This window comes from Puma concolor, chromosome D4, assembly GCF_028749965.1.
Source record: "Puma concolor isolate L17-30 chromosome D4, mPumCon1.1.hap2, whole genome shotgun sequence".
Taxonomy (NCBI): Eukaryota; Metazoa; Chordata; class Mammalia; order Carnivora; family Felidae; genus Puma; species Puma concolor.
In genome coordinates, this window is record NC_141679.1 from 93,268,010 (window position 1) to 93,336,881 (window position 68,872).

Sequence of the window (68,872 nt, forward strand, 5' to 3'; positions counted from 1 at the left end):
GCCCGAGCAAGGCAGGCGAGGAACCCGGGCAGAGGCCAGGGGTCGAGCCCCAGGTCGGCGAGGGCCAGCGGGCAGCGTGGAAACCCATTTCCCCAGAGACCCTGGCGGACATTTTAGGGCCAAGAAAGGGAAGGATCTTAGAGGAGAAGGAAGAGGGAAAGGCAGTTCTCCGGTCAATGAACGAGTTAGCGACCTCGATTGCAAGCCACTCAGCCTGCACGCGCCTGGCCTACCTTTGCGAGCTGGCGGCTGTGTCCGGAACTCGTCAGCGCGGCCGGTGCCCGGCCTGCTCGCGGCCCGGGTCAGGGTGAGGTGTCGCTGGGGGGGGACCGTGGGACGTCTCCCGTCCCTGGAGCGGGGCGTGCCCCCAAGCCGTGTGCGTGCACCCCTGTGTCTGGGGGAGGCCAGCCCAGGAAGGAGCATTTGGGGCACACGCGTCGGGCGACCCGTCTTGGCCGAAATATTCATCACGGGAGCCTCAGCTGGCCAGGGACTTGCCAGGAGGGGGGCCGGTTTCCAGGGGAAGGACGGTGGGAGGGAACCTCTGTGGTCAAGAGCTTGGTTCACCCGTCCCGTGTGTCAGGCATTACCTGGGGGTCTGTCCCACCAACCTCGGGAAAGGATGGGGTGAGAGGGGCCAGAGGATCGCAAGCTGATCTCAGCGCCTGAGCCAACCGCCCCCCCCCCGGCTGCTCTGCCAGCAAGGCTTCGGGCCGGAGTGGCGTCCCACACCCTCCTGTCCCTGGGGAGACGCGCACTTACATATCCAGGCGTGTCCTTGCACACAGACACACACAGCCATCTTGAATCCCCTCCCTGGTTCCCAGTGGCACCTGCCTTCAAACCCTCAGGGATGACGGTCCTACGCCCTCTGAGGCCGGCCAGTCTTCGGCGGCCCAGACACATGACTGCCGCCTCCCCCGAAAAACAAGACCCCGCAAGGCTTCCCACCACGTCTTGTCGTGTCCGTGCGTGGACCCCTGGGTCCGGGAAGTGCTGCATCCCCTTCGGGGGAAGCCCACGGGGCGGGAGGCAGGACGCTGCGGACAGGGTTCTAGCCGCGGGGAGAAGGGGTCTGCTGACCAGCTTCCTCCCCGCCCCAGGCCACACTGCGCAGATGGCACCTGCTTGGGGTCCCAGGGGGCCCAGGCCGGGGAGGGGACGGGCGGGAGGCAGTCAGGGCTGCGCACGTGTGGCCCGGGCACCTGGTCTCTGCTACGGTCGCAGAGGGTAGTCCTCGGCGAGCCCGCCTCTGTGCCAGCAACGGCCCCAGGTGCTTTGTTAGCCTTAAGTCACCAAGAAGCTGGAGAGGAGCTCTCGACACTCAGGTGGTGTCGCCCCTCGAGGCCACGGAACGGTCAGTGGTCGGGATTTGGAGTCAGAGCCGCTGGACAGGGAAGGGGCCTCTGCTGTCCGCCGCGTTGGAGGGGGGACCCAGGACGGGCCAGCTCGCAGGGGCTCCGCGCACGGCCGGGCGTCCAACCCCCACGGCCATCTGACTGACAGTGCTCGCGTTGCCCGTGGTTCCTGAACCTTCTCTGCAACGCGTGCGCTTGAATTAGGCTCCAAAGCCCACACAGCTGCCACTTGTCGGCAGGTTTCCGGGGGCTCCTTCAGCCCACAGGAGTTCCAGGCGGACCGTTCGTGCCCCCCCACCCGATTCGTATGTTGAAGCCCCGGCCCCCCGACGTGATGGCGTTAGGAGGTGGGACCCTGGGAGGTGATTAGGGTTTGATGAGGTCCTGAGGGCGGGGCCCCCGTGACGGGATCCGTGCCCTCATGAGAAGAGACGCCAGAGAGCTCGCTCTCTCGCTCTCTTGCTCATTGTCCTCCAGGTGCGGACACGGGCCCGGAGGACGCACCAACGCTGCCGTTCAGGCCGCCCCTGGCCAGCGGGTGTCCCCGCCCCACGCCCGGTGGCATTCTCGCCTTTCTCTTGGGTCAGAGGAATGGGGTCTCTTGTCCCCTGGGGTCCCCCACGGTCCAGAGTGTGCCGACCACATCTTGGGCACCTCTGTCCCCGTCCTCCCTGTTACGTCCTCTGACCCGAGTCTTGACGAGAGCCCTTTGCCACGGCTGTCATCCTCCGGCGCCGTCCCCAGGAGGCTCCATCCCCACAGGAAAGGCCAGAGGGACGCGTGGCTCTCCCCGGTGCTCCCGCGTGTCCAGAAGGACCGGGATGGCCTTCCTGAGCTGAGTTCTGAGCTCATAGATGCCCACGTACTTGGTGTGTCTCGGTCTTACTACAGCTGTAATTTTGGGGCCCAAATGTCTCATCATCCACGTAGTGGGTGTACCTACAGGCTGTGTCCTTTTCAAAAAAGGTTTTCTTTGTTTAAAAAAAGCCCGTACCACTCTCTTACAAATGACTTTCCAGTTTGCACAAAGCCATGATCGAGGGGGACGCACGGCTCTCGATTCCCGAGGCCCCTCTGCCTCTTCCGCATCTCCAACCCGATCCGTGGACGCCGCGTCCCCCTGAACGTCTCCGGCTCCTCGGCGCTTCCCCCGTTTGCCGGGGACCCGGCCTTCACCACCTTCTCAAGGGCTGAGCTGAGGCGATCTGAGCCAGGCTGTCCCAGGAGCGGCTCTACGGTCCCCAGGACGTGGCCTCTGGGCGATATGCAAGGCCCAGCGGTTATGGTTAAGCCGGGTCTCACAAGAAGGCTATGACACAACCTCTCCTGGGGTTTCGTTAACAGAACAAGAAATGGGACATCTTCTCGGCCTTGTAAACACCTGCTCATATCAGGAGAGTCCCGGGTGTCCGTCCCCTTGCTGTCCTTTGTCCCCCTGAGGGGATTGGGGTCAACCTGTAGGGACTGTAGCTCTCTTGGGACAGGTCTTCGGAGGCTCCACAGCCCCACCTTCCTCTGGGACCCCCGGGCAGAGGAGGGGACGACGCAGACCTCCAGCGTGAACACAAGAATGTGCACAGGTGGGGTGGCCACACCACTGCCACCCCAAGGCCACGGCCCGGCAGCGTCCCCCCTGAGGCTTCCGGTTCCCACGGAGAACAGGAACGGCTGGGAGCTGACGCTGACTTCACTCCCCCTCAGACTCACAACCCGGAGCCAAGGTCGGAAGATTCTAGAAAAGCGGTCGAAGACATGGAGCTTCCCCACACACCCCGCAGCCCGTCCCGCTCTGCTTCCCCAGGTGGCAGCCGGAGGCCAAGGGCAGGGAGCTCGGGACAGCCGGTGCACAGGTGCACGTCTCAGGGCCAGCTGCGCCCCGGACACGCCCCCCGACGTGCCACAGGTCGGCGGGCAGCATATGGAAGCCGCCAGCCATGACTGAACGCCACGTGCCCGGGGACACACGCTCGGCCCGGGCGTGATCACTTTTCTTTTTAAATGTTTGCTTTTGTTTAGTTTTGGGAGACAGCGTGAGCACGCGAGCAGGGGGCGGGCAGAGAGCGGGAGAGAGACTCTCGAGCAGGCTCCGCGCGGTGAGCACAGAGCCCGACGTGGGGCTTGACCTCTCAAACTGAGATCATGACCTGAGCCGAAATCTAGAGTCCCGAACGCTTAACCGACTGAGCCCCCCGCACGCCCCCAGGCGTTGTCACTTTGACCCGGACCACCAGCCTCTAGGCCAAGCTGAGGGGTCCTCGACGGTCCCTGAGTTTGGTGGGGGGAGGGTCTCACCTTCCAGGCCCAGCCCTGCACGCCTTTGCCTTGAGGTCCCCCCCCCCCCCCGCCCACTCAGGCAGCCAGTTCCGCAGGGATCTGGAACCCACGCCAACCTCTTATTTAGAAAGCTGAGATCCCGTCTTCCACCCGCTCCCCCCGTCCCCGCCTCCCTTGATTGCATTTCTAGCAAAACTCCGATCAAAATAGCAGTGACAGGCTTGCTGGCCGGTGGTTTTCGGGGGCACCCATTCACCCATCACCCAAAATTCCACTCAGCACCTGCTCCGTGCAGAAGTCTGGGTCCTGAAGCCAGCAGGAGGGACATACACACACCAGTTAGCTTTCTTCCCTCGTAGATGAAAAGCACCGAGTTATTTCCTTTCATTTGCAGCACAGCATTTTATTTTAAGCGTGGTGAACAATATATCAAAAAGGGAACTACGAAGATGCCTATATTTTAAGTTCTGTAGCACATACCAAGATTATAAAAAGAGGAGAGACCAGAAAGTATTTTCATTACATAAAACTGAAGACCTCAGCATTAATCATTCAGAGGAACTTCCTGTCCCCCAAAACGTCTGCCTGTATGACACAGAGTCACAGAAACGTCAGGGTCGCGTTCTCCCGGCCCGTGCAGCGCAAGGTGGGGAGTGGGTTCCTGGTCGGTGTCCTCGCGTGCAGTGAAGGGAGAGGGAACCCGCTGGGGGCCTGGGCTCCCCCTTCGCTGGGGCTCCGTCCTGTCCCCTCCCCTTCACCACGTCGCTCCCGGCCCCCCGGATGGAGGGGCGCCAACGCCGAGCTGGTCCCTGGCAGCACGCCGGGAAATTGCATGGACTCCATGGACTCCTCCCTTGTCTATCTGGGCAGCCCCTTCTCTCCCAGCCCCTTCCCCTAAAGGCACAAGTCCGCGCTCCCTCAGGGTCGCATGCGCCTGTGGCTCCCCGACAGGATGGTGGGTCCACATGCTCCCCACAGAGCCTTCATCAAGAAAGGACACTTGCAGTTTTAAAATGTCCTCTTCTCTACGGGGCGCCTGGGTGGCGCAGTCGGTTAAGCGTCCGACTTCAGCCAGGTCACGATCTCGCGGTCTGTGAGTTCGAGCCCCGCGTCGGGCTCTGGGCTGATGGCTCGGAGCCTGGAGCCTGTTTCCGATTCTGTGTCTCCCTCTCTCTCTGCCCCTCCCCCGTTCATGCTCTGTCTCTCTCTGTCCCAAAAATAAATAAACGTTGAAAAAAATAAAAAATAAAAAATAAAAATAAATAAGCAGTAAAAAAAAAAAAAAAAAAGAAATTATAGGAAAAAATCATGAAAAATTTCAGAACTCCGGCCACAGAGCCTGAAGCCAAGTGCAGGGCCCGGGGACCCGCTCGCGAGGCCGTCCTGGGGAGTGGGCAGCGGTGGAAGAAGCCAGATGGACACACGTATTGTGCCGGGAGCATCACTGGGGTCTGCTCATGGATTGGATGTGGGAAGAGAAGCTTCTAGAACAACTCCAAGGTTTGCACTCAAACACCTGGAGGGGTGGAGCCAGTGCTCTCTGCAGGGCGTGGGGGGTGCGGCTGATTTGGACGTCCCGCTGGGAGGGGTCACCGTGCCGGCGGTGCTGGAGGCCTGGATCGGACGGGGTGGGGGATCAGGGGGAGGGGAAGGACAGGGAGGGGCAGGCCGGGGGTGCCCCTTGTTGGGGACGAGCCAGGGAGTTACGTCCCGAGGGGCCGCCTCAGTGACACTGGCAGGAGACTGACCAAAGCAAAGAGTCAGTGGGTGCAGGGTCTCGGAGGGGACCCGAGAGAAGAGAGAAGGGAGCGGAGCAAGTCTTTGGACTCGGTTTGGGATAGAAAAGGGGCAGAGGAATAGTCTGGAGGGACGGGCCGTGGGCGGTTCCGTTTGGGATTCTCCCGGCTGGCTTTGTGACCCGGGACACTCAGCATCCTTCCGGGGCTGTGGATGGAGTGGGGGCGGCCGGGAGGGGGCATTTGCCTGCAGCCGCCTGCCCTGCGCTGCCGTGAGGACCCAGGTACGTGCAGCATCGGGTGGCTGCCATCAAGGGCCGACGTAATGAGCCGATTGTCCTGTGATGTGGACGCATGGGGTCACCTGTGTGATTCTGCTCCCCGGCTCTCACAGAGCCGCTGCGGGCGGGACCCTCACCGCCAGAGTGCTGGTGACAACACACCCTCTTGGGCAGGACCCCGGCGGAAGGGCGCGGGCTGAGGGACCGTCCCTGCTGTCTCTCAGGAGTCCCCACCCGGGCGCTGGGCTGGCCGGCCGGACGTGCTGGAGACGAGCTGGTGCACCCGTGGCCACTCGGTCTCCAGCCGTCACTGCCTGCCGAGCGGTGACGGGCAGGAGCACACGGTCCCCACGCGTGCCCAGAGGCGCTCCTGTCCAAGCCAGACCCTCTGCTGCCTACAGGTCATCTCTGAGGAGTCAACACTCTCTTTTGAACGGAGATTTTCAGGTCACCCGAGGGCCTGGAATGTGGGACAGGCAGGTGTTGAGATGGATCAAGGGTCACACCTGAGCGGAGCGGGGGACCCCGTGCCAGGCCGGAGAGCCCAGGGGACCTCGCGTGCTGGAGCTCCTCGGCGCCCACCGAGGGGCTGTGGAGGCACCTGGCTGCCCGGGGCTGGTGCCCGAGCGCAGGCTGCACAGAGGGAGGGCGCCGAGGGCGGGGCACGGCATTGGGAAGTCCTCAAAGGCAGGGGACACTTGAGCCACAGACAACTGCCTCCTCTTTGCAGACTGATGCTGGACAGCCCAGGCAGGGGACAGAGGCGCGTCCCCTCACGCCGGGTGGACACACGGGCTGGGGATCGCACAGTCACCTCCAGGGCACAGCCACATCTGTGTCATGACCTTGAAGGGCAGACGCCCTGAAAACAGGAGCCTGAGAAGAAAAGACGCATAAACATGCTGTCCCCAGAATGTGGTCTTTTCACACATCAGGAAAGGTCCCACGGCACCTGGTAAACTGAGAACAATGTATCTTCAACACACGGCAAAGGGTTACTACCCGAGCATTCAAGGCCTCTTACAAATCCATTGGGGAAGGACCGAGAAGCCCACAGAAGAAATTGGAAAAGTGCACGAATAAAGACTCAACACAAAAGGACGCACAAATGGCGTTTCAATGCAAGAAAATGATCACGGATTATATCAGAAATGTACATCAGCTGCACCATGTGCTGGCCGGAGCCTCGCCCGTGGAACTTTGGAGCGGGTGTGGCCCGGACGGCATTGGGTGGCTGGACAGCGGCCCTCAGAATAAGGAGGCACGAGCTTGGGGGGGGCGTGACGGGTTGGGTCCCACGCTGACATTGGAGGTACCACGTCCCTCCCTTCCCTGCTTCCGGGTGCCTTTCTATCTCCATCAAGGCTGGGGGAACAGGGTGAGCACCTCTGAAGGCTGGGTGGAGGCCCCACTGGAGTTTGGAGGGGGGACAGTCAGCCCCGTGGAGAGGACCCGGCCCTGTGAGTGCTGTCCCAGCCCCGGATGGGCCGTGTGGCACGTCCGCAGCAAAGGGATTAACTCATGTGGGTCCCCAAAGCAGATGCCCCGGGAGTACCCCTGCTGGCCCGGGGAAGATGCCCCAACACGGGTCCTCCCTGAGAAGGGCCCTTGGCCCGGGACGCCAGCTTGGCCGAGGCCCTCGCATCCCTGACCCCGCATGACGGCTCCCGGCTCCGCGCTCCCCTCCGAAGACTCGATTTCAAGAGGAACTTGGCTGAGTGACGAACGTCTGTCTCCCTTCCTCTCTCCACACCCCCCAGTGTGCCCGGGTGGGCAGTTCACACATCAATTTTCTCCGCCGTTTGCAGGGCAGGGGGCTCCGAGAGGCAGGACAGGGAGGAGAGGCCTCCGACCTACAAACGCGGCGGCCGTTTAGACAGCGCCGTCCGCTGAGGGAATGAATCCTCCGTGTTGCAGAAAATGGGGGCTAGATTGAGCCGCACCTGCTGGGACGATTCAGCTGTTCAATCGATACGGCTCCTCCGTGACCGGACACAGTCTGTTGCAGAAGCCAGCCGTCCGCCGTGGACGTGGGCCCAGGAACGGTGGGGGGGGGGGGGGGGGGGGGCGGGAGGGGCTCTGGAAACAGTAAGGCGGCTGCTTGCAGAAGGGAGCCTGGACGGCCCCACCTCAGCTGCCCTCAGGCCTGGGCGGAATCACGGTGGGGGGATCCTGCTAATTCTGTCCCCTTTTCCAGGAATAAGTCAGTCCCCGCCCCAAACCCCGTCTCCACATCACGTCCGTAACAGATCGTCGGCACGACGCAATACTCAAGGGGCGCCACAGTCCGTCCACCGCGGTCCTTGCGGCCTCACTGCCCGGCACCGTGTGGCCCCGCCATCTGCAGTCCCCACCCCCCTACCTCCCGGCTCAGGCGCAAAGCCAAAAGCTGAGCGGGGGCCCCGAGACCAGAAAGCGGGAAGCCCTCCGTCCCGGATCAGCAGTCACGGTGCGGGGGGCGATGCGGGCGTGATGCGTGGAGGGGTGGCCGCCAGACCCCGTGGGACATCCTTCCGCAGGCACATTTGTTGACAGAGCCCTGACCACGGAGCCAATCCCTTTCCCGCGGAGGAAGGGGGTGTCTCTCATTCACTCCGGGACACCGGCCGCGATCAGGTCCGGGTGTGGAGGGTGACCCTGACCTCGGGCGCACGGAGCGCGGGACGGGGTTCTGAAGTAACGAGCAAGCTGTGCAAACCGGTGTGGAAGGAAGACCCCTTCCAGGCGGCCACACACCGGGGCGGGGGACAGAGAGGGGTGCAGGGCGCCACAGGGGCTCCAGTGACCGTGCCCGGTGACCGAGGACTCCGCCCGGGTCTTGGTCTCTGGACGGGCAGGATGAGAGAGACGGTGCTCCGGGTCGGCGCTGACCCGGCCCCTGCCGCGTGGGAGGAGCCTGTGAGACCATCACAGACGTCCCCCGACACATGCTTGGCGGTTCGGCACCTGCTCCGGACCCCAGGCACTGGCCCGGCGCTGCGCGCGTGGAAACAAGCTGCCCTCCCGTCGCAGCGGACACGAGAAGACCCAGGTCTCTCTGGTTCTGGTCCAGAGCGGGATATAGATCCAGAAAGAATCGTCCAGACACGTTCAGCTAAATGCCCCTCCCACCCGACTCCCCCGCTCTGCCTTCCCACGGACCCTGTTCCGCCCGCCCCGAGCCCTCGCCTCCCACGGCAGATTTAAGACAGGCCTTCCCTCGGACCGTCCCCGGCTCCGGCCGTGATCTGGGCCTGGCGTAGTGGGTCCTGCACACTTTGGGTCATCAGCTCGCCAGGGGTGCAGACCCTCAGGACCGCGAGGAAAAAGGAGTGTGGTGACCCAGACGCCGGGGCCGGGAGGAAGGATCCCTAGTGACGTGTGGTCGCCCATTGCCTGCCGCACGATGTGCAGACGTCACCCACGGAACGAGCGTGTGGTCCTCAGAAGGCACAGGACTAGATGAGGGAACACCCGTGAAACCCTCTCGAGGGGCCTGGCCCGCGAGGATCGCGATGCAAGCCCTGTGTCATGTAAGAACGGGTTGCTACTGGCCGTTGGAGACCAGGAACCTCGAGGGGCGCCTGGCGGACCCTGCAAATGGAAGACTCGTTCGGACAAACGAGTGTTTTTGCACAGTCCACCCCGAGCTCTTTAAAGCGGCAGACGGAAGAGCTCCTTATTCGTCAATAATTATTAACATTCCCTCACTCGTCAGAGAATCTCTGTGGCAGATGATCTGCCGGATGAGATCGCCTCCTACATCCCATCTCCTGTGCTCTTTCCAGACTGAGACGGCGGCCGTGCAATGGTCTCGCGGCCAGGCCGGTGTCCCCTCTCCTCAGACCCGGCTCGCGTCGCGCCACCTCAACCGAGAGGGCGCAGAGGACGCGAGGCCAGGCCACGAAGATGCCACGCCCTTCCTCCCACGTCTTCTCCGGGGTGGCCTCTCCTGGCACTTGCCGCCATACTGGGAGGAAGCAGCCACACGGGGAGGCCACGCGCGGGGGCTCCGGCAGACAGCCAGCATCAGTGGCCCGCGTGCGAGCAACGAGTCCGACCCCGGGGCTCGCGTCTTCCCCGGCCCTCAGGCCACCCCAGCCGACGCTCTCTGGGGCAGACACAAGCTGTCCCTCCGGAGCCTTGCTAAAATGGCAGCTGTGTGCGCAGGGTAAACGACGATGCTGTGCAAGCCCCGGGTTGGGGTGACGTCACGCACGGTAAGCGTGGGGCAGCGTGTGGCTCACGGACGGGGCGGCCAAAACTCAGACCTGACACATAGGAGGTCGGCTTTGGTACCAGGTGGCAAGAGGGGGCAGCAGGGGCGGGAAGCTCGCGAGGACCTCGTGGGCCATAGAGTGCCGGCGGCCAGGGCGTGGGAGGTCAGTGGATGCCACGCGGTCTTTGTGACGCCCGGGCAGAAGTCTGCTACCAGTGCAGTGCCCATGGTTCGGTGGAAAATCAGAAATACGCTCAACGACCTCCAGGAGTCTCCAGGCAGAATAATCCAAGTGCTACCTGGTCACCCATGCGGGCCAGCGACAAAATGCCAGAGGAGAGGGGAGAGGGGAGAGGCGAAGGTGGGCCCATTCCACATAAGGGCCCGGGACGAGCTATATCTAAGCACACGATGAACTCTCCTCCCTGCCCCTCTGGCTGGTAAACACGTTGACAAGTAAAAAGCGGCTTCCAGGGTTCCATTTCCGGTGTAGATTACCTAACAGGCCAATCTTCTCCCCCAAAGCTTCCGGGAACGCTGGCGCCCTGGGTGGGCCCCCGAAGCCACGTGCACCGGGCAGAGGGGAAGCTGACGGAGCCGAGATTTGCACCCCTGCCATTCGCAGGTGTGGCCGACCGTGCTGCCCGCGTCCGTCCAGGTAAGCTGGAGCGATGTCACAGAATCCAGAGTCCCGTAAGAAAGCAGTAGTTTCCAGAAGTGTTGCACAACCGAGTCGCGAGGAGAGTGACACCCTTGCAAGGGAGAAGAACCTGAGATAAACCCAACGCTACTATGCTCCAGGAAGGAAGGGAAGACAGCCTCACCGTCAATGGAGAGACAGAAAATCAAGCAGAAAACGTCAAAAGCATCCACCTGGAAACTCTAGCACTGAAAAATAAAGTATCATGAATGAAAAAATTTACCTGCGGGGCTTAATTGGCAGATTGGAGATGACGGAGGAGAGACGCAGTGAAGTAGAATACAGACTGAATGATAGAAATCACCCGACGTGAAGAAGAGAGAGAAAACCACCATGATAAAGAGTAGCATCTTAGCAATTGGAAAGTGCTGAGGGAAAACCTCCTCGGCCAAGAACTTTACGTCCAACGAAGGCAGTCTCCTCAACAACGAATAAACATGTTCCCGCTGAAGGAGAACCGAGAGAATCCTCCTCTAGGACCCTATGGTGCAAGAAATATAAAGGGGCTCCCTCAGGCCGAGGGAAATGATACCACGTGGAAACGTGGGTCTTCAAGGATGAACAAAGAGCGTCGGAAGTGGAAAGTACACGGGTAAATAGAAAATCAGCATTTCCCCTCTAATTTCTTGGAAACACCTAAGACTGCCTACAGCAAAAAGCAGACGTTGTCTTGGGGGTTTATCACGCGTGTGAAGTAACACATTTGATGACGAGCCCATGAAGGATCAGGGGGTGAACACCCTTCTGGGCTGAAGGGACACAGCATTAACCAGGTGGACTGAAAAATGGGGGAGTGAATGCTGTATCCCGAGAATAACCCCCAAAATAACGACACAAGGATGTGTCACTTAAAAGTCAAGACACAGATCGTGGCAGAATTATTTGTAAAAATAGTCACGTAAAATCCAAAAGGAGGTAAGAAAGTACAAAAGGAGGAAAAAATACATATGAAACAACACACCTAAACATTGATAGAATAAGTAATCCAATTAAAAAGGCAGAGGTCATCGAATGGATAAAACGCAAAACGAGACTCGGCTTCCTACTGTCTGCCACAGAAGCACCTGAAGTATGAAGACAAAACAGGTTGAAAGTGAATGGATGGAACGCATACACCATGCAGACAGTAAGGCTAAGAAGTTAAGGTGGCTTTGGGGCGCCTGGGTGGCTCAGTCGGTTGAGCGTCCGACTTCGGCTCAGGTCACGATCTCACCACTGGTGAGTTCGAGCCCCGCGTCGGGCTCTGTGCTGACGGCTCAGAGCCTGGAGCCTGCATCCGATTCTGTGTCTCCCTCTCTCTCTCTCTCTCTCTCTGCCCCTCCCCTGCTCATGCTCTGTCTCTGTCTCTGTCTCAAAAATAAATAAACATTAAAAAATTAAAAAAAAAAAAAAAGAAGCTAAGGTGGATTTACTCACATCAAATACAATAACTTCCAAGACACAGAATGTTGCCAAAGACAAAGACATACATTTCATGAAGATGAGAGGGTCCATTCGCCAGGACAAGGAAACAAGCACAAACAGAGCCTTGGGGTACATGAAACATTGGGTAGAACTGAAAGAAGAAAGCAAGTCCGTAGTTGTAACAGCAAAAGGGCTGGAGAGAGAAGTCAATAGAAACATAGAGGACCTGAAAAACATCATCCATCACCTTGACAAAATTGATATCGAACACTAAACCCAACAACTAAAAGATGCACATTCTTCCCAAGTGCAGACGGTCTGCTCACCAGACGGACCACATTCTGAGCCACGGAGCAAATACACTTAAATGTGAAAGAATCGAAGTCAGACAGAGTGTGCTCTCTGGCCACAGAGCAATTAAACCAGAAATCAACAGTGAGAGACCTAGGAAACTCCCAAACGTATGGATGCCAACAACATCTAAGTAACGCGTGCTCAGGGAGGACCTCACCATGGAAATTAGAGACTACTTCACCCCGAGGGGATAACGGAGACACAACAGGTGACAGTTTATGGGGTGCAGTTAAAGCCAGGTGTAGAGGGAAATCCATAGCTTTAAGTGGCTTCTGTCAGAAATGAATAAAGTTCCAGAATCAAACACCAAAGTTTCTAACTCAAGATTAAAAAAAACACATCAACTCAAACCAGGTGGATTGGAGAAAAGAATAAAGATAAGAAAAGATACCAGAGAAACAGGGAACCAACAAAAACCAGAAAATGCGGACAAAGCCAGTGGCTGATTCTTTGAAAAGATTACACAGTTGACCAAATCGGAGCCAGACTGACCGAGGGAAAAAAACAAAAAACAAAAAAACAAGAAAAACACAAACGATCAATATCAGCAGTCAAAAAATTGCTATTTCAGGGGCGCCTGGGTGGCTCAGTCGGTTGAGCGTCCGACTTCGGCTCAGGTCATGATCTCATAGTCCGTGAGTTCGAGCCCCACGTCGGGCTCTGTGCTGACAGCTCAGATCCTGGAGCTTGCTTCGAGTTCCGTGTCTCCCTCTCTCTCTGCCCCTCCCCCATTCATGCTCCGTCTCCAAAATAAATAAATTTTTAAAAAATTTTTTAAAAATTGCTATTTCAGATCTTAAGAACACAAGAAAGTGTTACAAATATCTTCATGCCAATACATTGAACAACGTTAAAAATTTGATGACAGTTTCACTCATAACTTTACGCTGATGCTTTGACAACTCTGGTTCACGGGACAAATCCCTTGGCAGATACCAGTTGCCAAAATTCGCACTAGAGGAAAGAGAAAGTCTGTGTATCTCTACAGCTTTTTTTTTTTTAATGAGCTTTTAAATTAAAAACAAACAAACCTTCCCACCGGGAAAATTCAAGGCCCTGACGGTCTCACTGGTGAATTCTATCAAACCGTCGAAGAAGTGACGTCAGATTTCGCAAACCCTGTTGGTAACAGAGAAGAGGGTCCTTCCCAACTTGTACGAGGCCAGCAAAACAAAACAAACAACAACTGAAAACCAACACTCCTCAGGGACATGGATGCATAAGAACAGCGCAGAATAGCCAGCAACACGGAGAAGGGGCGATGCGTTACAACCAAGGAGGGCTTCTCTCGGAAAGCAAGGACGGTTTAACATTTGAAAATCAGTTCATGCAGTTGACCCGTATTAACGGAATAAAGGAGGAAAACCAGATGCTCCTTTCAGTGGACACAGAAAAAAATTCCTGGACAGAATTAGATTTCCAATCATAATAAAACCCTCGGCCAACGAAGGATAAAGAGAACCGAGAGGGAGGCTCTGTGAACCTGCGGAAAACCTCCGCGCGTGTGAGGCTCTATGTTGGGACCAAATCTTCATCGTGTCTGGGGGACAGGGACCGAACTACTGAACACGAGACTGCAGCCTCTGTGCTCCTCTGTGCTCTTGATGAAAAACGGGACGTCCCGCCAAAGATAGTTTCCCAGGCGGTGACGCGGCACACTGCGAGACCAGCGGGCCGTGGAAGGGCATTCTGTCTCCAGGCGTCACTTTGGGAGACCGCCTGTGTGCCTTTCCTACCAACGTCGGCAGTTCAACGACAGGGACCCCTGGCTTCTGCCGCCGGGGGGGACACCAGGCGGCGGCTCCCCAGACCCAATTCCGCGACCCCAAAGCAGCGCTCCTGTTCTTATCCCAGAGCTTCCTGTCCTCTCAGCTGACGCTAAGCGGCGTCAGCATCCTCGCTGTGGCGAATGCCGTCTCCGTAAGGCTGGGCACGGGGCAAGGACGCGGCTGTCCCCTCGTCTGCTCTGCGTTTCCGGAGGTCCTAATCATCGCGAAAGGGACAACAGAAAGGCAAAGTGACTCCACACGGATCTGAAGCAAACCGTCTCTGAGCTGCAGCAGCGAGACGGGAAAAGGGCCAGAGGCCTCTGCCTCGGTGGCCACGGGACTCGCGGACCCTGGCCGCACCTCTCCCACGCCCCCCAAGCACGCTCCTGCGGCGAGGCTGTGCCGTGCACGATCCGGTCCAGCACGGGTGGGACAGGAGCTCCCTGCTGGAAGGCTGCTCGTTTGCCCTTCCCGGAGACGGAGAGCGGCCCCGGGGTGGTCCCCGGAACCCCGGCTGGACTGGGGGAGGGGCTCTGCTGAGAGACAGTGACAAGGGCAGGAGCATCACACCCCCACGAGGCCCCAGGGACTCCGTGGCAGGCACACTGAAGCCCTTGGCACAGGCCAGACACCCAGCAGGGCCAGGGATGGTGGTGGCAGTGTGGTCTGTGCTGCCGTGACCGGCGTCTTCCCGGTGACAGGACACCCAGTCCAGGAGGGAGGCCGGGTGGTCCTGAAGGGCCAGCCCCCTTTCCTCCCCAAAGGCCAGCAACTGGCGAGGGAAGCCGGCCCTGGGCGGTGGGTGAGAGCCCGTCACCGTGGCTCAGGGCCCGGTGACCACACCCCGGGGAGGCCGTGGGTCTGGCCCGCCTGTCACATAGCGGGCTCTCGGTCAACACCTGTCACTCCCCGGAGTCAGATGAAGCAAAGCCATCGAGGGCCTGGAGGGGCTGGGAAGGAACGGTGGGCCCTCAGCTCCGTGCCCGGATGAAGGCGAAGCCGGGCAGCCTGCCCGCTCTGAGCACAGGCGGCCGACACCTTGCGTGGGTGCAGCCCCATTTGCTAGGAAATTCGCAGAGAGGAGAGGGGAGAGTTAGTGCCGTTGCCTTGGCAACCACTCTGTCACATTGTAATGAGCAGAAGGAGGCTTGTCTTAAAGGAGCGCGAAGGGTATCGATTCGCCTTCCCGAGGGGGTCTCGGCAGGAGCTCGGCAGGCTCTCGCTGGAGGTGCCAGTTCCATGGGGAGGACAGCAGCGGAGGGGGAGGTACCCGGATCCCACCGCACCCGCCAAGGAGCAGAGTGGCGCCCCCACGGCACCACACCCCCTGGGCTCCCGGCTGGTGTGAAGGGGCAGGGCCCTCGGCGCCAGGCTCCGCACCCACCTCCACCTGGAGCCGCGGCTCTGAGGCTCCCCGATTCCCAAGTGGGTTGGAGGGAAGGCTAGAGTCTACGCTTAGTTGGCATAGAGACGTGTGACAGCGCTGCTGGCCGTGGCCACCCTGCACCTGACTTCAGCCCCGAAGGGGAGAGTCAAAGGGAGAAGCCCAGGGGGCGCCTGGGTGGCTCGGTCGGTTACGTGTCGACTCTTCATTTCAGCTCAGGTTCGTGGGTTCGAGCTCTGGGTCTGGCTCTGCACTGAAAGCACAGAGCCTGCTTGGGATTCTCTCTCCCTCTCTCTCTGTCCCTCTCCCGGGCACATGCGATCTCTCCCCCCCCACACACCCCAATAAAATAAATGTTAAAAACAAAACCCAGAGCTAGGACCAGGTCACAAGGGGACTTTGATGCAAGAGTCAACAGAAATATTATAAAACCAGGATGTGTCCGATGGGGTCAAAATGGCAACGTGGGATAGAAACACGTCCAACCCAACAGCTAACAGGGATTTCTCTCTCTCTCTCTCCCAATTAGCAGGTCCTTCCGGGACACGTGTACTCGGACGGTGATGAGCGAGCTTCCAGTTCCCAGTTTCTTCTGTTCCACTTTGGTCTCCCAGCCTTCTGTCAAGTTCAGGTCCGATCTGATACCTCCAGGCTGCAGAGCATGTGGGGGATGATCTCATCCTTACGCATCGGTGCCTGCTTATCCCTCCTGCTTGTGTCCAGCCGCTGAGCGTGTGCGCGTGTGCCCGGCACAGTCCCGGGTGTTTCCCTCGCCGTGGCTCGCACCCCCCTGGCGGGTCGGCGCTTGGCGTTAGCACACCCGCACAGGCGGACGGCCGCCCCCGGGGACGACACTGGCGGTTCTGGGCATCGGCTTCTGTTGTTGTTCTGATCAGCGTGTCATCTTAAAAAACCTGCTTTACCAAGATGTACTGCACCCAGTGTACAATTCACCCAGGGAAGCGTGTGATTCGACGGGTTTTTGGTAGATTGCATCGTTACTTTCAAAGCTGTGTGTGTGTCGACCCTTCGCCATTTTCGCGTGTCCAACTCGGTGGCGCTAATCCCATACATGATGTCGCACAGCCGTTACCTTCTTCCAGTTCTGGAACTTGTTCATCACCCCACACAGAAATTGTGTCCCCATAAGTCATTACTCCCCGCCGTCCGTCCCCGGGCCCCTGGCGGCCTCTGCTCTGCCTTCTATCTCTACGGCCTGATTCCTCTTGGGCCTCATGGGAGTGGATCCCACAGGGTCTTCCTTCTGGGTCTGGCTTACCTCTCTTGGCACTGTGTTCCCTGGGCTCACCCGCAAGCCCAGGTCAAAAGCCGGGACAAAAATTTTAAAAATTTTTGTTTGAGAGACAGAGAGAGAGAGAGAAAGAGAGAGAGAGAGAGAGAGAAGCTCCAAGAGGCTTCATGCTCAGCACGGAGCCAGACACAGGGCTCGATCCCATGACCCTGGGATCATGACCCGAGTCGCACACTGGACACTGGACCAACTGAGCCACCCAGGCGCTCCCCCCTCCCTTTGAAAAGCCGACTAATATGCCGGCACCCAATATGCTACCTTGTTGATCCACCCTCTGTCGCTGAGTTGTTTCCATTTCTTGGCCATTGTGCATAATGCTGTGGTGAGCTTGGGTGTAGACATATCTGTTCCAGACTCAGGTTTCCATCCCTTTGAGCACACCCCACGGTGGACTTGCTGGGTCATTAGAGTCGTGTAGTTTTGAAAATAAAACCAATTCCTGCTCAGGTCAGACCTTCGGTCTCAGTCTACTTGAGGAAATCGACATAGCCTGGCCTCTCTGTTCCACAGGAAGAAAAGCCCCAGGACTGGAGCTCACATCCCTGACCCGCGACCGTGTCCTGAGCCCCTGACCTCTTCCGCACACGAGGACACCGGCAGCAGCCCCAGGGCATTGACACGGAGGTTGAAGGGGACGCTCAGGCAGTACGCCCAGGGCACGGAGGGTGCTGGGTGAACTCTCAGAGCCTCTCCCTAGTCCTTCCGAGTTTACTAAAGGTTTTTTTTTTTTTTTTTTTAATGTTTATTAACTTTTGAGAGGGAGAGAGAGAGAGAGAGAGAGAGGATGAGCAGGCGAGGGGCAGACAGAGAGGGAGACACAGAATCCGAAGCAGGCTCCAGGCTCCGAGCTGTCAGCACAGAGCCCGACACGGGGCTCGAACCCACGAACCGTGAGATCATGACCTGAGCCGAAGTCAGACGCTTAACTGACTGCGCTTAGGAGGCCCTGGTACAAGCATCTTTCATTCCCATTCTACAGGAGTGGAAACTGAGGCTCGGAGAGCCTCCCCCTGGAAGGGCCAGGACAAGACACCGGCCCCTCCAGCTCCCCGAGCAGCCTTCTCTCCACCCCCCACCCCTGCAGCCTCTCTCAGCCTTCCAGGGAGCGGAGGGGCTAGGGGCTCACAAACAGCTCGCTTTCACTCTCAGGCCAATGAAAGCCGAAGAGGGGCTGAGAGAACAAACAGCCCCCAGGGCCTCACCTCGCCTCGCATCTTCTCCCAGGGCCACCTCCTCTGGGTACTCGGGCCCACCCTGCCGGACGACCTACCCCAGGAGCTCTCACCAGGGCCCAGGGGGCACAGCCCCTCCCCCACCTTCTCTTCCCAAGGTGCACGAGCCCAGCTCCTGAGCCGGTGCCCACAGGGTGCCTCCTCCGTCAGGGGGCTGCACGGGGACAGGCTGGGAGTCCCCGCTCGTCCCTGGTCACCCCTGCTCTGGACCTTGCTGGGTGACACATCAGTTGCCCCCCAACACTGTCCCCCTCTGCGATGTGGGAAGATCGGACCGGACCACCCCCAGCCGCTCTGTATTCTGGGATTCTCGGGCCTGGAGCCTCCTTCGCAGAGTTTATTTCCACGAGGCTGACCACTAAACAACGGGACAGAGACCAGACAGACGCCTCTAAACTCCTGTGGCCACCTTCACTTCCCAGAAAACAGGTGCCTGGAGACTCTCCTCCCCAGAAGGGAGCGTTTAAATGGAAAATGTGGCCCCCAGGACCAGCCGCCCTGGTCTGGGACTCGTAAATTCCGCGGGAACACATGTAAAAGAACAAGAGGGAACACAAGGCAGACCCCCGGGGACCCTTACAGGGCGTGTGCCCCCCACTCCCCCGCCCCGCGCACAACCGTGAACACAAGGACACGTCCTCACCCCCACACCCAATGGGACAGGGGCCCCAGCACACGTTCCGTTCCCCTTGCAGCCCCACACTGATCACCCCGGGACGACAGGCCTGAGCCCCGGTCGCCCTGCTTGCAGGCTCTGTCCCCAACCGGCACTCCCGCCCCCGGGACATCCTTCCTGGGTCTGAGCGTTGCTCTGTCTCATTAAAAGGTGACCCCCAAGGGCATGTTCAGCTGCCATCTCTGTCCCTCCCGGAGATGTGAAGCCCGCCTGCAGATCCTCCCCCAGCGGCCAGGCCCCCCACCCCCACTCTGCCTTTCCCATCCCAACCCCAGGGGGTCCGGGGCCTCCCGCAGCTGCCGCCAGCCAGGATGGACTCTTCTGTCCGAGTTAAATTTCCCCCGCCTTTTTGATGTCACATCCTGTCCCAGCCTGCTTCCCCGCCGCCGCCGCCGCCCTCCCCACTCCCGCGCGCGAGCGTGGCGCGCGGGTCCCTCTGCGCCACCCGGCCGCCTTCCTCGCAAACTTTTGGCACCCCCCGCCCAGGCGCGCCCGTGCGGGGAGGGGGGGTGGGGGGGAGCGCGGGAGGAGGGGCCGCGGAGGGCCGCGCCCCGCCCGCCCAGGGACAGCGGGGACAGCGCGCAGGACGCGCTCGCCATGCAGAGCGGAGGCTCCGGGTGCTGAAGGCGCGGGGCCAGCAGAGCCGGGAGCGCGTCCGCGTCCGCGTCCACGCAGCGCCGGCGCCAGCACCGGGGCTCCTGCATATGCCAGGACGGCGGCGGTGGCAGCCAGACATGCAACCGGCCCGGAAGCTCCTCAGCCTCCTCTTCCTCGTCCTGATGGGCACCGAACTCACTCAAGTACGTGCGTCCAACGCCATTTTCCTCCTTGCGAGCGAGGGAGCGCGGCGTCCGCGCCCAGCGCGGGGCCGGCCAAGTCGGGGAGCGGCTCCCAGCTCCGCGCCCGGGTGGGGAGGGGGCCGGAGCGCCGCGCACCCGGCTGGGAGGGAGGGGTGCAGGCCGACGGAGACCGCCGCCGTGCGCCCCCACCCGCGGAACCCCCAGCGCCGGCCCAGCTCCGCGGGGCGAGGGGTGCCCCTGTCGCCTAGGACCCCCAGCCTCCCACCGCCCTGAGAAGTTCAGAGGGCGGCATGGTGGCACCCTGGGCGGGGGAGACAGAGCAGGGTGTCCGAGCTCCTGGCATTTCCAGCCGAAGCTCTGAGTCCCACCCCCCACCCCCACCCCCCTACTCTGGAGCCTCCTGTGTCTCTGCCTTTGGGTGTAATGCTGCCCTTGGGGCTCCCCCGAGCAGGGGGCGGCAATTGTGCCTCCGCGGGAGCAGGGCTGGGCGCATTGTGCACTCAGTGTGGAGGCTTGGGGGGTTGTGGCCACATGCGCGGCGTGAAGCGTGAGTGCCAAGCGAGGGCCGTGTGCGCGTGTGGGGACCGCTGGGCGTTTGAAGCGGGCTCGCTTGCCCCCCCCCCCCCCCCCGAGCAACGTATCAATAGAAAGCCTGTCTCTGGCTGGTATTCTCCATCTTAAAAATCCGTTTCGGAGCTGGCAGGTCTGGGAGGAGGAGAGGGCTGTCTGGGAGCGCTGGAATGGGGGTGTCTCCTTGGCAGCGGGGTGCTGGGAAGACGCTGCCAGCTTCGGGAGCCAGGCTGCTCGGGGGTGACATTAAAATGCCCTTTCGATGGTGCCACCGTGCCACGCTCGGAGCTGGAGACACTGGCCCTTTGGAGCTGTGGGTCCAGGGGGCGGACGGGGCCGCCAGCACCTTGCCGCAAGCCCCCAGCGGCCCCTGACCCTCCCTCCCTCCCTCCGCCTCCCTCCATCTCAGGAGAAAAGAGGAAACAAAGAGAGAAGAGAGGGCAAGAGGAGGATCACAGAAGAGAAGGCTCTGGAACAGTCTTCCCTTGTTCTGCCTTGAAGCCCGTGCCGGCTCCCTGGCTCTGCCCGGGAGACACAGCTCCCACCCCAGCGTCGCGAGGGTCCTGTCCCAGCCGCCCTCAGAGACCCCTGCCCCGGTGCCATCGGGCGGTCAGGTCCCCTAGAGAGGTGCCTCGTGGTCTCTGGGAGACAAGTTTCCTCGGCGGTGGGGAGAGCCTGGCCGAGGCCAGGCTGGCGTAGCATGGACAGTTGCACACGCGCACGCACGTGCACACTCACACAATTACACTCCACAGACGGGAGCACACGTGGGCAGCCAGGCAGGTAGTGAGTAGCGTGTGCCTTATTTAGACATTTTGGGAGAGAGAATGCTGGTTGTCCGTGGCCCTGGACGTGGCCGCCCCCAGCGCCCTCCGAGCCTTAACGGCCTCCTCGCTTCCAGGCACCCCGAGTCTCCATTCCCAGACCACACAGGCTTTTCCTCGAGAGGTCTCCTCCTCAGGTCTGTGTAAAGATCCCCTGTTCTTGGAAGAAACTTTCGGTCCGACTTCAGCTGGAAGCTCTGTCTCGGTGGCGAAGGCGTCTGCCCGGCCACGCTGCTGGTTCCGGCCCCCGGGGGGTGTCAGCCAAGCCCTGTGCACGCACACCTGCCTCCTCCTCCTCCTGCTTCCGGGTCCCCTTCAGGACCCAGGCCAGCGCCCCACGACCACGCCCTCCCCTGGGCCAGCCAGGGGGGCTGATGTTTTCTGAGGCTGAGCTGTGGGATGTCTCAGGGGACTGTGTCCCTCGGTGCAGCCAGGAGGCCTGGCCCCTCCCTCCCTGGGAGGTTGGAGAGTCCCCTGTGGGAGGCCCATCTTCCCGTATCCCGGCGGGATCTTAGAACAAAGGCTCAACCAGGTAAGCTCACTCACGGTTGTTCCCAGCCTGTGAAGGGTCAGAGAGTGGCCACCAGTAACCTGTGAGGTGGGGAGTGGAGTGGGGAGCAGGTGTGGGCCAGGGCTGGGCCGCGGTCAGTCTGAGAGCTACTAGCACAACCACGCTCCGAAGTCTTGCTCTCTTGATCCCAAAGTAACCCAGCCCTAGGCAGCCAGGTGTCATGAGCAAAGCCAAGTGCACTCGTCAGTGGCTGAGATAAGCAAACAGAGGGTGTCTGTCTCCCCCCCCACACCCCGCCTCCGTTTCTCTCCCACTTTCTGTAAGTGGCCCCCATGGCCACACACACCCCCCTTCGAGGCCTTTCCAGGGACGTGCCCACAGGGCTCCGGGGCCACTGCGTTCGCGGGTTAGCAGCCCGCGTTGAAGCGGGAGCGAGTCAGGAACGTGGGGCTGGTACCCGCGCTGCTCGAAGGGTGCTCGCGGCCGGGCGGGGGAGAGGAGCGCGTGGCCGAGCCACCTGTTTTCCCGACAGCTCGCGGATGATGAGCCGCGCCACCGAATGCCAACCGGTGACGGACGGCCTACTACGTGCCAGGCCGGTGGGTCCAGGTGAAGCTTGTCCTCAGACAGACAGGCCTTTCTTGGCCTTATTCCGTGATTTCCAAAGAAAGGCTGGTGCTTCGTGCTTCCTGGGAAGGATTTTGGGAGTGTCCCAGCGGGGCACGGGGGAGCCGCCCCCTCCCTCTTGGGGGAGTCGCCCCCTCCCTCTTGGGGGAGTCAGGCTGTGGGGCCTCCTGGGCTCCAGGCCTACCTGGTCCACCGATAGAAGCATGCTGCCTGCAGATGAAGGTGTGAAATGAGTGGGGGCTCTGTAGCAACGACCTTGACCCCAGCTGCCCGCGCTCGTATCCCAATCCCACCAGGCGCCACCGAGGTGACCTTGAGGGAAGCTCTTAACCTCTCAGCCTGCACGTCCGCCTTTTCGTAACCGGATGACTCTGGAAGAGGTGGCCTCACACAGACCCTGTCCTGCTCGGCCGCTAACTCGCCCTCCCCGTCTCGTGCTGTTCTCGGACGCCAGCTGGTCGGGTTTAGCGCAGTCAGACCTGGGCTCAGGGTGCGGACGCGTCCAGGCCCTGTGGTCTGGCGTCTGGGCCGACAGGCTTTGTGGGACCCGAGGCTTTGCAAGGGGCAGGAGACCGTGTGGGCCCAGGGCTCTGGGGTCGGAGCGGGGCTGAGTGTCGGGGAAGGTGGCGGCCTCGGTCCTGAGGCTGCGCGAGCGTCTGGCCGTGAGCAGGCGGGGAGGGGGGCGGAGGGGCTACACGGAGGCCGGCCAAGGCAGGAGGGAGGGTGTGTGGAGGAATGGGATTTGTTGCAACAGAGACGCAGAGTTTCTGTTGTTACCGCGAGCCCCAGGCCGGGCTTGGCCTTTCTTAAGGACGTGAGCCCCCCACGCGCACACCCGTGACGGCCTTCCGGCCCTGAACAATGAGCAGAGTGCCCTTGTGGCCTGCTGTCGCTGTGGCTGGCACGGCCGGGCCGGGAGCCGGAGCCCAGATGAGAGCAAACCCCGGCCCCCTTTGGGGAGGGGTGGGGGTGCTGTGGACGGACAGGGCGGGTGTCCCAGAGCAGCTGGCGTGGGGGTTAGCCCCCAGAATCCCACCGGGACCCATCACTTCAAATCCGTCCTCTCCTCCTGAGATCCCGCCGGTCCCGCTGTAGAAAACCCAGCCCGCTCCCTGAGCCGATGTAACTAGGCTGCAACAGCCCCGTTGTGTGGCCTGCTCTAGACTAACCTTGGGCCGATGACCCCACTCACCTGGACCCCCCCATGGGTGCCCTGGACGCTGGAGTGCGAGCGGAGGCGGGGTGGGCGTTCGGGAGCACTGGGGTCTCGTCCCAAACCGGTCAGTTCACGACACACGGCATGTAAGGCGGCCGGCGGGTTGGTAGGCCACCGGAGAGGAGCCCTCCGGATTCCCAAGTGGCCGCCTTCTGGGCAGGAGGGCGCTGTGACACCCGGGGGGTGGGGGGGCATCAAGTTGTAGATCGTCCTCGCTGACGGCTGCTTCAAGTCCGAAAGCAATGTGCCCCTCCCCGCGCTGACTTCAGCCTTCCCCGATAAAAAGAAAGGTAATTTTCTGCCTTGGGTTGTATTTATTACTAAAGTTATCAGGCCCTGTAATCAGTATTAACATCACCGTGTAAAGTAATACAAAACTAATTACAAGCTAAACTGAATTAGACGCATATGGCAACCGTGAGCCGGGCTGACAGGGACAGGAACCGATTTTCGGCGGTGGAAAAAAGCACCGAGGACGCCCTGCGTACCCCGAAGCTGGCAGCCTGAGGGTCCTTGCCACGGCAGGGCCACTTCCGCTGGCCAGTGCGGCTCCCACTGGGGCTGAGGGAGGGGGCAGCAGGTGGGACCCGAAAACACCCGTCCCTTCACCTCTCGGGCGACCCCCCCCCCACACACACGAGGAACAGGGGCTGACACCAGCAAAGGGGGTTCCTGCGCCATGCTGCCCGCCAGGAGCGTCGCCTGGAGCAGGAGGCGGCAAGGCCAGCAGCCCGTGCCGTATCCCCACCCTCAGAGTTAGGAAACCGAGGCTGGGGGAGATGACGCAGCCCGTCTGGCGGCCCAGTGTGTAAGTGACAGACCCCTCCGTGTGCTCCCAGGTCCGTCTGACGCCTGAGACACCCGAGCTCGTGTTTCTGTTAAGACGGAGTGAACACATGAACCGCGGAGGGGAGGCTCGGTGCCACAGAGCAGCCAACAGGGAGGCGCCTGGGGCCGACGCGCCAGACCCCCGAGCTTCGTGGAGCGCCCCTGGGCAGCCCGTCGTCTCCTGCGTCTCCCGCGGCGGGGCCCCGTGTGCTGCCTGCTCCCACCTGCCAGCTCGGCTTTTAGAAGGGGGGGGCAGCAGGGCACGGGAGCGTCTGGCATGACCCTGACCTTGCGGAGCCCTTCCCACCGCGAAGGGCGGGTGGCCTCGAACAAGTCCCCATGTCCACCCGCCGGGCGTTGGAGAGTGCACACTGTCAGGGACAAAATGGGGGTCCGGGAGGGAGCTCTACGTCTGCTTGACGGCTGAGCCCAGGAAGCGGGCAGGGACACACACACACACACACACACACACACACTCAGCTCCGTGCGGCTCTGGGCGTGATTCAGACAGCGCTGGGGAGGAGGGACCAGGCCCCTCTCGGGGTCTTCTGGCAAACGCAGCTCCCCCTTCCTCTGTGCCCAGGTTCCGTCCTGGGACACCTGCCAGGTGACTGGGGTGAAGCTGCCGTCTTAGCTCTCGGGCGGTGTTGGAAGACGCGAGCTTTCCAACCCGCTTGCTCTGATCCTGGCCACAGGGGTTTGGCCTGTGTGCTCCTTGCGCGCGGTTTAACGACACCTACACTCTGGCGGCCAGGAGGAGAGTGGGTGGCCTCACCGAGGCGCATCTCCTGGCTCCATCCCCATTCAGATGCGCGGGGCGTGGCGCTCACAGAGAGCATCTCGCTCAGGTCCTGCGGGTTTAGGGGTTTAGGGAGCGGGCGCGACGCCCTCCGGGAGCTTGGACTTCACGGCAGTGACTCCTCTAGTGTGCAAAATGGCTCTCATGGGTGGTTCCGGAAGGACACGAAGTTACTCCCTCTGGCTCTCAGTGATGGTTTGGGTGTCTGAGGGTCGGACAGGAAGCCGAGGTATATTTATAAACATTATCAGTAGCGGACTCAGCACCGCAGGGTGTCGGTGCTAAATCTGACAGCGAACAAGGTCCCGGAGAAGAAACAGAGGCAGGCTTTCAGAAACCATGCGCGGCTCTCAGACGTGAGTCCCGAAGCGCCAGCCCCGCCAGGTGCAGGAAAGTTCCCGTTCCCTGCCTAGGGGCAGAGTCAGGCGCGAGCGAGCGAGCCGGACGTGGCATCCAGGTACTCGATTTCTCCAGACACGACACCTCCCTTTGGTAGAGCTGGCTGGGAAGGTTTCTGAGGCGGAGGCCCCCCCCCCCCCCATCAGGCAGAGTCCTAATCTGTTGGAGGCGGGGCCGGGGGCGGAGCGTGTGCTCTGGGAGGGAGGGGCATCGGGCAGCACCCTGGTCCTGCAGACCTGGCCTTCTGAGCCATGTTGGAATCCGTGAACCCGTGTCCGGATCAATGACTTAAACTCAGCAGAAACCAGCCTGCTCTCCTCAGTCAGTTAGGGTGACTTCCCTTAATGGGCGAAAGGAAGCAGTAATGTCTGCGGGGCCCCCAAAACCCACGAGCTCAGCTCAGAGGGCGACCTGCCCGCAGGGCCGTCCCGTCCAGGGTCTCCAAAGCGCCACTCCCAGAAGCGGACCCCATTTCCGCTGGGCAAGTGAGAGGACACGTGGCCGTGGCCTCCCGGTCTGGATGCAAAAGCCAGTCTGAGGCAACGTTTATGAAAGCAGATGGAACTTTCCAGACGAGGAGCAGAGGGTGTGGGGGGCCGCGGGGAGGGGCCACAAACGGTCAGCTCTCTGAAGGACAAAGAATCGGGACTGAGGGCTAGAAGGGGGCGTCGTGGCTGAGGGAAGAAGCGGCCCTGGTGACAGCTGCGGGTCACAGAGCACTGTCCCATGGGGAAGTGGCTGCTCTTTCCCCGGGGGGTTGGAATAGACACCATGAGTCCCAGCTCCGCAGGACCTCGAGCCCACTTGCAAGGACGGCGGAAGGAAGGGACCCGGGAGGAGGCTTTGCAGCAGGATGGGTCAGCTCTCTGCTCTGCAGCCGGGCTAACAAACTTCCCAAAGTGCCCGGCTCCAGACCAGACCTTTCGCTGTTGCAGAAATGTTCTTCCCCAGCAGGAGAGTGATGGAAAGGGCACACACAGGGTGAGGGAGCAGAGTAGCCCCACCCGGCCCCCCTAACCCTCTCCCATTTCCGTCTGCCCTCCCTCTCTCCTCCACCCCGGCTTTGTGCGGATAGCTTCAGAAAAATATGCATGCTTCTTCAAAAAACTTTATCTATTGGGGCGCCTGGGGGGCTCAGTCGGTTGAGCGTCCGACTTTGGCTCAGGTCATGATCTCACGGCCGGTGAGTTCGAGCCCCGCGTCGGGCTCTGTGCCGACAGCTCTGAGCCTGGAGCCCGCTTCCGATTCGGTGTCTCCCTCTCTCTCTGCCCCTCCCCTGCTCATGCTCTGTCTCTGTTTCTCGAGAATAAATAAACATTAAAAAAAAAAAAAAATTTTTTTTTTTAAAGTTTATTTATTTTGAGCTAGAGTAAGTGCCAGCTGGGGAAGGGCAGAGAGAGAGAGACAGAGGGAAACAGAATCCCAAGCAGGCTCCTCGCTCTGCAGAGCCCGACACGGGGGCTCGATCCCACGAACCGTGAGATCTTGACCTGAGCCAAAACCAGGAGTCCACCATGTAACTGAGCCACCCAGGCGCCCTGGGAAAATGCACATGCTTTTCCACAGCAAAAGGGCATCCAAACTTTGCTCTTTGGGGCTGTCCCTTTGCCAAGGCCCAGACCTGAGCGAGTCCCTACTCTGGGGACTTGTGCTCTGTCTGTAGAACGGAGATGCTCCGACGTCGTGCCTCCTCGCGGGCCACAAGCCGGGAGGCAGGACCTCCCAGGGCTGGACCATACCACGAGCGGCAAATGCCTGCCGTCATAAGCTGCCAGTCGGCAGTGTTTTGTCATAGCGGCCGGAGCAGACGGACCCCGTGACGTCTGACAGGCAGAGGTGTGCCACGTTTTTGAGCTTGGTCCTGGGAACGGCCGGCTCCCCACATGACCTTGAAGGTCTTGCCGTCTTCCCGAGCCTGACGCAGCAAGAGCATCGCCCATGGGCGGCCGCGAGGATCAAGGGACATGATGCAGCTGGCGTGAGGGCGTCTGGGGCACAGCACCTGCTCAGTTAGTGTTACGGTGGCTATTGAGAGTGGTGAGCACAAGTGAGCCCTTGCTTCCAGGGAAGCCGTGTGGAAATTGGGATTTAAGTTCCTCCTCAGGAACATTTGGGGTTGGCCGACACCACGGATCCTTTAATCCAAATGCCTCACTCTTCAACAATGCACAGTTTGCTTTCGGAAATACTGTGTGGCCTCCTAAATCAAATTACACTTGCTCAAGGCTTCTCGGATGACTCTTTCAAATGCATTAAAAGCAAGAGTCTCTCCTACTGACTCATGGATTCCAGTCCCTGGAGAGGACTTTGGTTTGGGATTAGAGGAGTCAGAAGTGACTTACCTCCAACGTCCAGCTTGTCAGAGCAGCAGTGCAGGGAAGGGCATAGGGGTGCAGGGCAGGGCGGCAGGGGTGCAGGGCAGGGTGGAAGGGGTGCAGGACAGGGCATAGGGGTACAGGGCAGGGCATAGGGGTGCAGGGCAGGGTCGCAGGGGTGCAGGACAAGGTGGCAATGGTGCAGGGCAGGGCATAAGGGTGTAGGAAAGGGCAGGGCGGCAGGGGTGCTGGGCGTGGCAGCAGGGGTGCAGGGCAGGGAGGCAGGGCAGGGTGGAAGGGGTGCAGGGTAGGGCATAGGGGTGCAGGGCAACAGGGCTGTAGGGCAGGGCATGGGGTGTAGGGCAGGGCAGGGCCTCAGTGGTGCAGGACAGGGCAGCAGGGGTGCAGGGCATCGCGGCAGGGGTGCAGGCTCACTGTGGGTCAGGAGCAGGGCTATACCCACCACACACCCCTGTTCTGTCTACACACGCCCTCTGGGAGGGAGGGATGTGAATGGTGCCTCTGTTTGCGCCTTTATAAACACAGAAAGGGATGCAGAGGTGGTGAGGAGGGACTGACAGGCGTCAGGCTGGGTGCGAGCCAGCTGTCGCCCCAAGTCCTGCTCAAATTCTCTGACCTCCAGGGTCGGCTCGGCTCCCAGGCAGCTGTAGCAGTACCGAGGCACCGTCCACCGTTGGCAAACCCCGTGGGAGTCACCCAGAGCCCGATGTTTACAAAGACGGCCTCCCAGCCACGCCTCAGGGGACGCCACAAACGCTCCCAGCTCCCCAGTATGGCTGCAGGGCTCACGTCCCCAGGCCGGCCCCCAGTGCCCGTGCGCGGAGGGTCGAGGAGGGTCGAGGGTCGGAGGGGGTCCCGGGCGGGTGGAGCCGAAGCAGCTCGTGGGGCCCGGGGTCCTCCTGCCTCCCGAGTTCCCCGGAGCAGCGTCGGCCCCGTCGTCGCAAACTACCTGGTCTTGGGTTTCTCAGTTGAGGAGCCCGACGGACGTGGTGCCCTTCAAACTTCCTTTGTTTCCTTTTTTTAATTCTATCTGCCCATCTGGACCCTCATCCTCCTCAAATGGGGCTCTGGTCGGGGGGGATTACTTTCGTGTCCAGCAATACCTTCTGAGCACTTCTGCGTCCTTATCAACAGCAGCAGCTGTCACAAGGGGCGGCAGGGGTCCCCGGGGGCACGAGTCCCAGCCCTGCCATGCACTTGAGCCCTGGTCACTCAGCGGAGGGGCCTCCCGAGTGCGTGCTGTCTCCTGCCAAGCGGGGTAACCGGGAAATGCACCGTTACCGGGCGCCAAACCCGCTCCCGCACTAACTCGCTCTGTCTTCACGGTACCCCGGAGAGAGAGGTCACTATTACTGTTAGCGGGCCCGTTTCCCAGATGGGCAAACTGAGGCACAGCAGGCCCAACCCCTCACAGCTGGTGGCAGAGCCAGGGCTCAAACCCAGGCCGCCTGCCCTGAGTCTGCGTTCTCCGTGCTGAGCGGCTCGTCCGAGACGCCTCTCTCTGGCAGCGGCGTGTTGGCCACTAATAATAAGAGAGTTTTCATTCACGCTCGGTGCCCGGCCACGGCGAGTGTCCAGGAATCGGCTCCCGTGTTGGTGTCGCTCCTGTCCCGGGCTGCACGGCAGGCTGTATCCAAGCCCTTGCCGCTTCTAGATGCACGGCCCGAGAGTTCTGTAGACTGGGTTGGGCTCGACTGGAGATTCTTTCCGCCAAGGGAGCGGCCACTGCCCGCAGTGGGATTTGAGCGCGAGTGATCTGGGCAGCGTGGCTCGCGGCCCTGAATCTGCTGGTCACGTGCTGGCAGGGGAAGGAGGCTGAGCTCCGGTAGTCGCGTGAATGTGTGGCCTGGTGTGACCTGCACGGGCGGGCGGGCTGGCCGCGGAGCCTGCAGTACCGACTCACACTGGGAGGTGGCGCCCTTCCCCAACGGTTGGAACCGGCCACCTGCACTCCCTGGTGCCTCTGGGGAAAACAAATCAGGAAACCCTTCGTGGGGTCTCACACCGGACACCCGACACTCGGGCCAGGACCATCCTGGCTGTCATCGTCCCCTCTCCCGAAGGGCATGGAACAGAGACAGACGCCCTGGGAAGGTGGTGTGCATCTTCGGTGGCCCCCGGGAAGGCCGGATCCTTCCAATCCCGGTTCAGGAAGGGAGATTTATTTTCACCCGGGCAGAAAAGAGTGTGGTGAGTGACCTGGGGGATGCTTCCCAAACTTCCCGGACCCTTAGTGGGAGGGACTGAGGACGGACGGACCCTTCATCCCCTAAAGGCTCCTGCAAATGCTAAAGCCGCGTTCAGGTGTTCGACCCAGTCAGCCCCGTGCCTCGGAGACGTGCGCGTGTCCTGCCGTGATGCCGCGGAGGGCTGGGGACTTAGGCCAGGCTGCCCTGACCCTCCACTTGGGCCCCAGGACTGGGGCTCGTCTCTTGCCCCCAACCACACACCCCAAGGCCCCGCCCAGCTCCACACTCCTCATGGGCGGGGCACCTTCAGCTCTCCTGCCCAGATGCCTGAGCCCAAACCTAAAGGCAGCTCCTGCCCTGCCCTCGGACCCCTCCCACCCCAACCCAGGGGCCCACACTGGTGGGTGCTGCATCTGCCAGGAGGCTCCTTTCCTCCCAGAGGCCTTAGAGCACCTGCCCCACCCCCCACCCCCCATCCCCCCATCCCGGGGGATTCCAGAAAGCCTTCCCCTTTCCACCCTTTTCCTCGCCCCTCTCCTCCCCGCGCTGGGGCTGGAGACCCCTTCCTGGCTGGGCTCCAGTGCGGGGCAGCAGGGTTGGCGGGGAGCTTGGAGCCTCCACCCCCCAAGTAGTTCCAGGGCAGCGAGGGCGAGGGCTGAGAGCGCGATGCGGTGGCCAGCGGGGGTCCCAAAGGGGTGCCCAGGCCTCGCTCAGTCCGTCAGGCCGCCGGGAGGGAGCAGCGCGCCACCAGTCTGGACGCTAAGGCCGCCGCGATTTTAGGACTTGGGGGCGGTGGTCGGCTCTCCTCCTTGAACACCCATCTCAACCCCTTGGCGACTGGGGTTTGCAGGCCTCGCTGCCAGCAGCCAGGGGGCGGCGGGGAGCCGGAGCGGAGAGGAAAAATCCACCCATTTCCTGGGCAGATTGCGTCGGCCGCCGCCCGGCCGTGTCCCCGCCTCCCGGCCGCGGCCCCCGCGCGCAGCCCGCGCGGCGCTCAGAGCCCGAGCCGGAGCCGGAGCCCGAGCCGGCGGCGAGGCGCGGAGCGCGGAGGGGCGGCGGCACCGCGGACACCGGGCAGCGGGCAGCGGGCAGCGGCCACCGTCCCCGGCGCCCGGGGCGGCGCAGCCATGGCCGGGGCGCGCGGGGCGGCGGCGGCGGCGGGCGGGCGGCGGCGGCGGGCCGAAGGGGCGCGGGGACTCGGCCGGGCGCCCCTGCCCGCCGCGGTGCCCGCCGCCTGAAGGCTGCCCGGGGGCGCGGAGCCGGCGCCGGCGCGCGCGGGCGCAGGAGGCGACTCGAGGCGCGATGTCGGTGCCGCTGCTCAAGATCGGGGTTGTGCTGAGCACCATGGCCATGATCACCAACTGGATGTCCCAGACGCTGCCCTCGCTGGTGGGCCTCAACACCACCAAGCTCTCGGCGGCCAGCGGCGGGACGCTCGACCGCAGCACCGGCGTAAGTCCCCGCCGCCACCCCGCGGGCCCTGCCGCCCGCTCCCTCCGACCCCGACCCCTGGCTGGGCGGCGCCGAGCGGGGGCGCGGGGGCGCGGGGCCAAGGGCACGGGCAGGGGTCCCCGGCGGCGGCTCTCCCCCGCGCTTGCCCCGCCGGCCGGCACCCCGCCCCGGTCCCCCAGGGGCGCGCCTCCTTCCTTTGCCGGGGTTTCCTCTTGGGGCAGGGGGCCTCAGGGACTCGGAGGCCTGGAGTCCGCATCAACTAGTATTAAGTCCCTCGCGGACAAGGTCAGGAAACTGAGTCAGGGGACTTGGGGACTTGTCCAAGGTCACTCAGCAAGTAAGGGGTGGGGACGCGGTGCTCCACCCTGTCAGGGCTGGTCCAGCCAGGGCTCGAGCGGAGCCCGCCCTACTTTGTCAAAGCCAGACGGACTGCCTGAGTGGGCCAGCGGCCGTTGGGGGAGCTGGCGGCTGTGAGTCCCCAAGCCAGGTCCCTGACGGTCCCGGCCGTGGTGGCCAGGGAGGGTGCAGTGGCCCTGGGGGGCACTGCCTGTGGAGCTGGCCCCTCCTGTCCCCTCTGCCTTGCCTCCCAGGTGGCTTTTCCTCCCTCATCAAGGCCTTGGGTGGGGGGGGGGGAGGGGGCAAGTGGCCGGGCGCCTGTGGGCAGGCCTGAGTCGGATGTTGGCTGGAGCCACTGGGAGGCAGGCCGAGCGGGAAGCAGCCCTGAGCGGAGGGGAACGGAGGAAGGAAGGACCCCAGGCGGGCCCCTCCTGGTGGGGAATGAAGGGGGGCGGGCAGGAGGCTCCTCTCCCACCTGGTTTGTGCTGCCCTGGGCACAGGTCTCCGTGTGAGCCCCTCCTGAGACCCTTGTCACGTTCACGTGCCATTTCAAGTGCTTCCAGTGCTCTCATAATGACTTTGCTCCGGGTCTGGGTCCTAAGCCTCTGGGGTTGGCAATGAATGAAACAAATGTATCGACTACTATAGGTTCTCCTCCGCCGGGCTAAAAATAGCAGGGAGGTGACCTGAGGCGCCAGTGCAGGCTGCCGAGGAGGGTCTGTGCTCAGGGAGTGTTTTCCCACAGCAGCGTCCACCCTGTGCCCCTGGCGCTCGGGACCCCGAGCCGGGCGGCAAGGTGACACCGGCCACACACGGCTCCGGTTCCTTGGTGGGTCCTTGGGCATACCCCGGGACCGAGGCTGGGTGTGAACGCCATGCCGCCAGAAACTTGGTGACATCCACTGAAGGACCGCGCGTGGCAGCCGGGTCGGAAGCCTGGCGCTTCCTCCGGCGGCCTCTGCCGGGGTGCCGGGGACGGTCGGGGCTCGGGGCGTTGCGGCTCTGGGCTGACGGGCGGCTGGATCCTGGGTTCTGCCGCGGGTGCCACATCCCTTCGCGTCAGGGACGGCGGAGCGAGGCTGCGCCAGCCACCCCTGCGTGCCTTGTGGGGAGGAGATCTTTCTGAATTACGTGCTGCGAGTGAACCAGCCACTTGCTTTCCTCCCTGGCTCCTCGCCGGCTTGCGGCCTCTTCCCTCCCGTCCTCCTAACCTATCAATTTGGTCAGATGCCAGAACTCCAAACATCCCTGGAATTTAAAAATCCCCTGGATTGGAAAAAAAGAATTAAAAGAGTCGTGTCGGTTTCACTTCCTTCTGGCCCTGGGGACCCTGACAGGAGATCGCCCCTTTGTTCTCGGGGGCCCCTTTCCCTCCCCGTGGTCAGAACCAACGCGTCTTTGGACCGTTTCTGCCCTTTTTTCCTGGAGGCTGGACTCTGACAGTCCTCCCCGGGTGTCTTTCCTGCTGCACTGCCTTACGGTCTGACCTCTCTCTCCCTCTCGCTCCCTCACCACCCCCCCCCTCCAGGTGTTGCCCACCAACCCCGAGGAGAGCTGGCAGGTTTATAGTTCTGCCCAAGACAGCGAGGGCAGGTGTATCTGCACAGTGGTCGCCCCCCAGCAGACCATGTGTTCACGGGACGCCCGCACGAAACAGCTCAGGCAGCTGCTGGAGAAGGTGAGTCCGCGTGGGGCGTGTGTGTGTGTGTGTGTGTGTGTGTGTGCACGCCCACACCAGCACCAAGGCTCGGCCAGCCTGCAGGGTCTGTCCTGCTTCAAGACCTCCCTCTTTCTTGGCACGTCCACACTCAGAATGTTTGTGAACGAGTGACTGAGTGAATGGATGGGTGCGAAACCCTCAAGGATGGCCCAGGAGGAGACGAATAGACCCCGCCGGTCGCTGCAGGCTCCCCTGAGGAGCCACGTGGGAGCGGGGTGCGGGGACGCGGGGTGCTTTCTTTCGCTGCCACCATCTCTTGGTCCCTCCTGGGGACCCGCAGTCCAGGGGGCTGGGGGCTGGCGCGGAGCAGCTCCGCGGGGGGCATCCTTGCAGCCCTTTGGATTTTGTCCCTGGGGCTCTCCCCCTACCCCCCCCCCCCCCCACAGCAGGCCTTCGGGAGCAAAATCACACTGGGTCCTCACCTTTGCACCCACTGTGAACGGCACCGTGTGGCTCAAATACACACTCGGAAGCCATCGTTCCAGATAATCTCCACGAGGATCATGTAAACTTGGTGAGATTTTTCACCCCGTTTCAAGAATGGAAGTCAGAGGGTGGACCACCTGTCCCAAGCCAAGCAGCTGGCTCTGGGGGGGGAGGGGGGGGCCGGCACTCAAACCGCGGAGTGGCGCCCCCGCCTGGCGTCCTCCGCCACCCCCCCCCAGAGCTGTGCACGCACACACACCACCCACGGACACACATGGACACAGCACGCACAGGCACACGCACACGCCATGCACAGGGCCACCTACACACCCCCCCACACACCACACATACCCCGTGGACATCCCACGTACACAGTCACACACACGCCAGTAAAACTGTACGTTGGCCGTTGTTGAGGACACGAGGGGAGGCGCCGGCCGAGCCGTGAGGGTCTTGGGGCAGGTCAGGTCGCTGGCAGGGGGACCGCCTTGTGGTGCTAGGTCAGGACCTTTTCGTTTGGGCCCCGCCCAACCACCACCCCTCACACGACCAGGTCCCAGTTTGGCCTCAGTTTCCCGAAGTGTGGAGGGAAGGGGGCGGTGAGCGATTCCGGGGGGGGGGGGGGGGGCGGGGGGCACTGCCAGCTCTGCTCATGGGGAGGAAGAAGGGAGGCCGAGGCTCTGGGCGGCGCTGGGCTGTGGCTTCCGCTCCCCTTTAAGGACAGTGTGGTCTCTGTTCTCATCTCTAGCCCACCCAGTACATCACTTGCAAGGAATTAATGTAAAACGCATTTAGCAGATTCCACAAACGTTCATTAACACCAAACTAGACCAAAGCCTAATTGGGCCTTTAATTATTCAGAATTGCAGAGGCAGGAGGTGGAGCTTGAAGGGGCCTCTGGGACAGCTGAGGCCGGGCTGGGGGGCGGGGATGGGGGCGGGGCCGAGATGGGCCGAGGGGGGCGGGGCGGGGGGGTGGGGGGCCCTGTCTGGGGGCAGGGCTGGGGGGCCGGGCTTGGGGGCCTGTCTGGCGTCGGGGCTGGGGGGGGCGGGGGGGGGGGGGTCCGGGCTGGGGGGCGGGGCTGGGGGGGGCGTGCTCTGGCTTGGGGGCGGGGCTGGGGGCGGGGCTGGGGGCCCGTGAGGAAGAACCTCGAGCTCTTGGGGGAGGTGCTTTCTGGATTCCAGAAAGCTCTCAGAGCCGGTAAAGCGCCGGCCTGGGAGCCCTCTTTTCTACCTACGGACGCCACCGCGCCGCGGCTTAACGATTTAAGGCCCTGTTTTACACCCCGGTGGGCACCGTGTTTTCAGAGGGCAGCAGCTTTTGTTGTAAAAGAGGGGGCTTCAGCGTTCTCGTCGTGGGGCCTCCCTCCGGTCGCCGCCCCCCCCTTCTCTTGCCGTGGGGAGCGTGCACCGAGCTGTGCGGGTCTGATCGTGCGTGCCGTCGGTGGGGCCGGGGTCCCAGCCGGCCACCTCGCGTCTAGTTCTGTGTCTCCCCGGCCTGGCTTCACGTGAACCCACCCGGGGGGCTTCCCGCGGTGGAGTCGTGGGCGCACGCCCGGAGCCCTTGGGAGGGGCACTGCCTGCTGCCGCCAGGGCCTGACCGCTAACTAGCCCGGTTCTGACGCGGGGGCGGGGGGGATGAGGGCCCCTGGAAACCCACAGAGTGGAAAAGGCCTGCGGGGGGCCGGGGGCTCTGTTTCTGTTCCCTTCGAGGAAGCCACCTGCCCTGAATTTGGAAGCGTGGGTCTTGGAGTCAGCCCAGGCCTTGAATCGTGGCTGGCCGCCGTGTGGCGGCAGACAGTCTGCTCGACCTCTCTGAGCCTGGCTCTCCTTATGCAGAAAGTGGGACCGGAAATAGTGTTCGCCAACCGGGGTTTCATAGAGTTTGAACGGAGTAGTGACGTGATGGGCTTAGCCCACTGCCTGGAACACTGAAGACATTCAGTAAATAATTAGGGTTCGCTAATCCCTGGAGGCCGGGTGTGTCTGTTGCTTGTCGCTGCCCCTCCCCCGCTTTCCCAGCTCCTGCTCCCACGCTGGGCAGAGCGTGGGGGAGGGGGGTGTCGGTGTCATTTAGCAGCTGCGTGACCTTGAGCTCGTAGGTCTGCTTCTCAGGGACACATCCAGCGGGAGAGAGGGTGGGTGGCCCCGGGGCCGGGTCTTCCTGCGCTCCTGGGAGTGGTTGTGCCTTTCCGCTTTGTGACCCGCCAGAGAGGAGGGTCCACCCTCCCTGGAGGTGGGAGAGGCAGAGGGAGAGTCGCGTTTTGTGTTAAGGCAGCTGGGTAGCTTGGCATCCTTAAATTTTGTTTTCTAAATCTTAAATTTGATCTTATTTAAAATTGGTTACAAGCCTTCCTTCCCTGGCAAATGAAAAGCCCGTTGTGCAGCGTGTGCCCCCTGTTGGCGGATCGAGACATGGAGCCGGCGGACCCAGTGGCTTCTGCTCTGCCCACGGAGGCCCTTGCTCCTGGGGAATCGGATGTCCCAGGAGAGGAGGGGAGAGGGGTCTGGACCGGAGGCGCCATTTGTGTTCCTGCTGCCAGCATTGTGGCTGCTGGGGGGACACTCCCCACGTTATGATGTGTGGGCCTCCTGCTGTGGTTACAGGAGTGAATGAGGCCCAGCCCCCTCCCACCCCCTGGCTGTTGAAGCAGATGAGTGGGTTGCTGCCCTGCAGGCATGGCGCGGACAAAGTAGTGCTGTTTCCAAGCAGCGTGCAGCCACTCCTGGCTTGGCGCATCCTGGAAGCCTCCCCGGAGGAGGTGGTGCTCGGGCTGGGCTTTAAGGTAACCAAAACTCACGAGTCTTCTCAAAGGGAGTGCTGTAGTTACTCAGTGTGAGGAGGTAAGACAGCTGGTTATTCAGTGCGAGGAGGGCAGGGAGAGAGAAGGTAAGAGAACAAATATGTTCCAGGTCCCCGTGAAACGTCTAAAGAGAAAGGATCCGAGAGAGTCAGAGTCAGCCACGTACTGTATTTTACAAACGTGAATTTTTAAACTGAGTTTGTGTGTTACTTTTAAATAACTAACCGTAAAATTCCAGGCATTTCAAAGTGCTGCAATAAGTAATACCATTTTTCTCCCACTGAGAAGCCTTTTAGATGTGCTCTTTTATTTTATTTTATTTTATTTTATTTTATTTTATTTGTGGGGGTGGAGGATGCACAGGAGGCACAGAAACCGAACCACTACCAGCTTTTCACCGGCCAAGTCCGGCTACGTGTCATACCCAAATGATTCTGTTTCTAAAAGGGAGAGAGTTTTCAAAGGCAGCGGAATAGCAGAGCTGAAAGTTCGCGGTTGTAAAGGCGTCGTCCTCCCTCGTAATCGGATTGGACTCTAGGGAAAATGACCCAAACACCGCTGCAGCAACCCTGAGCTCCGTTCTGCCTCCCCACCGCCCCAAATGCCTGTGCCCAGGAGCACGAGCCACTTTCCTGAAAATAAAACGCTCTGACAGGTGGCTGCACTGAAACTGTTTTCTTTTAAGCTCCCTGGAATCCTGTTGAATATTAAAGTTCCATCTTGAGGCTGGACTCAATTCTGGTCTGCCTGCAAAGATGTAAAACAGTGATTATTCATTTGCTGGGTGATCGATTCCTGACTGTATGTTCGGAATGCACACGTTTGCAGAGCAGTCATCTACCTGTGATACTGCGGGGCGTGATGGATGGTGTGCAGGATGGGGAAAGGGGTTGATAGAGAGTCAGGGAGAACAGCTCTCTTGTTCCTTGGTTCCACGCTCCGGCCATCAGCCTCGGCAACAGGACGGCTGGGAGATTTAGGAGGAGAGAGAGGCTCTTCCTGGGGTGGGGGCAGCCCAAAGGCACTATTCGTCTTTCTTGCTATGCGTGCCTGCCTAACTGGTTTCATCCTGCAGAGTAGAGAGACTTAAACACAATCCCTGACCCAGGGAAGAAAAAGAGCCACCCAAAGCCATGTGCCTGGAGCCGTGACCAGGGAGGACCTGAAGCTCCTGAACCCCTGATTGGCAGCCCTGGCTGCAAGAAAAAGCATTCTGGAACGTGGCAGGCGAAATGTTTACCAAAGCAATTGGCTCTGTTTGGGGAGTCCTCGGTCATAACACTCCCCGGTGTTAGTGATTACCTAGTAAATGATGTGTGGGCTGCTTCTGGTTCCCTGTGTGTTGGCCGTGTGGAAAAGGTCGCGGTCGTGCCTTAGAAGGCAAATACGATGGGCGGGCACCTGCTACGGCTCCTTCCTTGAACCCGTTGCCTTTTTGACAGGTGCAGAACATGTCTCAGTCCATAGAGGTCCTGGACAGGCGGACTCAGAGAGACTTACAGTACGTGGAAAAGATGGAGAACCAGATGAAGGGGCTGGAGTCCAAGTTCAGACAGGTGGAGGAGAGCCACAGGCAGCACCTGGCCAGGCAGTTCAAGGTAAGTGTGTCCCTCCTCCTCCGAGACCGGGCTTGGTTTCCCTTCAGGCTTCGCCCCTTCCCTCTGGAAATAGAAACCCGGAGCCCGGGGAGGAGCCCGGCGAGAATCGCCCTTTGCAAGGGGGCTGCTGTCCTTGGAAATAGACAGGCAGCCTGTCCCCGCCCTGGTTTGGCGAATGACACCTTGAAAGGGGCGGGCTGAGGAATGGCTTTCAGACCCCCGTGAGCTTCTGAGGCAGGTCACAGATTGGCCGGGAAGGGACATGATTGGTCGTTGTCATTCTCAAGCTGCTGCAGGTAAATCACATTAGCCAAGGATTAGCTTCATTGATTAGAGCCGTTTCTGAGCGGGGATCACTCAGGGCAATTTTTCACATCTGACCTAATTTAGCTATGACAAGGCACACTGTAGATTTGCAGGGAAGAAGGAGAGAGACACCAACATCTTTCTCACTTCCTGGTAAGTGTTTCTCCCCCCGGGTAACTCTGGACATTAAAGCCAGAGTTGGCCCTAAAATTATATATACATATGTAGAAATATGTATATATACATTTCTGCTTTAGTCAGCTTCAAAATGTTCAAATTGAAAAATTATACGCACCTCAATTAAGGTATACATGCATGTTAATTAGCAGTCTAGCCCAGATATAAACGAACAGGTCAAATTACACAACCCTGCTTGACTAGAGATTGCTGATGCTCCGTCTTCCTGTCCTTTTTATGCTAACGTTTTCCTTTGATGTGCTCCCTGCATGAAGCAAGAACTAATCCGCTTTTAAGAGCGATACATTACGTAGGCAAAATGGCAGGCTAACGAAGTCACAAATCTGTATTATAAACAAAACGATAGCAGGCCTGAGCCTGTTGAGGAGAAATGAAGCGATTGCTCACGTCGGAGGCAGGTGAACACGTTGTCCTTGCTCCTGACACGTCACTGCGAATTATCTCAGAGAGAGATTTTGACCTGCTTGACCAAAAAAGAGTTTGTGTCTCTCCCTGAAAGGGCAGCATTCATTTGCTTCTCCGTGGTAGACTCAGATTCCCCTAAAGACGAGGGTGCCTTTAGCCGCCGAGGGCTAGCCGCGTGGTGCTGGTACTGTGCACGCAGGCATCCCCCTCCCGGTTCCAAAATTGGGGGCGATATGGCCCCGGGGGAGGAGAAGCAGCCCCTTGCCTTTGACCATGCTTTAATTGCACTGAGAATTTCAACAGGAATCGCGAGGGAAGCTCTGTAACTGTTAAAGCAGTTGGTTTGGATGAAATCTAGCATTGCAGTGTGATTTTTTTTTTTTTTTTTAGTGACCATGAAAATATTTGTCTATTAATGGCTGTCTGTTTAAGGCAAGCTAGTGAGGCAGCTCTTCAACAGTATTTCATTTTCTTGCTTGCAGGGCTAACTTAAAAGCGTTTTTTCAATGCTGCACTGACTGAAGAGGCAGTCCACTCCCATGTAACCATGAAAGAGGGTCAGAGAGCTTGGGCACCATGCATTTTTGCTATTATTTTCCAATACTTAGCACCATATCACTAAGGAACCTTGAATACAACCAGGATCCTCTTTTGCATGTGACTGTAGATGCATTTCATGGATAGTTTGAACCCTTGTCAATGCATTTTTTGAAAAAGAAAAAAAAAAAAAAAGAAACTTTGTGTGTGTGACTAAAAGCATGTAACCTTAAGATGTTGCATTCTAAACTGACAATAAAGACTTTCCCAAATATGTTGGTGTTCCGGAGACTGTTTAATATGCTTTTCTACCCCGTTTGGACCAGAATACATAAACCTATAAAGAAAGCAGGAAGGTGCACACCCTCCCTCACCCGGGGAGAGAAGCCAGGCCAAGGCAGGGTGTGGCAAGTTTTTGCACGCAGAGCACTGAACCCAGCTTATTTTGACCTTGCAGGCGATAAAAGCGAAAATGGATGAACTTAGGCCTTTGATACCTGTGTTGGAGGAGTACAAGGCCGATGCCAAATTGGTATTGCAGTTTAAAGAGGAGGTCCAGAACCTGACGTCAGTGCTTAACGAGCTGCAAGAGGAGATTGGCGCCTATGACTACGATGAACTGCAGAGCAGAGTGTCCAATCTTGAAGAAAGGCTCCGTGCATGCATGCAAAAACTAGGTAGGACCAGAACCCTGCGGGGGCGCGGCTCTGCTCCGCCCACCTCCGCTCCCACACAGGCTTAGGGAGTGGTGCTGAAGCGGACAGCGCCCGCCTGGCTTCAGAGAGGCCCCGGGCAGGGCTCCCCGGTAGGCGGCACTCAGGCTAGGGCACTGTCCCACCCTGTGCAGAGAAGGCCAGCTCACAGACCCCGTGGAGTCGCACACCTGGAGAAGGCATCAGATGCCACACACCATCTGAAGGATGTGTATGCGTGTGTGCGTGTGTGTGTGCGCGCGCGTGTGTCCCGGGTGAGTTTAGGACACAAGTTCGATAGGGCTGGAAACGTACATCTCAGATTCTCTCCGGGTTGGGGACAGGGGCTGAGGAAACTCCCAAGAGAACGCATCGGGCGTAGTTTGAATAAAAGAGAAGAGAAACTCCGGTCACACCACGGTAGAGGACTTGCCGTTCACGGGGAGTAAAGGCACGAGTCCCTCCTAACAGCCTGGATAGAGCAGCTCCTCTGAGCCCACCGGCCCCTCCACCCTGTTGCCCTATTCCGGGAAGGACCCCCGCCGCTGGGGGAACCCCTTCAGGTTCTTGGGATCAATACCCGCTCGCCTTGTCAACTCTCCCGTGGATTGCTTCCACAAGTCGTGGCTCGTTAGCGTCTGGGTCCGCTCTTCTAGCACGTTTCAGTTTGTCCAATTAGTCCTTGGGTTTTCTTACCGAGACTCGCTGGCCCTTGTCACCTGCCGTTTTTTGACACCAAGGTGGTTTGTGTCCCTGCCGTGTACTTCTTAGTGTGATGGAGGGTCATTTTGACTTATAAAGAAGCTTCCCTTAGGTTTTTCTCTGATATTCTAACTTGATTCCCTTTTTGTTCCCTCTCCCCCCACACACAAAAACACACCCCAAATGCCTCTTTATAAACTTACAACGTCCCGAAGGTCACAAATGCTTTTTAAAATCCCTAGTGCCATGAGGTGAAAGGGAATGTCCAGAGAGCGAGGAAGGAGTCGGCAGGGCCCCCTCCCCCACCCCCCGCACCCGTTTGAGCCGGTCCGAACATCCAGATTATCTCAAATGCCGTTCTAGGCACCTCAGCAAAGGCAGACGCTTGTTACATACCTCAGCCCCGGAGGGGACAGCGAGAGGCGTTGGGAGTTTAATCTGGTTTACCGTGGGCACTTACGCCATGTCACATGAGGGATCGTCTGCTGCGTTTTTCCAGTGACGTGGTTCACCGCACCCCAGTGTCGGGGGCTGGGGGACCCGGGACCTGTTCTGACACTGCAGGGGTCCGTGTGGATGTTCGAATGTTCACAATGATGGGGCTATGTTTAAGACGATGGGCTGTGTGGTTCTTACCATTGGGCACAGGTTTGGGTTTCTAGCCACAATTACCCCACGCTGACCATCGCCTCTCTCTAGCCACACCCTGCCAACACCCCCACTGAGAGGTCTGTCCCAGCCTCTGAGGACTCTGTGGGTGGGGGAGGGCTCATTGACTATGTTTTCCCTCGCTGGGATATAGACTGTGTATACCAGTGAGAAATGGCGATGAAACCTCCATGCTTTCCGAGTCAGGGGTCAGGGAGCAAAACGGAAATTCAGAGTGGAAAGTTACCAAGGCAGAGAAGGCGCAGGCCTCTCCGAGGGGGATGCCACCCCCTAAAAACACTTGGCCTATTTTTAGAAGCTGCGTGAATTTTCCTTGCAACTTTGAACCTTGCGGCTTTCACGTGGTTCCCCCGGGGCCGCCAAAATGGTTGATTTGGGAGCGAAGAGAGAGGACCAGTCCCGGGGACCGCATTCTCTACGTGTCGGGAGTGCAGCCGTGTGGTCTCGCCTCTGCGTTTCTTTGTTCAGAAACACCTTGACTTGTAGATAGACCCACTGAATCAGAGTCTGCAGGTGGGGCCCAGGGATCTGCATCTAACCAGCACCCGGGCGATTCAGGTAAACAACGCCAAAGCGGGAGAACCCTCGGTCTGGGGCCGGCAGTGCGGTAAAGTAGTTAAGTGCTGCTCTGTGGCCGTGTGACTCTGCCAAGGCACTGCCACCTGTTTTATCTGTACGGTGAGGGTGTAGGAGTCCCCGTGCCCTGGGGTCGCGGTGGAAGTCCAGGGACACCGTTCCCATCATGGCTGCGCACTGCATCTGGCAGAGTAGGGCGTGACAGGTAGGCAAGCAGGGAGGGAGGGAGGGAGGGAGGGAGGTAGTAGGTGATAGGTAGGCAGCCAGTTAGGAAGTAGGTGATAGATAACTAGGTGGACAGGCAGAGAGCAGAGGATAGGTGAGTAGGTAGGGAGGTAGGCGGGCAGACAGTCAGTCGATAGATGAACGGACAGGTGGGTGAGCAGGTGTGGGGGTAGATAGTGGATGATACAGTGAGCAGTAGCTGTCCCATCTCCCTGGGCTGTCACTTAGGCTCAGTAACTTAAGGACCACACTCCCGTCCTGCGGCTGCTGATTTGGTCTTTATTTCCGCCTTGCAAACGGGCCCCATCTTAGCGGCCCGTTCGCTTGCTTGGAGCTTCCGGTGAGCACGAAGCACAGAGCCCGCCTCCCGCTCCGTGGGGGCTGGTGGCTCCGTGGGGGCTGGTGGCTCCATGGGGGCTGGTGGCTGGGGCTCCCGCAGCTCCCCGGCCGCCCCCCCCCCCACCCTGCCCCGGCGCCTTGGTGCCTTGGTCTCCAGGCTGTCTCTTGGTCCTTGGCTTGCCAAACGGCACCTCGTTACCTTCCCGGTGTGACGGTGCAGCGCCTCTAATCAGGGTTCTCCTTGTGGCCGCCTTCTCTTTAGGTCCACGATGCTGGTAATCCCTGACCCCAAAACATACACAGGGAAAAACAAACAAGTGGTAAAGATTTCTCTCTCAAGGGGATTGTATGTTTTTCCCAATGGCCCCGCCAGAAAAAAACGACTCTGAAACTCCTTTTCTAAAACTGGAGGGGGGCTCAGCATCTCTGGGCATTCCTCTGCGGGGGGGGCGGGGGGGCACTTCCGGCCACACCCCTGCAGCTCCCCTCGTTCCCAGATGAGCGAGCACCACGGTTGCCCAGCGGCCCTGTCCCCCGAGCTGGGGCGTGAAACTTCACTGCCTCCCTGGGAGGAGCCTGCGGAGTCAGGTGACCCAGCAGCTACACCAGCCGAGCCAGAGACTCGGGATCCAGTGCAAAATGTTGTTCGTACATCAACGCATCCTGAGCGTGTCGTGTGCCTGCTAGCTTCAGGCCTCAGTTTTCCTGTCTTTAAGAACGGGGGGAGGGATAGCTGATTTTAGGGCTTCCCGCATTATACCATCCTGGGTGGGAAAGAAGTACCCAGACACCCAGAGCACTACAGTCTGGGGTGGCGGGGTGGGGGGGATTTTCTTGTCCCACGGAGAACACATCTGAGTGAAGCCCCGGGGCATCACCGACCCCACCAGCCCAGCGTGCACGTTGCTAGCCATCAGACTGTAGACGTTTTTGCCAGTTTTGGGTGTCGGGCATGGCGCTTTGCCTCGGCACTGTTTCCTAGGCTCGCTCTCCTGGAGGAGGCAAGCCTGAAGCCTCCCTCCTGTGCTCTGGCCCTGGAGGTGTGGCGGGTTCAGGGAGGCAGAGGGATCGGCCCTGACCTGCTCCCAGGGGCCTGCAGGGGCCGGTGAGCGAGCTGCTGGCCCAAGGGTGCTGCGTCCCGTCGAGGCTTGAGAGCTGAGTGTGGGTGCCTCTGCCTGCAGGAGACCCCGAGGGGGTGGCGGGGAGGAAGCAGACCCGCATCCAAGGCCCTCCTCACGTCTTGGCCTGGGTGGGATCCTGGCAGGGCCGGCGTCGCCTTCTGGAGTCCTCCCAGGAAGCGCTCAAGATTATGCCTGGTGAGAGGTCTCCTGACGCCTGCCCTGCCCTGCCCGTGAGCCGAGGCGGGGTGAGTGGCCCTCTTCGGGTGCCCCTCCCAGGCTCCAGGGCTGTGTGCAGCCTGAGCTCTGTCCTCAGGCTGCTCTCCCTGCAAGGACACGGGTCTGCCAAGCTCCCAGCTTTGTGAACTGTTCCCAGTCCTTGAGGGATGGAAACTGGGAGCAAGGGAGACCAAAAGCCCGGGGGGCCCGGCCTGCCTGCCGCGGGGCCGTCGACCCCACGGTCTGGTCTCTCTTTGGCGGGCGTGTCACCCCGGACCCGCTCAAGGCTCCTCGTGGAGACTGTCCAGGCTGTTGTCAGAAGCGAGTTCCTTCTAGGAATATGGCAAGAGGCAAATGACTTCGTCTGCAGGAGACTGCCTCGTCCGGGCTCCCGGCTCTGCGGGCATCCTCCCTCCTGAGACCCGTCCTGGGCTCTCGAGGGCGGCCGTGCGGGCCCAGCAACTCCGCCCCCTCCAAGCTGCACCTGCGCAGGGGCGCTTCCCGAGCCTCCTCCCCGCCTTACGCACATCCTGAGCCCTCGTGACAGAAAGGGACACCTACCTTCCTGAACTGAATGTGCCAAGACTCTTCCGTGAGGCCCTGCCACGGGGCTCTCTGAGATCATGTCAGCTCCCAAGGTCACGGCAGAACCTGTCTGGACAGAGAACCAAAAATAACTCCCTGACTCAAGCAGGGCTGGCTGCCTCCAGCCCCACAGGCCCTGCTCCCCTGCTCCGCAGCCCAGGCCAGGAGGCTCACGGTGGGCAGGACGTGGTGCAGCGGTTCAGGGCAGCCGTGACCCCGACTCTACTGGGGACGAACCCCGTCTTCTCCACAGCCGTAGTCTGAGTTCACAGCCATGATCGTGGCTGCTGCCCCCACTGAGCACTGATTCACATCAGCTGCCCTCCTGGACTCTCCCCCCTGGTCAACCCCTTCAGTCTCCACTGCTCCCCTCTGAGTTCGTGGAAAAGGAAGAAGGTCTGTGCCTCACTCCGGGGAGGGTGACCCTCGCTCTCTTGCTGTCCCCTGTGCTGGGCACATAGCGGAGCAGTAGACTCGTGAGGATTTTCTGAGAGGAGTAATTTCACCTCTAAGTACCTGAGCTGAGCGATCACTCACTCACTCACTCACTCGTTCACAGACAGCTCCCCAGGCTGGGCCTTGCGGATAGAGCGTGAGTGCAACGGGCTTATTGCCTGGGGCGGTAAGACCGGGCCGCTTGGGTCCACGGCCCCAGGAAGTGTGTGGTCGTGAGCATGAGTCAGTGGGGACAAGGTGGGCAGAGTTCAGAAGGCAGAGGTCTCGGGAAGAGGCGTGGGTTTGGGCCAAGCCACAGGGGACCGGTGGGAGGGCGGGGGGAGCCAGGGTGGGGGGGTGCATTCCAGGTGGAGGGAACAGCCCAGCAAAGGTGTGGAGGCAGGAAGGGCCTGGCATCTGAGCCGAGCTGAGGCGTTGGCCCGCTCTTTGCCTTCTGAGTACGGCATGGGGGACAGATATCTGTTCTCCTTCGGGCAGTCATCGTCCAGCACAGTGGGGGGTACGGCTGCACAGACTTGGCCGGAACTTCGGTGTGCGATTGGATAGAAACCCGCAGGCCCGCTGGGTTCCCCAAGCCATGACATCCTTGGGGGCGATGGCCCCTTTGGACTCCTCCTTCCAGGCAGGACCGCTGTCCCCTGGCTCAGCGGTGGGGAGGCTGGAGGGGTCCCTGGTCAGCATCTCCAGATTCCCACCCAGTTCAGAGAAGCTGCTGTCTCCTGGCAGCCCAGAGCCCCCAGGTCACAGGAACCCTACCGGGCAGAGGGGGACACCAGCCTTAGGTCCTGCTTCTCCCACGTTCCCCCTCCTCCAGACCAAACACTTAGGGAACCCCACCCCGAATCCTCAAGAGGCGCGTTAGGTGAAAAGTTGGTATGGGCTCTCCTGAGATTTCCGAGAACCCACCCGCTTTTTCTTACTTCTAGTCCCTGTAGACGCTGGCTAACCTTGGACGGCCGTCCAGTCCCCTCGTCCACCCTCTCTCCTCCCACAGAGCGGGGACAGGGCCCGGCAAGCTTGCTGTGATTCTCGGAGACCTGGCCCGCCTGCAGCCTGCGAGCCATGACTGCTGCCCGGAAGCTCGGTCTGTGAGGGGACAGTACTTACGTGGGAGAGCACACGATTGCTCCTGAAGGCGGAACAGACAGGAAATCTGGAGAAGGGGAAAGGATAGGCGGGTAAAAATAGGTGTGGACTCAAGGCAGCAGCCGGGAGCAGGGCGGCACCACCGATGGGAATTTGGAGGCGAAGCCAGCCCCGCTCCTGCCTGCTGGTGGCTCTTACCTACCCCGCCACGGCCTCCGTGCTCCCGCCAGGCACTGGGCCGCGATGTCAGGGGTCTGTCTCGGCAGTCTTGTGCGATGATGCTAACGTATATACTCACCCCGCTTTAAGTTCGTAGAGGGAGACTAGTCTCTCAGGCCTGGCCTGCCGTGCGCTTTGCCGGATTATCCTGGCTAAACTGTGTCCCCGGGTTAAGTCACTGACAATCTTCCGAAAACTCCCGGATCTTCTTGGGACCTTGCGGACCGCATGTCCGCGTGCTGATAGGCTCCTATGGGTCAGGAGCGCCCTGTGGCCAGGATTCTGGAAGGCCTGAGTGGCTGTGCACACAGGCTGGTGTTCGCCCGAGAGTGGAGTCTTTGCTGGGCCGACAGATGCAGCCTGGGAGGCCCATGGGACTGTGGGAAGGGTGCTGGGTCCCAGCCTCAGCGGTGCCGAGTGGCTTTGTGGCCCTGAGTCCGTCCCGGCCCTCAGGCCACATCCGAGGGCCTCTCTGTCCCTCTGCCCTGCTCCATCAATGCCTCCAGGGTCCCTGCTCTCAGGCTGCAGGGCTCCACCCAGGCAGAAGGGAGCTTCTCCCTCTGCGGGAGAGGCTCGCAGGCTGTCCGGCAGAGGAGGAGCTGGCCACTCCCCTAGTCTGGTTCTGACTGACGGAGGGGCGCAGAGCAACGGGCTCCTCCCAGAGAGGCGCCTCGGGGCCCAGGCGGCACCTTGCAGGGAGCCCTGGGGTGACCCCGCAGCACAGGGCCTTCGGATGCACCCTGCCATCTCTCCGGCCGCGTTATGGGCTGGAGCTGTGGCTGAGCCCATTGCCCAGGAAAACAAGGGCAGCCGTTAGACCGAGAGGGGTGGAGGGGACCCGCGTCCTCCTGCGGTGGGAGGCTGGGGTCGGGCCGGGGGACTCACCCTTCTGCACTGTGCACTGTCTTCCAGCTTGTGGCAAGCTGACGGGCATCAGTGACCCCGTGACCATCAAGACCTCTGGCTCGAGGTTCGGGTCCTGGATGACAGACCCTCTGGCCCCCGAAGGGGATAACAGGGTAAGTGCCCCCCCGTCCATCGGGCCTGGGTGTGAGGTTGTTTGGACAAGAGTGCCCTCGTGGGCCAGGCGAGCCTGTCTCCGTCCCCCGTGTGTCTGGCCCTCGCTCCGATGCCTGGGTGCCCACCCACCCAGAAAACCACTCCAGCGGTTGTGGCTTGAGCACAGCCTGGGGCCCCTGGGGGTGCGTTCCCGGGTCCAGGCGGCTTGGCAGAGGGGCCCAGGTCCCTCGCTGAGGTCCCTGTGCTAACCCAGAGCCCCAGACCGCAGGGATGGGTCGCTGTATGAGACCCTGAGATTGATCGCGGTGACTGTCAGAGCAGGTGGATCCGTGCACAGCCTCCGAGGCTCGACTCTGTCTCTCTGGCTGGGGAGGGGGGTGATGGGCAGGGAGGAAGGGGCAGAGGAAGGGGACGGGGGGAGGGGCGGGGAGGAGAGGGAGGGGGCAGGGGTGCTTGGAGTCCTTGTCCCTGGCTGCGGCCGCCCCAGACGTTTCCAGCCCCATCTCTGCTCCGGGAGAACTGCTTGGCCTTCCTTACTTTAATGACATCTCATTTGTATTTCATTTGTTATTCCTTTCAAGGCTGATGGAAACTCGCGTTCCTTTTTGATTTAGGGAAGAGGCTGTGTTCTTTTTTTTCTAGACTTCTCCCCTGGGTAAAAACGCAGAAAAGGAGAGAAGCGCAGGGCCTAGGTTGTGGTGTTTGAGCCCCTTTGGGGTGTGGGTGCGAGGGCTGGCTGGCTGAGCGCAGGGACGCCCGCACAGAGCTGTGACGGTGGCACTTAGAGCCTCCACCGGGGGAAGACTCGCCCGGGGTTCCCAGGGGAAGAAGGACAGAGTCTGGGCCACGCTGTCGCTGTCCCGCGGCCATGCACCCCGGCCCCGCGTGAACAGGCCAGACTCCGGGGCGGTTCCTGCCCTCCCTCCCCCTTGTTTTCAGGGGGTTGCGGAACATTTGGAAACTGATCACTTTCGTAAAAAGTCTCACCTCTTCCTTCAGGCAGGATTGAGAGCAGGGCGGCGGGGCGGGGGTTAGAAATCCGAGACCTTCTAAGGGCCTTGTCTGGGCGACTCTAATGGGAAGGGGTGGGTGGCTTTCTCTCCCAGAGATTCCTGATCCCCCCAGCTCCCCTCCCCCACTCGCACGCCTGCCGGGGAAGCATGAGGCATCAGCTCTTGTATTTGGGACAAGGGGTGGCTCCGGGCTTCTGGCACACTTCCTCCTGGGGAAGGTGGGTGGGGGACAGTGACTGTGGGCTCTCTGGGAGCCTGAGACTTGTCTGCCCACCCTCCCGCCCCCGCCTGGGGCGCCTTCCTGCCTTCCTGGCGTCCTCCAGCCCCTGCTGCGGAGGACTCTGGGGGGGCTGGCCAGGGACTGACTGCAAACCCGGGATATGCGTGCAGACACGGGTCTGCGGGGCGTTTCCGTTCTGTTTCCAGAGTCTGGACGGTCAGCTGGCGTTGGCAAGTTTTCTGACGGTTTGATTGGCTAGTTGTTATCCGGATCGGTTTTCTGGTCCACATCCCTCGTGGCGAACCCCAGCTCTGCTCTGGGGCGGCACTCGGGAAACAAAAACGAGGCGCGCAGGCAGGGCCCCGAGAGAGCGCCGCTCTCCGTGCCGGCACCGCTCACGCACTCAGGCGTGCGCGCAGGTCCGTCAACACAAGGGAAGGTAGCGGCTGGGCCTCGACACGCGTGCCTGCCCCGGTCGGGCCTCCCGCGACCCTCCAGCCACCCGCCAGTGTGGAGACCACCCTTACGTCTGCCGTTTGATGAGAAAACCCGGGTCCGGTCTCTTGCCTAAGGTCTCAGGAAAGGTCGGTCCGTGGGTTTATTAACGAACGTGTGCAGCAGGCTGAGTCTCCCGAGACCACGCTCTCCCCACCTCCTGCCTGCAGCCCGCCTCCCCGCCCCCTACACACACACACACACACACACACACACACACACACACACACACCCAGACAGGCCCTTGGGGAGCCTGGAGCCAGAACCAGTGACCTCGGTCGCTACGGAGAATGAACCCGAGTCGGGGGCACTGAGCCCGCGTCTGACGCTGCAGACGTGCCTCTGGCCCCCGTTTTGATGTCGCTTTCCTTTGTTGTAAACAGCACCGGGCAGAGGATCTCTCTTGCCAGAGATACCACGTGTCGGGGCTCCTGGAGGCCCAGCTGTTTGCCCGCCCCGAACAGGGAGGATGGAGGTGTGCGGGGCTGTTGAGGGCTGATGCATGCTCTTGATAATTAGACATCTATTTTCTGCTCGATGACTCAATCGCCCTCCAGGAGAGGAGGCCCTGGTGACGGACAGAGCGTGCCAGAGAGGGACGGCGGGAGGAGGCTTCGCGGGGAGCCGCCAGCAAGGGGAAGGGAGGAGCCGGGGCTGGCTGGTGGGGGCCGCTGGGCGCTGGGCATTCGGCAGCTCAGAGCCCGGCCCCCGTGTGGTTGGGGCTGATCGGAGCCGCACGCTTAGCACGGCCACCGCCAGCTCCCAGCCGGCTGCGCGACGCGTCCCCGGGCCCTGCCGTTGATGTGGAAGCGTGCTGTTTCGTGTGATCTGTTTCGTGTTCCCGTCCGGGGTGTCCCACGCACGCGGGAGACCAGTAACCTGCTCCAAAGGGAAACAGGAATCCGTGTCAGTGTCGGGGGCAGGCGCAGCGAGAGGCGCGCGGCCAGAGGCCGGGGGCGGGGAAGTTGCGCGGGGGTCCTTGGCGGCAGTGGGGGGGACCCACGGGGGGCCGCAGAGTAGAAGCCACAGCCTGCTGCTTCCCGATGCCCTTGCGCTGAGGTGTTAGAACAAGGTTAGCTCAGGGCGCCTTTGTGTTCTTCCTTGACTCCTTTATTAAGCACCAGCTGTGTGCCAGGTGCTATGCTGGCCTCTGGTGTCCTTCCACTGTGTCCAGATGCTGCCTTCTCTCGGCTGTGACAGGCCCACAGGCTTGTGGTGGCACCGGGACTCCAGAAGCTCTTAACCCTGATGCCGGGCTGTGTCCGCCTCCCCACCCCCAGGAGACCCCTTGCCCTGATTCTGAGACCTGTTGCCTGCTCTGTGGACCAACCTTCTAGAGTCCAGAACACCTTCCTTCCTATTGGCTGGCTTCTGCCGTGGATGTCCCAGGCGTCAGTCCCTCTGTGTCTACATCTGTTTTCTTAGGACAGCAGTCATGGGACTTAGGGCCCACCTTAACCCAGAGGCCCTCACCTGGAGATCCTTAACGATGTCTGCAAAACTCTCTTTTCCAAATAAGGTCACATTTAGAGGTTCCTGAATGTGGACATATCTTTGGGGGGGCCGCCATTCACCCCACTACAAAATTAAGAGCTCCCTGCCCCGGGGGGTTCCGGGGGAGCGTAGGAAACGGCCTCTGGGCGGTGAGCTTGATCAGTGGGGGGAGAGGGCATCGCGGTGGGAGCATCTCTCAGTCCCCGGGAGCCAGGGACTTGGCCTGGCAGGTGCAGAGGCAGCCGGAAGCTGGGGAGAGTGATGGTCTGGGGGTTCACTCGGCATCAGGCCCCGGAGCCAGCAGGGAGCTGATGGCATAACTGAGGGCACGGGGGCACAGGCCACTGGTTCCATCGTGAGATGCGCTCTGAAGCAGCCTGCTGTGGCCACGGCCGCCTCTGAGCCTCTGACGTAGGCGGCCAGTGGAGAGCACTCGGGGTCACGTCATCCATGCCGCGTTCTGTGAAGGGGAAACTGAGGCCAGGCAGAGACCGAGGGTCCGCGCCTGTATCTGGGACGATCTCTCCAGGAGTACTGGTCGTCCACAAGGCCCTTCCTCAAGATCACTGGCGCCTACGAAGGTCAAGGTGGGTGTGTTTCTGAATCCGGCCTCGCCCAGGGAAAGTCGTGTCTGCTTGGGCTCCTAAGCAGGAGCAAAAGAAACCTCGGGCCTGGGTGTCGCCCACACCCGCTTGCCATGCACCACACAGGTGTGCGGCCCTCTTCCTAGGAGGGGAAGGGAGGGTTTCGGTGGTCTTCAGCCAGGGGCATTTCCGGGCTCCAGGGCAAGACCTTGCGCCCTGCGGGCATAATGCCCGGTTCCGGGCCAGGCCAGCACCCCCGTGGCTCATCGGCCGCGCCGGCTGACACTGGGGACAGCATCACTCTGTACGGAGGAGGGTGGTCCACAGCCCCCTGGCCTCTCCCCCCCCGGATGTCAGGGGCACCCCCATCCCCGGGGCAGAGCCCCTCCTGGCTGGGAGCCCGGGGCCTGGCCACCTGGTGTGGGCATAGCTTCTGCCCACTGGCAGACCCACCAGACCCCTCTGGCCTCAGCTTTCTGTCTGAATGGGGGTAACGGCCCTCTCGGCACTCGGGTGGGCGTGAGAACCAGAAGCGGCAGGGGGCCAGTCCCGGCCACAGAGTCCCGTGTGTGTGAAGACAGACCTGTGCCCGGGCTTCTAGACACGGCAGTGCTGACCTGGGCCTTTACCTGGGTGGCCAGCCTTGGGTCTCAGGCGGAAGAGGAGTCCTTCCGGGAAGCACAAGTGCCCAGAGATGAAAAAGGTCTCCCGCCCCCACCCGGCTGTGAATGCCAAGTGCCCAAACATCTGGTAGGGTCTGGCCTCCAGCCGGGAGCTGGGGCCTGGGCCACCCTTTCGCGGCCGCCCCACACGTTCCAGAAGCTCAGCCTTGCGGGAGGGAGCCCTGGCCTTGGACCTGGGCTGGGAGCCAGAACTCTCGAACAGTCGGTTTCTCAAAGGGACCCCCCTGCTTATCTGCTCTGGGCCGGGCCCTGGGCTGCCCGGGAGGGGACACGGGGAGACGGTCTGGCCCCACACTCGCCCTGTGTAGCTGGGGTAATGGTTTTCCACTTGGTTTGTCTAATCCAGAGATGGGTCGTAAAAATCTTGGTGCTGGGGCCATGGTGGAAACCAGTCATGTGGGAGTGGTGGGGCCAGGAGGCGAGGAGCCCGGGCTGAGAGTCCCGGGAGGAGCCAGGCAGGGTCAGGTCCATGGCAAAGCAGCGGGGGCTCCAAGCCGGAGGGTCCGACCTCACCCGGAAGCTTTAACCAACACGCGTGCCTGGCTGCATCCCTGGAGTCCGGTGTGATCTTTCTGGGGAGTGGGCGTGCCCCGGGGCTCGAAGGGCAGCCGGGTTCCAGGCTCTAGGGGCTCAGCTGTGGGGGTTCAGGACGAGGCCGGAGAGTCGGGATTCCGTGTGAGCCTGGGGACGTGGAAAGGAGGGAACAGGCATTCCGGTCGGGGGAGGAGAGTGAGGAGAGGTGCCCTCTGTGAAGGCAGGGACCCCTCCTCTCGGGGCCCGTGGGGCTGTGATCATGTGCCTCTTTCTGCATAGAGTGTCTTGTCTCTTTGTGGTTAAACATTTAGCCCCTTGTGCTGATGTTCCCTCCCAGCCTAAATTGCATTTTCCAAAAGCATGGTACCCTGCATCCGATTTGCTAATTTCCGGAAAGAAAAGGCAGTTTACAAATCTGAGCAGTTCGATGCCCGTTTCACCCATCTCTGCCCACGGCAAAGAGGCCCCGGACCCTGGGGGTCTCTAGGGTCACAGGCCCACTCGTGGGGGAGGAGATGTCTGTGCTCATTCAGAGAGGGAGAGAGGCAGTTCCTGCAGGCACGGGTCAGGAGAGGGTTTGGGGGGGTGTCATTGGAGCCTGATCTTGGAATCAGTAGTGAGCTCCCCGTCTCAGGAGAGAGCCAGGCGGAGGCAGGAGGGCCACCCCTCGGCCGCGCAGTCACGGCCTCCGAAACCCCTTGATTCACGGCACTTGCCTGTTCTGATCCCAGACCCACATCACCGTGGGCTGGTCTGCGGGGGGTGGGCTAAGGGTAATAAAAGCCTCCAGACGAGACCCGGGTTTTTTGGCATATGTGTGTGCGTGTCTGTGTGTGTGTGTGTGTGTGTGTGTGTGTTTATCTCATTAAAAACAGAAAGCGCACCTGCCTCTAAGCATCCGAATGGATGCCTCAGGAGCGAGGTTATGATTTTTTGTAAATTTTTTAACGCGTGTGTAATGCCATGTCTGAAAGCCCCACACCCTTAATCTCTCCTGCAGCCGGCAGAGCCCTTGATGGATAAAGCAGCTGTCTCATTGCCAGACAGATGCACTGGGGGTGGCATTAGCCCGGCAGATTTTCCTCTGACTGACTGCATTGCTTTCTAATTTGCTCCCGTATTGGTGGAAAATGACTAAAGCGTTTTGTACAAAGTCTAGACCGTTTTCGAGTCAACTGGCATTTAAGCGATAATCGGAAATCTCTTCCACTGTGGCCCCAAATGGGGGCCACGACTGGGTTTGTTATCGTGGTGGCTTGTGACACCGGGGGCCCTGCACGAAGCCCACATTCTTCCTGGAGAAAAATCCCCCGCGTCGGGTGTGACAGAGAGATCCCACGCGCGGCGCCCCAAACGCCAAATCGGTGCCTTCCTGCCCTGCAGGCAGGGCAGCCGTGACGGCCTGGAGGGGCGAGAGGTCCCGTGTTCGGCGGCCCCTGGCTCTCGGGGGCTGGCCCTCCGTGGCGCCCTTGGCGATGGGCCCCCACGCCACAGGAGCCGCTGGCGGTTGCGGGCGTTCTCATCCGGCGCCGTCTCGCTGGCTTGGGGGTTCGTACCCTGATGGAGTCCCTTCCTTCCTCCCGTGAGTGTGAACACCTGCTGTGTACCCGGCTGGAGACGGAGCAGTGGACACAGCCCGAGCAGAGGGCTCCATTTCGGGGCCGGCGGCCCCCAAGCCCCCTCTGTAGGGTGTGCTCCCCCAGCCCTTCTCTGAACCGGACCCTTCTCTCCAGGCGGGGAGCAGCCCTGGGCCCTTGGACACGCGCCCTGCTGGCTCGGAGGGGGGACATGACGGGACCCCGTGTGGCCTCCCTGGTTCTCTCGGTGCCGGCCCGATGCCCGGTAGATTGAACCCGGAGTCGGGGGCGTGGGGGGGGGGGGAGTTGGTCCGAGGGGGGAGCCCTCCCCCCACCCCACCCCCAGCGGCTGACGGGTGTGCCCTCTCCGCAGGTTTGGTACATGGACGGCTACCACAACAACCGCTTCGTCCGCGAGTACAAGTCCATGGCCGACTTCATGACCACGGACAATTTCACGTCGCACCGCCTCCCGCACCCCTGGTCCGGCACGGGGCAGGTGGTCTACAATGGCTCCATCTACTTCAACAAGTTCCAAAGCCACATCGTCATCAGGTTCGACCTGAAGACGGAGGCCATCCTCAAGACACGCAGCCTGGACTACGCCGGGTACAACAACATGTACCACTATGCCTGGGGCGGCCACTCGGACATCGACCTCATGGTGGACGAGAACGGGCTGTGGGCCGTCTACGCCACCAACCAGAACGCCGGCAACATCGTGATCAGCAAGCTGGACCCCGTGTCCCTGCAGGTGCTACAGACCTGGAACACGAGCTACCCCAAGCGCAGCGCCGGCGAGGCCTTCATCATCTGCGGGACCCTCTACGTCACCAACGGCTACTCGGGGGGCACCAAGGTCCACTACGCGTACCAGACCAACGCCTCCACCTACGAGTACATCGACATCCCCTTCCAGAACAAGTACTCCCACATCTCCATGTTGGATTACAACCCCAAGGACCGCGCCCTGTACGCCTGGAACAACGGCCACCAGATCCTCTACAACGTCACCCTGTTCCACGTCATCCGGTCCGATGAGTTATAGTCGTGCCCGCCCGGAGGCCGAGGGTCCGTGTCCTCACCCGCGTGGGAGTCTCTGCGAAGCAGCTGCCAACATAAGCTCACGATGCTAATCATACACTGACTTCGAAACGATCATCAGCAGCGTTCTCTCCGTGCACTTCTGGTCCGAGCAAGAGGGCGACATCCTTGGGAAGAGACCCCCGTCTTTGCAGCTGGAACTGCAGTCCAGGGCTCCCTGACCGCCCCCCCCACCCCCAAGCGCCGCCCCCGCCCGGCCCCCTTTCCGGTCAAACAATCTCATACAGAAGCAAGGCAATGACTGTTGGCCGGCTCTCGGCCGAGAACAACCACTGTCAGGTCGCATGGACATCCCCCCCTAGATCGTGCCCAGCTCCGGTGGACGTGACCGCCGTGTCCCGACCAGGGCTCCCCCACCACCCCCGCCCCGGGCCGCTCGGGGCGTCCGCAGGGGCCGACGTAGGCTAGTGTAACTCATCCGTGACGGCTGCCGTCTCTCCACCTCGTGTCCTGTCTTAGCTGAGCTGAGGCTCGGCGTCCCCACGGACCCGCGTGGAGCGGATGGCCGCAGCGCCCACTTGTTTGAGCTTGTGTCCCCCGTAGATATATCGTGCCGCGTCCGTCTGTCCTTTCCTTGAGGCGGTAGCTCTGTGTGTTCAGTTGATGCTGTGAACGTTGTAAATGCCGTGCCGTAGTTTGGGGTAATAAGTGGATGGTTTTTGTTTCCAAAAAGAAAAAAAAAAAAAAATACTCAGTGTTCACCCTTAGAAAGAGGTAATCAAGTTCATGTTGATAGTAATCGAAGGAATTCTACTCCTCTTGTTAAATTACTCAGTAATGTAACCATGGGTGGCGAGGGCTTGTCTGGGGAAACTCCGTTTCCAGCGGGAAAGGAACGTTCCTGAGGGTAACAGAACGCGGGACGTACAGGTTTTAAGTAGAAATGAGGGGAACTTTGTACTGTCCAGTTATCTAAGGAACAATAAAGACAGTAGGAGATTACTGTTCCCTTTGTCATTCCTGAGGCTTTGGAAGGGACGGAGACTCCGGCCCCTTGTGACGTATTCCAGAGTCTGGGCGGTCCTCTGCCCCGGAGGACACACGCTCTCCACGGGTCTCTAACCCCCATCCCCCCACCACCGCCACCAAAAGCCTGAGAACCGGCCTGGGGCTCCACGCCCCCTGGGGTGAATCTGAATGCGGGGCTGCACCACGGGACCCCACCTCGGGGTCTCCTCCAGGGACATCTCTGGACGCAGTGAGGGACAGAGAACCTTGCGCATCCGAGGAGCCCAGGCCAACTCACAGGTGCCTGTCGATGCGGAGGGGGGCCCGGCCACACCCCCCACCCCACATCCCTTCCTGCTTTCTTGTTGCTGCCGGAACCCCAGCGTCCTTCTGCCAGGGAGCTCAGAGAGGCCCTGACCGGTGACATCAGGAGAGGAGGGGCGGGCAGAGGGATGCCAGCTCCTTAATTAGATCCTCGTCCCCACGAGCAAGACGGCTGTCACACCACTGCAGGACGCAGGACGAGCTTGCAGGGAAAGCTGGTCAAAGGGGGAGGCAGGGTCACACTTTCACGTTTTCACAGGTCTTCTGGGAGTGAGGCATCCAAACTCGTCCCCGTGACGGGTGGGAGCCGGTCATTCACGTAAGAGCCCCAAGTTTCGGTCAAGCGGTAATTCAGCCTCCAAGGCCCCTGCTGGTTCCTGGTGTGACACGAGCCCGTCCAAGCTCATCAGGCAGAGGCTGTTCCGTAATTACAGCTGCAATTATGGGCCAGCTTCTTGGGACCGTCCCCTAATGACAGAGGGGCCGGCAAATGTACAAATACCTGTTCTGAGTTCCAGGAACAAAATAATGACCCGAGAGGTCCAGAATGGATTTGCTGTCTCCGACTGAGTATTTGCTAGGGAAAATATTCCTCCAGGATATTAAATACGCAAGAAAAATGGTTCCATCCAGAAAGCAAATAAAACAACCGGCCAGCCACTAAATCTCCCAGATTCCAATAACTGAATATATTGGCTGATGGCAGGACATCTGTGGATGAATTTTCTTTATTAAAAGTCTGGCATGGCATCAAAACCCACGGCTCTTTGGGGGAACTCGAGGCCACGGCAGGAGACACCCAGTTCTGAGTGCGGCTGGGCCCGGGGCTTTCCCATTTCCGAAGTCCGTGATGGTTGACCCCACGCGCCTGTCCGTGGAATCTTCTGTGGCTCCCATAGACCCACGGGGTCCTGTAGACCAGGTGGGGGGAGGACGCCCACTCTCCAGCAAGCCAGCTGGAAGGGGGTCACGGCTGCGGGGGCGGAGGTCATCTCTGGCTCTTGGGAAGCACGGGGGCGCCATGCAGACGCCGGGTCACATCCGTGAGCAGGGTCAGAAAGGAAGGGCAGGGGCGCCTGGGTGGCGCAGTCGGTTAAGCGTCCGACTTCAGCCAGGTCACGATCTCGCGGTCCGTGAGTTCGAGCCCCGCGTCAGGCTCTGGGCTGATGGCTCGGAGCCTGGAGCCTGTTTCCGATGCTGTGTCTCCCTCTCTCTCTGCCCCTCCCCCGTTCATGCTCTGTCTCTCTCTGTCCCAAAAATAAATAAAAAACGTTGGAAAAAAAAAAATTTAAAAGGAAGGGCAGTGATGATTGCAGATCACTGAGCACACGAGACGGGGGTGGATGGTGGTCCTTTACTGGAACGTTCAACTGCATTCTCTTTGGAGGTTCCAAGGGGAACTCGAGCACAGACCACATTGGAAGCTGATGTTGGCACCCGCCCCGCCCCCACGTGCCCCTCTGACCTCACACGCACCCTGGAGATAAGGCAATGCTCCCTGTCTCCAGATCGGGGGCCTTGGGCTCCAAGAGGCCCAGTCGTCTCTCGGGGCAGCTGACCTTCCAACCCCCAAAACGGTGTCCACGTGCACAAGACGGTGAGGACCTACACGAAGGGAGGCATCTGAATGTTCCAGGCTCTTACAGGTCCCTGGAGAGGCTGAGTGGACGCTGGGGAGGGGCTGAGCCGAGGTTTGGACGCCGAGCGGTTCCTCGGGAGGAAGTGAACCCCCCCCAGAGGCCGGAGGGGGATTTGGGTCGGATCCTTGCTCAGCCCCCTAGCTGGCGTGGCTCCGAGAGACGTGGCAACTTTCACTGAAAGAATCAAGGCCAGGAGGAAGTGGCCGTGGAAACTTGGGTGCCACAGGGCGGGAGGCTGGATTCCCCGGGTGCACCGGAGGGGGCTTTCCGGGGCCTGAGGAGCCGGGAGCCCGACGGTCCATCCGATGCTGAGCGCGTTGGGCCTGGCGGAGCAGAGCTTTCTCAGTGTGAAGGGGCCACGGCAGATCCACTCACCATCGGGTAAGGTGTCCCTCCCTTGGTGGCCCAGACCTGCAGTACTGAGGAGACCGTCTGGAGAGAACAATCTCCATTTCCTGAATAAGTTGTTTCCGGAAGGGTCTCCTGTAATTTCATTTTAATAAATGTACTGTTAGAGATTGTTTTCACAGGCTGTGAGGACAGGGAGTCCTTCGGAGCCAATAACGAGGAGAGGCCTCACCCACACCCCCTCTTATACGAAAGGCGCCCCGCCTCTACTAGATTCCCCTGCCCCCTTGCTGTCCTCGTGTAGCAACTTCTCCTGAAGGCGACATTGGGAGCACAGAACTGTGCCCTGCTGCTTTGCACTGCCGTGTGACGTCCCATCGCGCAGAGGTGACACAAAGTGCTTAAGTCCAGACATTTTGCCAGGACTCTAAGAGCGCGGTGAGGTCCTGCCTTCTGAGGGATCCTTGGGAAACCCCCCTCCCGCGTGGTGCCGCACCACGTGCGTTTTGCAGACGCCGACCCCGGAGAGCAAGGAGCAGCCGGAACCCGCTGCCGAGTGGCAGGCTGGCCCTGAACCCGGGGCCACCGGGCCCTGCGCGCCACGCTCCCCGCCCTCGGCTTGCCCGTTGGCACGCACAGCATGTGTGAGTCACCGGAAGCTTGTTCATCACCCAGCAGGCAGCAGAAGGTGCCAGAACGGTGTGCCTGGTCCTCCAACCCCGGGGGCTGGTGAGTCACTGCTGCAGGGTGGCGGGGGGAGGGAAGGGACAGGGGTCTGTCCGGAGGGGGGGGGGGGGGCGGCTGGCAAGTAGGGGAGCAGGACCTCCCTCTGGGTGCCCGTCATCCTGCTGCCCCAGCACACGCGCCTCCACACACGTGTGCACGTATGGGTGTGCAAAGCACACGTATGCACACATGCGCACACACACGCACACCCTGGTTAATTCTAAGCCCCTGCAGGCTAGCGCCCGGGACCCGTCTCCGCCATGACAAAACGGGGGTGGTCACTCGCCCGGCCCCCTTCCAAGGGAGACTCCGCCCAAAGGACTTCGTCCACCGGCCCCGCCTTCCCAGCCTCCCGGCCCGCCCCAGCCCTGCGCCATCACATCCACGCATCCACGGAGGGGCTCCACCTTGCCTCCACCGCCCTTCGGGGCCTGGGCTCCCTGGCCTGACGCGGGCCGCGTGGGAGGGGTGCTGGAGAGCGTCCCACGTGACGCTGGCACCCGGTCCCCGTTCTCAGGAGGCGGCCACAGTCCCACGGCACCCCTGCCCAGCTGGCCGGGGCACCGGGCGTCGGCAACGACTTCAGGGCGCGATCCCTCGCTCTCCGCTTCCCGGGAGGGGGTGCGCTGCAGCCAGGCCCCACGTGACCTCCAGGCCAGGGGCCCTCCGGCCCTCCGGCCTCCCTTTCCTGCTCTGGGAAGCTTGTGTCCTGGCAGGGGATCCCTTGCCTCGCCTCCAAAGCACCGCTGTCCTCACGAAGCAGGTGAAGACAGTGAGCCCGGGGAGCCCAGCTGACGCCTGAACCTGTCAGCACCGCTGGTCGGAGGCTGACCTGGGATGCGCCTCTGCTGAAGGCACAGCTGTGCCTGGAGACGTTGGTGCCGTGTCATATAGCCGTCCCCTAACGGCCAGACTTTCGGCTGCCGGCGCCCCGATCCCGACCCCGACCCCGGGCCACCTTCCTCCCCCAGTCAGGCCTGGCAGGGGGCTGACGCCGTGAAAAAAAAAAAAAACCCCAGTAGTTTCCTGATTGATCTCCCCCCGCTACTGGCTTGAAAATCAGGTCTCCGAGAGCGATGTCACTCCCCCACACTCTCATTGTTTCATTTCTGCTTATCGGATTCTGTGTCGTCCCGGGGGGACGTCCCCTCTGCCTCCCTCCAACAGCTTCTGCTACAAGGACATCGCTGGCCCTCGGCAGGGGCGAGGAGGAGGTGCCCCTGCCCTCCACCCCCCACCCCCAACCCCAGCGCTCCCAGGCCCGGCCCTGCCGCCTCCTTTAATTAGCGGGACAGTCTCGGCTGTCAGCTCCCGGCTGCCTGTCTGGCTTAGGCCAGCGCCCGTTGTCTCGTTAAATCGGCCGTGGCAGACCATAATAAAGAAGAAAAACAGCGGCCGCACCAGGTGAGCGGAGGGGCCGATGCTTGCCCAGGAAGGGCCCAGAAAGGAGACATTCAATTAAAGTTTACTACGGCTCCAAGGCTCCAGGCCCGGCCCTCGCAACCAGGGGCTTCAGAAATGGCTGAGGACAGGGGCGCCCGGGGGACTCAGTCAGTTACGTGTCTGACCTCGGCTCAGGTCATGATCTTGCGGTCTGTGAGTTCGAGCCCCGTGTCGGGCTCTGCGCGGACAGCTCGGAGCCTGGAGCCTGCTTCGGATTCTGTGTCTCGCTCTCTCTCTGCCCCTCCCCTGCTTATATTCTGTCTCTGTCTCTCAAAAATAAATAAACATATTTTAAAAGTTTTTAAAAAGAGGAAAGAAAGAAATGACTGAGGACGGACAGGATGTGCTTCCTTGAGTCCGGCCTCCGGAAGGCTGTCTGTCCACGCGTGACCCCCGGGTGCCGAGGGGCTCTCCTTCTGGCCAAGGAGATGAGACAGTTCCAGAAGGCGTTCACCAGCCCCCAGTTCTCTGTTGCAAAACCAGCAGCTAATTTTGCCCGTAGAAGGGCAAAAAAATAACAGAAAAATTCAGGCAGCCTCTTCGAGCCAGGAATGATTCCGTAGGTACAGGCTTAATGTAAGCTGAGAGGAGATTTTCTGGTAAGAAACACCTTGTTCTGAGACGCTCGCCTTCTCTGGCCCCCAGCACGGGCTGTCAGGGCGTTTTGCAAAGGAAGCCACAGGGACACGTAGGCATCTAGCACTGGGAGGGGGTGCCGCCCGCTGGAGGCCAGCGTCACCTGGTCAGACCCCTGCTCCAGGGCTGGCCGGCGGGGCCCCGGGGGCCCTCAACTGACCCTCCAGGGCTGCGGCTTCCAAAGGCACCGCGGTGAGGACCCCCCGAGCCCACCCTTGCACAGCATGGAGGCTGGGGCTTCGGGATGGGGATGCTGGGGCCCGGCTAGCGGTCCGTCGGTGCCCCTGACTCCGGAGCACGGCGTGCTGGGTGCCAGGAGAGCCCCTCGAGTTCATCCCACATTTCGTCTCGGCGGCCATCCCATCACAGGGGCCGGGAAGCCCAGGCCGGAGCAGTCGGTGACCTCCAGCGGCCTTGGGGACGGGTTGGCCGTGCCCACCACCTTGCTGCACTCAGGGAGCAGCCTCTCCGACCACGGACGGACAGCCACAGTGACAAGCCCCCTCTTGGAGCCACAGGGCCACACGGTCTCGGGGAGACCGCAAACATCGGGTCTGCTCATCTCCGGCGTGGCATGGCAGGACCTTTGTGCCCTCTGCCCGGCACGTTTGCCTCAGAGGCTTACAGGGCAGACTTTCTCTCCACCTGAAGGTGAACCCCACCTGCAGGGGCACGTCCATCACCTGCGTGCGAGTCTCTGGGTGTCCCCGGGGCCCAGCTCTGCCCCTGCATGACGTGTACACATAGTCCCACCAGAGCATCGAGGAGGAAGGCTGGTTCAAGCTGGGCACGGGCCTTCGAAAGGCAAAGGAAACTCCAGCTGCGGTCAGTTCTCCGTTCCAATGGAGCAAACCTTTCCAGATGTCCTCGGAGGCGCCCGCCGTGTGCGGAGACGAGGTTGTTCGCGCCCTCCGGCAGGCCGTCCCCGTGGGACGCAGGACCTGGCCTGGCTCTGGTTCTTGTCCCCTTCCCCCCCCCCCCCCGCCCCGTTCTGGCCTCTGCACACTTCCTCCCTGCTGCTCAAACCCGAGTCGGGTGCGACGCAAGAAGGACGAGAAGGACCCGAGAGCCCCAGTGCCTTTGGGGCCGTGGAGGTCACACCATCGGTGCCTCTGCTGTAGCTCGAAATCGCCCAGGCCCCACATCAGGGGAGGCTGCCCGCCTGACAGCGCAGCCTCCCCCTCCGATGTCTCGGCGGAAGGAGCTAGAAGCAGTTTGCTGTGTGTGAATTATTCAGAGCAGCCGAAATGAAATGAGGAAATGAGGCGACGGGTACAGATACAGAGAGTCAGAAAACAGATCCTACTCCAAAGAATGCGTAAGGTTGACGGTGAAAACCAATTAGCTCTGAGTTACAGAAACATTATTTAATGAGGTGCAGCCAGTTGTTTCGAGAACGGTGCCCGTGAATTGCGTTTCTGCAGACAGCCTCACTCGCGCTGTTCCGCGGCCTCTTCCGTGATGTTTGCTGACCTCTGCTGCTTTATCACGTGAGCTCCCGGGGGGGCAGAGGGCCCTGGGGCTCGGCCACCGCCGGGGCCCCGGGCCGCACACCTGGGCCGGCACACAGCACGGGCCTGCGGCAGATTGCCAGGGAAGGGCAATCTGTTGCGTCTCCATCTCGTGGACTCGTCTCCACGTGCGCCCCTCGCGTGCGTCCCCACCCTGGCCCCAGACAGTGTCCCTGAGCCGCGGCCTCCACCCACCTGGACTGGCCCCAACCACGGGTGTCACGGACGTGCCTCAAGGCGATCGCCCAAGCCAGCGGGACAGACGCCTCCGCGGAGCCGTGCGATCCCCCTCATGGTGAAATCATCCCAATCTGGGCTCCGCTGGCTCTGGGTCTGGGGCTCGCTCAGACCATCTCCAAACACGCTGCTCGTTTAAGCTTCTCTGTGAAACTTGTTTGCCCCGAGACGGGGCATCCCCTGTGGGAAAGTGGGAACAGAGCTGCTGTGTGGACGTTAAGACCATCGGATAACAGATCAACCAGGCAAAAGCTTCAGGGCTCTAGAATTTTCCCTGACGGCGGGACATGGCCCTGGGGCTACTTGGTCTGGTCTAGAATTTTCCTTGACAGCAGGGGCACTGGGGCTGGCAGCCCTGGGGATGTGGACCATGACCTCGCTCGTCAAGGTCACCTGTGACATCGTGCCCAGGAGCCTCCCTCCGGGCGGACGCACAGCATGAGAAGTGAGAGGCAGGTGTGTCCCCGGTGCTGCAGCCACGGGTCAGGCTGACCTGCCAGGTTGGCTGGGCGAAGCCATGGCTTTCCCTACTCGCCTCCCCCTCTGAGCTACCGGACCTCGATGCCCAAGGAGCTAAGGCTCTTCAAGCCTGATGTTCTGGGGCTCCCCGCACAGGCGCCTGCTGTATGGAGGGCCCTGCAGCCGTGGGGGACACAGAGACCCATAAACCCGGGTGTCTGCACAGAGGGGGGTGAGCTCAGGGCCTTGTAAATGGCCAGAGGGACCCTCCGTTTCCGGGGCTGCTTTGACGCATTGGTCGGCGTGGGACGTAACCACCTGCTTCTGAGCTCGGTTAACCAAACAACCGTTCATCTGTTCACCCATCCAGAATCTCCGGAGCACCTACTATGTGCCGGGTGGTGCTTTGGGCACCGGGGATGCGGTGGTGAAGGCAGGCCCACCATGTTGGGGGTGGAGGTGGAGGGGGCAGCTAGAAATCAGAAAGCCCACGGCTGCTGGCAGCAGGGGTGGGGAGGGATGGGAGAGAAGGTGCCTCTCCCGGGAGGCACCGTCCACGGGGATCCGAGTCCCCGGGACGGACGCACGCCTGGCGTATGGGAGGAAGAGCCAGCCAGCAGGTGTGGCTGGAGCCAGAGGGAGGAAGGACAGGGGCGCAGACGGGAGGAGGGGAGGGTCGCCGGAGAAGTCGGGGTACCCGGTGCCGTAGCCCCTTGGAGAAGCTGGGAAAGAGGGGGGCAGCCGGGGAGGGGCCCGGGGCCGAGGGCAGGTCTGCGCAGGTGGGGACGCTGGGCCGCAGGGGGGCCGTCAGGGGGCCGGGCGGGCAGTTGCAGGACGCAAATCCCCAGGGGTAGAAAGGGACTCACGGGAACAGGGGCCCGTGGTGGGTCCGGGCACCCCACTCCTGGCAGCGGTAGAGCTTCGGCAGACGCGCGGTGGGGGCCCCGGGGGACGGCGGCCCCTTTCCGTTTGCCCCTGTGTTCTCAGTGCAGAGAGGGGAGGTCGGCGTCAGGTGAGGGGGGACTTGGGAGAGGGGGCGTAAGGTCTCGGGTTTCAAGGCAGTGCTGTGAGTCAAAGGCCCCTGGGCAGCCACATGCACACAGAGCAACAGATCGATGGGTTAACCACGCGGGGGCCGGGCCTGTCGACCGCAGTGAGAAGGTCACTTCTCACGGCACAGGGAGCGAGTGGGAGCGAGTGGGAGCGGGGTGACCGGGAGGGGTCATAGACGCCGTGCAGGTCAGGCGGGGTGGCCATCTGTCGTGAGAGCACGGCCCTGTCTGAGGACTTACAACCCTGGAGGCTGGAGCCAGGATTTGGGAGGAGGAGATACCCCGGGGTGACCAGGTGAAGGGCATGACCCACTGCCAGGGTGGCCCCGGTGGGGGGGCAAGCAGGCCAATGGAGCCGAAGGGCTGAGCGGCCGCTGGGGCAGGACCGTGCACAGAATGCTGCCGGCAGGTTCCGCAGGAGACGGGCTGGGGCTTCACAGAGCGGGGAGACGACAGGGTTGGACCACTTGGAGAAAGAGCCCCCCACTGGGGGACTGCAGGGGGCCAGGTCCCAGCCCCGGGGGGACCAGCCGTCCGAGCAGGAGGGAGGAGGGAGGCGTGGGGCTGAGGCCAGGAGCAACGCAAGGGCACCTAGGTCTCAGAGCTTAAGGAGGCAGCTGGGAGCGATGGCCTGCCAAGCCGGGCTCTCTGGGGCTGGCCACCTCCCTTCTGGATGAGAAGGGTCCAATCTTAACAGGTGGAGCCTCCAAGGGGGCGGGTCCAGGGAGGGGTTTTCAGCAGATGCACAAAGAACTTTCCCTGGGTGGTGAGCTCCCCACCACTGGCCATATGCAAGCGGAGAGGAGGAAAAATCACCGGCGGGGTGCCTGCTGCGCGAAGGCAGGGCCGGATCTAGCGACCTCTGTTCTGTCCCCGGCCCCCATGGGGTGCGAGCCTGAGTCTCCCTGCAGCCTCTGCCCGCTGGACCTCGTTGACGGGCCCTGGGCCATCCACCCGGCACCTCCAGGGCACCGCCCCGCCCGCCCGGGGCCATCTGCTTGTGCAGCGGGCCAGATGGGTTTTCCGCACACCAGCATCCGGCTCCACACGCCCCCCCCCCCCCCCCCCGGCTCCCGCAGCCCGAGCGCACCCCCGGGATGACATCTCAAAGTCAGCAAAATGTGATTTTATTGATTGGAGATGCTGGGCGTGTCGATTTCCTGCGCAGGGAAAAGCATGCGCTGCCCGGTCGCTTTCTTAAGTCGTAAAATGCGTTGTGCGCGTAAAAGGGCCTCGTAAAACACCGGCCACCGCGCGCTGCTGGAACCGCTGGCTTTCTAAATCAGGGAGATGAGTCTCAGACGAGCCTCGGTCTCCCTTTCTGCTGTAAAACGGTCTCCCTTGAAACTGGGACGGGAGTCAGCCAACATGTCCCCGAGGCTGCCAGAGGGCACAGGACACGGCCCTGGGGGGGCCGCGTTCCCAAAAGGTGCCTGCCAAGGCGCAGGGTGGCGGCCACGTGTCACCCTGAGCCTCCCCTCCCCTCCAGGGAGGACCCTCGCTTCTCCGGGGGAGAAGCTTCAGGGCCTGGTGCTGGCCCTCCCGAGCTCAGTCCCGGATGCTTCCACTCGCGGGCACGCTGGGCTCTCCGCACAGATTAAGAGAGAGACCCTCCCGAGTACCCACAGGGTCTCTGGCCCGCGGTCTGATGGACGGCCCGTGTTCTCTCTGACACGTTGGATGAGCAGCAGCGAGCGAGCACCAGGTTCCCTCCTCTCCTTCCAGGCGGTACGCGGGGACCCAGGGGCGTCCGGGGGCATCCGCGAGGATCCGGAGGGCTCGGTCCGTCCTGAGCCCCCAGCTCTTTGCCAAAAGGAATGTTGAGCAGGTGCCACGCGTGGCTCACGCCGCTTCTGCATTCCCAAGGCCAGAGTCGGTCTGTGACCCCCATCTGCGTGCAGGGGAGGCTGGGGGAGGTCGTTTCCCGGAGGCCGGGGAGCCAGGAAGCCGGTGAAGGGGACCAGATCTTGCCAAAGCGGTGAGGATAAAAAGCATACCTCCGGGGACCTCTTGGGCCACAGCTTCACGGAGGCTGCAGGTGCAGCGCTGGGCGATCCCAGGTAGGTGACTCAACCTCCCTGAGCTCGTGGCCTTGGTCCCCAGAGGAGAGGCTCACCCAGGTTGGCAGGGCTGCGGGGACCGGACGCAACGTCAACACAGGGCGAGGCCGTGCTGCGTTTATGCTGCGGGTACCTCTCACCCTGATCCTGCAGCCTCGTGGGCCGTCCCTTTCACCCCTTCATCCATCCCTCAAGGACGGGGCCAGCCGGGTGACTGACTCCAATCGTGCACTCAACGTGGGTGGATCGGTAAGTGAGATCCTTCCAGAAGGCACGTGGGCCCTTTTCAGGACAAAGCCAGCTCACGGAGGGGCCAGGTCCGTGACGGACGCCGCCTGCCGGCGGGACAGGACCTCCTTGGGCGCTGGCTGTGCCCCTCCCGTGGCCACCATGCCGCGGCCGGGGACTCCGGTCACCCGTTGGCAGGAGAGCCATCGGGGGGCGATTCAGGCCCCCATCCCGGGCGTGAGGCGGCGGGACCTGGAGTGGCAGCAGGCAGCCACGGAGGGCTCTGAGCGGGGAGCAGGCCACGCTGGCCGTGCTGGAGAAGACGGAGGCAGAGCGGAGGAGGCCTGGCTGCGAAGGCAGCTGCCTGAGGTCACCACGTCAATCTCCACGCAGAGAATGGAAACTGTGTGGCTCCTGAAGGTCACACGAGGGAAGGTGAAGGCAGAGCCAGAACTAGGGTCTCCCCGCTGGGCCCGGCTGGACCAACAGGGCGGGAGGGGGCTCAGCCAGGCGCCCCGCGGCAGCGAGCGGCCCAAGCGAGCGGGGCCCCACTTCCGTTTCTCCAGAAAACAGCCAACGTGTTTTCCCGGGCAGTCACACCGGGCCGCAGGAGGCGTGCCGCGGCTCAGACCCTGGTGACAAGTCAGGGCCCCCGGCCGAAGATCCCGGGGGGGGGGAGCGGCGGCTGCTCCCGCTCGTGCCGTGGGAAGAGCCCGAGAACCCGCAGGAGGGGCCCCCGGTCCGGGCAGGAAGCCAGGGACCCTCTGCTCGTCCGTCACCGGCCGACTGCTTGCTTCAGCGGCCTCTGGCGGGGCTGGCGCGGACACTGGCAGCCGGTTTCCGAGCATCTGGCCACATTATTTAGCTGCTTAATGACGGCAGGAGAAGCGGAGAGCAATCATGCACGTTAGCATGCGACGCGTTCCACATCCCTAATTGCGTGTCGCAGCCACTCATGGAAGAGCGCTGTGCACCCCGCCTGCGCGGCCGCGGCTTCCCGAGGACCAGGCCCCCTTGCAGCCACAGCCGGCCGGTTTGTCGGGGGCCCCAGGGCTGCTGCTCTCTCAGGCACAGCCGGAGCCGGGGTGGAGGGGACAGACGCACACAGGAAAGGAGGGAAACAGGCCGGGGACCCTGCGGAAGACGGAGTAGCAGCCCCCACGACGTCCTCGTCCTGACCCCAGAGCCTGTGAACCGTGACCTCACACGTCAGGAGGGGTTGGCAGATGCTGAAGACCGACGTGAGCCATCGATGGTTCTGGAGGAGGAGGGATGACCCAGTGGCCTTCAGGGGTCCTTACCTGAGGGAGGCGGGGGTCAGGGCGGGGAAGACGCTGCTTTAAAGAAGCAAGAGGACGATCTCGCGGTCCGTGAGTTCGAGCCCCGCGTCGGGCTCTGGGCTGACGGCTCAGAGCCTGGAGCCTGTTTCGGATTCTGTGTCTCCCTCTCTCTCTGCCCCTCCCCCGTTCATGCTCTGTCTCTCTCTGTCCCAAAAATAAATAAATGTTGAAAAAAAAAAAAATTAAAGAAGCAAGAGGGGCCTGAAGCAGGGTGTGGGGACCCCGGGAAGGGCAGGGGAGGGAGGGATTGGCCAAGAGCTTCCTTGTGCACCCCCCACCCCTGCGCCTCGCTGCCCGGACGCGGGTGTGCCGGCAGGCCTGTGTGGCTCCTTAGAGCAGGAGCCCCAGGAAGCAACAGGGGGGCCCTCCCTCTGCCCCTTGGGCCTGGGGGTCTCAGGGAGCTCGCAGGGGGGCGGACCGTGTGGGTGACAGCGGGTTCTGTCCACACGCACAGAAATGCGGCCAGCTCCGAAACACGTACGTGGGCCCCCAGGAAGGGGCTCTCTCCTGCCGGGACCCCTACAAGTGGGAGGGGAGCAGGTGTGCTGGGGAGGGCACTGGGCTTGGGTCTGGCTGCCGGGGTGTCCCTGACCATCCCGAAAAACCTCGTCACATCGCCCTAAAAGACCAAGTGGGGGAAGGAGGGAGTTCACTGATGGGTCCCAGGGGGAGGGGGAGGGGCAGGGGGTGGGTAGACACAGCTCCTCCCCGCCCCCACCAGCTCACCGCCTCCTGCTAATATCTGAGGAGGG

The 68,872-nt window shown here is 61.3% G+C and overlaps 1 protein-coding gene across 2 annotated transcripts; it reads left to right on the forward strand.

Annotated features, from left to right (window-relative positions):
• Positions 1-19,239: 19,239 nt before the first annotated feature.
• Positions 19,240-56,108, forward strand: OLFM1 (olfactomedin 1). 2 transcript variants are annotated; one of them, XM_086684459.1, is made up of 6 exons: positions 19,240-19,478; positions 33,094-33,243; positions 37,957-38,112; positions 40,016-40,235; positions 47,357-47,463; positions 54,438-56,108. In XM_086684459.1, exons 1-6 carry the CDS (start codon positions 19,383-19,385, stop codon positions 55,110-55,112), a joined length of 1,404 nt encoding a protein of 467 aa, XP_086540585.1. In that variant the 5' UTR covers positions 19,240-19,382; the 3' UTR covers positions 55,113-56,108. The 2 variants fall into 2 exon arrangements, with proteins under 2 accessions (XP_086540585.1, XP_086540584.1); XM_086684458.1 differs by lacking the exon at positions 19,240-19,478 and adding an exon at positions 31,004-31,229.
• Positions 56,109-68,872: the final 12,764 nt, after the last annotated feature.

Bases quoted from the DNA above. Each gene is read 5' to 3' on its own strand.
- OLFM1 (XM_086684458.1), top strand. From the start codon at position 31,080: ATGTCGGTGCCGCTGCTCAAGATCGGGGTTGTGCTGAGCACCATGGCC. The intron at 33,244-37,956 runs GTGAGTCCGCGT...CCTTTTTGACAG, and splicing joins TCAGGCAGCTGCTGGAGAAG to GTGCAGAACATGTCTCAGTC. The intron at 38,113-40,015 runs GTAAGTGTGTCC...TTGACCTTGCAG, and splicing joins ACCTGGCCAGGCAGTTCAAG to GCGATAAAAGCGAAAATGGA.